This window comes from Saccostrea cucullata, unplaced genomic scaffold (assembly GCF_032062105.1).
Source record: "Saccostrea cucullata isolate Sc308-1 unplaced genomic scaffold, CSIRO_AGI_Scuc_v1 ctg5086, whole genome shotgun sequence".
NCBI lineage: Eukaryota > Metazoa > Mollusca > Bivalvia > Ostreida > Ostreidae > Saccostrea > Saccostrea cuccullata.
In genome coordinates, this window is record NW_026918621.1 from 89,987 (window position 1) to 150,102 (window position 60,116).

At 35.3% G+C, this 60,116-nt stretch overlaps 3 protein-coding genes, 1 long non-coding RNA gene and 3 pseudogenes across 4 annotated transcripts; 3 read left to right on the top strand and 4 right to left on the bottom strand.

Annotated features, from left to right (window-relative positions):
• The first annotated feature begins 13,536 nt into the window (after nt 1-13,536).
• On the top strand, nt 13,537-21,226 carry LOC134268749 (proteasome activator complex subunit 4A-like). The gene is made up of 6 exons (XM_062750990.1): nt 13,537-13,556; nt 14,311-14,442; nt 14,665-14,852; nt 15,414-15,515; nt 15,632-15,708; nt 21,020-21,226. Exons 1-6 carry the CDS (start codon nt 13,537-13,539, stop codon nt 21,224-21,226), a joined length of 726 nt encoding a protein of 241 aa, XP_062606974.1.
• A 940-nt stretch (nt 21,227-22,166) lies between these two features.
• LOC134268792 (uncharacterized) lies at nt 22,167-24,430 on the bottom strand (annotated as a pseudogene).
• A 6,395-nt stretch (nt 24,431-30,825) lies between these two features.
• On the bottom strand, nt 30,826-33,697 carry LOC134268759 (uncharacterized; annotated as a pseudogene).
• Nucleotides 33,698-40,449: 6,752 nt separating this feature from the next.
• LOC134268766 (elongation factor-like GTPase 1) lies at nt 40,450-41,590 on the top strand. Its single transcript, XM_062751012.1, has 4 exons — nt 40,450-40,573; nt 40,758-40,915; nt 41,110-41,260; nt 41,442-41,590. The coding sequence occupies exons 1-4, from the start codon at nt 40,498-40,500 to the stop codon at nt 41,588-41,590; spliced, it is 534 nt and encodes a 177-aa protein (XP_062606996.1). The 5' UTR covers nt 40,450-40,497.
• A 2,324-nt stretch (nt 41,591-43,914) lies between these two features.
• LOC134268774 (uncharacterized) lies at nt 43,915-45,617 on the bottom strand. Its single transcript, XM_062751023.1, has one exon. It carries the CDS (start codon nt 45,615-45,617, stop codon nt 43,944-43,946), a length of 1,674 nt encoding a protein of 557 aa, XP_062607007.1. The 3' UTR covers nt 43,915-43,943.
• Nucleotides 45,618-53,679: 8,062 nt separating this feature from the next.
• LOC134268718 (uncharacterized) lies at nt 53,680-55,275 on the top strand. The gene is made up of 5 exons (XR_009992427.1): nt 53,680-53,732; nt 53,854-53,936; nt 54,126-54,161; nt 54,644-54,698; nt 55,170-55,275. It is a non-coding gene; the product is annotated as an uncharacterized LOC134268718 (long non-coding RNA).
• A 2,934-nt stretch (nt 55,276-58,209) lies between these two features.
• LOC134268784 (uncharacterized) lies at nt 58,210-59,089 on the bottom strand (annotated as a pseudogene).
• Nucleotides 59,090-60,116: the final 1,027 nt, after the last annotated feature.

The window sequence follows — 60,116 nt, forward strand, 5'->3', positions numbered from 1 at the left end:
CATGCGCTATAAATAAAGTCACTTCCACGGACGTTCTTGATGTAATCATGTTCATGGTGTAATGCTTCTGTCATATGGAAAATGTTATTGTGTTTATGAATAAAAAGAAATCTTAACTGATTCCTATTTTTTTTTAATTGCCCACTCATAGTCTCTTTCTGGATTTGTATTAATCTGTGTAGTACTATAATAAGGTGCTGTGTGCCCCCCCCCCCCCCTTACAAAAAAAAGAAGAAAGAAACAAATTAATGATAAAATGCTGATACGTATTCGAATAGGCCTATTAAAAAAAAGCTAATAAGCTAATTTTCGGTAGTGGATATTCTGCAGACGGATCATGATTATTTTCAAAATGTGCGGAACTAATTTTTAGTTATAAAGTTTTTTTTTCTATTATACGTCTCTGTTTTTAAGAATTAATCTAGCCTGCTGCAGCCATATTTTCTTTGTATCTCTAGGAATTTTTTGGAGACTGATGATTACCTCTGAAATTGCTGCATATACAGCAGTAGTTCGTCTTCCGCGACCGATACCAAGAAACTGCGTTTTTGCTCGATTGTATGTCATAACATAGAACCTTTACTTTTACAAGAACACATTTGGTGACAATTAAAGGCCTATTTCATTTGAATTAACAGTGTTTCTAGAATTTTTTATTTGTAAAATAATTGATTCACCATACGTAGTATTAAAACTTTGAATAGAATTCTAAATGAATAATTTAATCTCATGTCCTCATGTAACGAAGAAAGACTAATTAAAATAGCATTGACCTGAATTCGTGTTACATATGTCGTATAAAGTCTGAGCTGCATTTAATCAAAGTTTTAGTGTAGGATCTAAGCATATGTACATGTATATTCCCGAGTAATATACACATTTTGTTTTAGATCAGAGAATTGAGAGCAGAACCACGAAATTGATACAATAATTTCCTAGCGTATTTCTAGTTAATTAACGGAAAACATTCTTTTCTCAACTGTTATTTATTTTTTAAAAATCCTTTCAGTGTAAGTACATGTATTTATTTTTATAAGTTATTCTTTTTTGCAAAGTGTGTAAAAAAACAATATGAGAGGGTTCATACTTCATGTAAGAAGTCACGAAATGAGATGAAATGGGTTGGTGGGTGGCGCAATTGTCCAAGACAGTGCTTCTGGTAGAGTCAGCGGCATTTAGCGGCATTTCTCCAAGACAGACCTTCTGGTAGAGTCAGCGGCATTTGTCCAATACAGACCTTCTGGTAGAGTCAGCGGCATTTAGCGGCATTTGTCCAAGACAGACCTTCTGGTAGAGTCAGCGGCATTTAGCGGCATTTGTCCAAGACAGACTCTCTGGTAGAGTCAGCGGCATTTAGCGGCATTTGTCCAAGACAGTGCTTCTGGTAGAGTCAGCGGCATTTGTCCAAGACAGACCCTCTGGTAGAGTCAGCGGCATTTAGCGGCATTTGTCCAAGACAGACCCTCTGGTAGAGTCAGCGGCATTTAGCGGCATTTGTCCAACACAGACCCTCTGGTAGAGTCAGCGGCATTTAGCGGCATTTGTCCAAGACAGACCCTCTGGCAGAGTCAGCGGCATTTAGCGACATTTGTCCAAGACAGACCCTCTGGTAGAGTCAGCGGCATTTAGAGGCATTTGTCCAAGACACACCCTCTGGTAGAGTCAGCGGCATTTAGCGGCATTTGTCCAAGACACACCCTCTGGTAGATTCAGCGGCATTTAGCGGCATTTGTCCAAGACAGACCCCCTGGTAGAGTCAGCGGCATTTAGCGGCATTTGTCCAAGACAGACCCTCTGGTAGAGTCAGCGGCATTTAGCGGCATTTGTCCAAGACAGACCCTCTGGTAGAGTCAGCGGCATTTAGCGGCATTTGTCCAAGACAGACCTTCTGTTCTTTTTCCATGGATGTACTGATATACAGTAATTAATGGAGAGATGGTTTACAATTTTATGTATGAAAGATACTTAAATAGTATAATAATATTTGCTTTTCCTTAATGACAGGGACTTTCTCAATTAGTAATATATATATATATATATATATTTTTCATTTGATTTGGTGGTATTTCCAGTATTATTAAAAAAAATATTACCCCAGTAATTAAATATCAGTTTAAATTGTACTAAGAGCTCTTTGTACTTTGGTAGTATATTTGAAATAATTCAATTAACAGCTTTATCTTGGTCAACACTAGCCATAAGTATCATGCTAATTATCAATTTGCAGTTAATGATATCTTGCAGTCAGATACAGACAAAATTACCACCATTATAACAAAACAGAAGATGATTAGGGAAAAGGTGTCAAACATCTGGCTTCATGCATTTGATATTGCTCGATTATCTGATTATTACTTATAAATTAAAAGTACAACATGTATAACATATTAATTATTAAGTTATATTTATGAAAATATGTCAAATAAAATACAAATGTACTAAATAAAGAAAATAGTGTAATTACTCCATAAATTACAGTAACAGAAGAAGCTTTACTTTGAGAATGCTTCAATATTATCTCATTATAAGTAGGTGTGTCTTAATTTATTCAACAAATAAACTCTCTGAGCAATAAATAAAATCTACAAAACTATTGGTCAATCAGTGTAATTTTATCTACAACAATACCCAAATAAAAGTCGTGATAGGTTCAATTATCTCTTACTTCACATCATCGCCAATCTTCTTCAACCAATGACCCTTGTTTAAAATTTCTACGTATTACAGCAATTACTGTCTTTTCAGTCAACACTATCATGTACAACTGTCGACTTTGCAGGATTTAAAACGAAAGTAGAATGGTAGATGAATACCGATCTCGATGAGAATTAAGACAAAGAAAAAAATCGAGGCAGGGTATAAAATCTAGGTGGGCAGGGATGAGAATCTAGAAATATATTTATTATGGCCAATATTCAGTAAAAGATATAAAATTCAGATAGGTTAAAATTCTGTAATCATGCAGTTTATTCCGTAAAAGATATAAAATGCAGCTTATTCCGTAAAAAAAGATAAGTATGCAGCTAATTCCATAAAAGATATAAAACTGGGATAGGTTAACATTTTGTACTCATGCAGCTTATTCCGCAAAAGATGTAAAATACAGCTCATTCCGTAAAAAAAGATAAAAAATGCAGCTTATTCCATAAAAGATATAAAACTGGGATAGGTTAGCAATTTGTAATTATGCAGCTTATTCCGTAAAAGATTTTTTAAAAATGCAGCTTATTCCGTAAAAGATATTAAAATGGGATACATTTTATTATCATGCAGCTTATTCCGTAAAAGATTTAAAATGCAGTTTATTCCGTGAAAGATATAAAACTGGAATAAGTGAACATTTTAAAATCAAACAGCTTATTCCATAAAAGATATAAAATGCAGCTTATTCCGTGAAAGATATAAAACTGGGATAGGTTAACGTTTTTTAAATCATGCAGTTTATTTCGTAAAAGATATAAAACTGGGATAGGTTAGCAATTTGTAATCATGCAGCTTATTCCGTAAAAGATTTTTTAAAAAATGCAGCTTATTCCGTAAAAGATATAAAACTGGGATAGGTTAACATTTTGTACTCATGCAGCTTATTCCGCAAAAGATGTAAAATACAGCTCATTCCGTAAAAAAGATTAAAAATGCAGCTTATTCCATAAAAGATATAAAACTGGGATAGGTTAGCAATTTGTAATCATGCAGCTTATTCCGTAAAAGATTTTTTAAAAATGCAGCTTATTCCGTAAAAGATATTAAAATGGGATACATTTTATTATCATGCAGCTTATTCCGTAAAAGATTAAAAATGCAGCTTATTCCGTGAAAGATATAAAACTGGAATAAGTGAACATTTTAAAATCATACAGCTTATTCCATAAAAGATATAAAATGTAGCTTATTCCGTGAAAGATATAAAACTGGGATAGGTTAACGTTTTATAAATCATGCAGTTTATTTTGTAAAAGATATAAAACTGGGATAGGTTAGCAATTTATAATCATGCAGCTTATTCCGTAAAAGATTTTTTTAAAATGCAGCTTATTCCGTAAAAGATATTAAAATGGGATACATTTCATAATCATGCAGCTTATTCCGTAAAAGATTTAAAATGCATTTAAATTCTAACATTTAATCATTCATGAAATTTCCAGAGTTATAGCCCTCAATCACGTTCATATCAATATTCGGGAAATTGAAACAGTATCTATTTGGTTTTTCATTTATACGACAAGCAAAAATTTCCGGTAGTGATTATATACAATTTATTTCACAAGAAGCGCTTCATACCGCTTTACACAACTTACTAGGCTAAGTATATTAATTCAATTTTCAATCAAAACTCACAAGAATGACTTTTAACAATATTGGTGTATACTATCTTTTAATTTACTTCTCCAAGCAGATGAGCATGACCTACAATCATTCTCATAGGGAATGCTGCTGACTCTACCAGAGCAGAGGGTCTGTGTTGGACAAATGCCGAGATTTAATATGTATTAAATTCTAACATTTAATCATCCAGTGTTATAGCCCTCAAATCACGTTCTTATGAACTTCGGGGAATCGAAACAGTATGGTATTTGGTTTTTTCATTTATACAGCAATCAAACATATCCGGTAGTGATAATAGACATTTTTTTCACATGAAACGCTTATTTGTTTTTGTCAAACATTAAAAAAACAAACATATTTGCTTGAGAAACTCTTTAACTATGCCTCTAGGAACTGAATAATATTTTTTTTTTCCATTTCTGGTTTGATGGTATATCCAGTATTCTAAAAATATTACCCCGGTAAATTTTAAATATCAGTTTAAATTGTAGGCCTACAAATAATGTTTTGTACTTTGGTAGTATCTTTAAAAATAATAAAATTAACAGCTTTATCTTGGTCAGCACTAGCCATAAGCATCATGCTGATTAGCAATTTACAGTTATTGATATCTTGCAGTCAGATACAGACAAAATTACCACCATTATAACAAAACAGAAGATGATTAGGGAAAAGGTGTCAAACATCTGGCTTCATGCATTTAATATTGCTCGATTATCTAATTATTAATATGTTTTACGGTGTGACCGTTGGGGCGAGCGCAGTTTATTTACTATCATAAACGTACACATGTACTGTCTATCATTCAAGAAAAAGAAAGCAAAAAGAAATTAATAAAACAAAACAATAAAAAGAAATCATTTCCCAAGCATCGGGATCGAGATTCCAAACTTCTCGGAAGTTTCCGACAAAATCGGAAATACCCGAACCGTTGAAGTGACGAAAGTATGACGTCAGATAAAAAGTTCTGTTGACTTAGGACGCAAACGCTAGTTTTATGGAAAAAAGATTGCATTAAATCGTTCTTTTCAAGTAAGTTGTTGCTATGTTTTTAGCCTATGCACCGCAACATGTTTTCCGAGTTTCACGGAAGCAACCGACATAACTTCGTCAAAATTCGTAAGTTTCCGGTGACGTCATTTGTATCATTTCCGAAGGGCAAGGTGAAGGCCGGTGTTGTGGCATGGGGGTATTTTTTTTAATAAGGTAAGGCAAAATCATTTCGTTAAGATTTCGGTAAGAAACAATGTTCCTTAAATTTTTTAACTATTTTTTATTTATTCGCGCAAAGGACATTGGGTAGTGCAAGAATTCTGGGAATGTTGCACAGAGAAATTTGGCTGACGTATGTACAGATTTCAATCCGAATTTTCTCTGTTCATACACGTTAGTCTATTGAGCTCGCTTCGCGAGCGTCGCTTCGCGACGCTCGCTGCGCTCGCTATTAATAAATTAGAAGTACCCCATGTATAACATATTAATTATTAAGTTATACTTATAAAAAGTTGCAAAATAAAATACCAATTAAAGAAAATAATGTGTTTACTCCATCAATTACAGCAACATGCAGAAGAAGCTTTACTTTAGAATTATAAGTGTTACATTAAAAGTTTAAATCTAAAGTTTAAGAGGGTGATATAAGTAGCCTTGTTTAATTTTTTCAACAAATATGAAGATCTGTCTTGGAAAAATGCTGCTGACTTTATCAGAACGTCTGTGTTGAACAAATGCCGCTGACTCTACGAGAGGGGTCTGTCTTGGACAAATGTCGCTAAATGCCGCTGACTCTACCAGAGGGTCTCTCTTGGACAAATGCCGCTGACTCTACCAGAAGGTCTGTCTTGGACAAATGCTGCTAAATGCCGCTGACTCTACCAGAAGGTCTGTCTTGGACAAATGCCGCTAAATGCCGCTGACTCTGCCAGAAGGTCTCTCTTGGACAAATGCCGCTAAATGCCGCTGACTCTGCCAGAGGGTGTGTCTTGGACAAATGCCGCTAAATGCCGCTGACTCTACCAGAGAGTCTGTCTTGGACAAATGCCGCTAAATGCCGCTGACTCTACCAGAAGGTCTGTCTTGGACAAATGCCGCTGACTCTACCAGAGGGTCTCTCTTGGACAAATGCCGCTAAATGCCGCTGACTCTACCAGAGGGTCTGTCTTGGACAAATGCCGCTGACACTGCCAGAGGGTGTGTCTTGGACAAATGCCGCTAAATGCCGCTGACTCTGCCAGAGGGTCTGTCTTGTAGAAATGCCGCTAAATGCCGCTGACTCTGCCAGAGGGTCTGTCTTGTAGAAATGCCGCTAAATGCCGCTGACTCTACCAGAAGGTCTGTGTTGGACAAATGCCGCTAAATGCCGCTGACTCTACCAGAGGGTCTGTGCTGGCCAAATGCCGCTAAATGCTGCTGACTCTACCAGAGGGTCTGTCTTGGACAAATGCCGCTAAATGCCGCTGACTCTACCAGAGGGTCTGTCTTGGACAAATGCCGCTAAATGCCGCTGACTCTACCAGAGGGTCTGTCTTGGACAAATGCCGCTAAATGCCGCTGACTCTACCAGAGGGTCTGTCTTGGACAAATGCCGCTAAATGCCGCTGACTCTACCAGAGGGTCTCTCTTGGACAAATGCCGCAAAATGCCGCTGACTCTACCAGAGGGTGTGTGTTTGACAAATGCCGCTAAATGCCGCTGACTCTACCAGAGGGTCTGTCTTGGACAAATGCCGCTAAATGCCGCTGACTCTACCAGAGGGTCTGTCTTGGACAAATGCCGCTAAATGCCGCTGACTCTACCAGAGGGTCTCTCTTGGACAAATGCCGCTAAATGCCGCTGACTCTACCAGAGGGTGTGTGTTTGACAAATGCCGCTAAATGCCGCTGACTCTACCAGAGGGTCTGTCTTGGACAAATGCCGCTAAATGCCGCTGACTCTACCAGAGGGTCTGTCTTGGACAAATGCCGCTAAATGCCGCTGACTCTACCAGAGGGTCTGTCTTGGACAAATGCCGCTAAATGCCGCTGACTCTACCAGAGGGTCTGTCTTGGACAAATGCCGCTAAATGCCGCTGACTCTACCAGAGGGTCTGTCTTGGACAAATGCCGCTAAATGCCGCTGACTCTACCAGAGGGTCTCTCTTGGACAAATGCCGCAAAATGCCGCTGACTCTACCAGAGGGTGTGTGTTTGACAAATGCCGCTAAATGCCGCTGACTCTGCCAGAGGGTCTGTCTTGGACAAATGCCGCTAAATGCCGCTGACTCTACCAGAGGGTCTGTCTTGGACAAATGCCGCTAAATGCCGCTGACTCTACCAGAGGGTCTCTCTTGGACAAATGCCGCTAAATGCCGCTGACTCTACCAGAGGGTCTGTGCTGGCCAAATGCCGCTAAATGCTGCTGACTCTACCAGAGGGTCTGTCTTGGACAAATGCCGCTAAATGCCGCTGACTCTACCAGAGGGCCTGTGCTGGACAAATGCCGCTAAATGCCGCTGACTCTACCAGAGGGTCTGTCTTGGACAAATGCCGCTAAATGCCGCTGACTCTACCAGAGGGTCTGTCTTGGACAAATGCCGCTAAATGCCGCTGACTCTACCAGAGGGCCTGTGCTGGACAAAGCCGCTGCGTTTATCAGAGAGTCTGCCTTGGACAAATGCTGCTAAATGCAGCTGACTCTACCAGTGAGTCTGTGCTGGACAAATGTGATGGTATGATGTTGTTTGCCATGATTTTCGTGACAACTTACATGAAGGAATAGCCATATGAGAGAGAGAGAGAGAGAGAGAGAGAGAGAGAGAGAGAGAGAGAGAGAGACTCATGTAACCTCTGTAACTGACATACATGTACATCTGTGAAAAAATATATGTACCGTAATTTTATTGAAATCACAATTATAGTAATTCTAATAATTTCAAATTTCACAACTATGGTTCATATTCAACTGTTCAACCCATTTACATATTCGTACTGTGTACCTGTACGCACTGCGGGGGGGGGGGGTCAAGGAGCTTAGCCCCACCCCCACTTTTTTCCCAATATTACTTTTTCTATTGAAAATGTTCTTTGATAGACAGGTTGCCAACCCCCCCCCCCCCACACACACACACACAGTTAATACTACGGTAAAGTTATATAAGAGAAATGTAGTATTGTATGCCAAGGAACTGGTACTGAAATAAGTAGCTTTTTCAACTTTGGGCAAGGTTTTTCTTTGCTTGTCAACTTTTCAAGGTAAGAAAAAAATATTTCTTTGGCTAACCCCCCCCCCCCACTTTTAAAGACGATGCTTTGTGTCTGGCTAATTCGTATAGCTTTCTAGAAAGGGGGGGGGCTAACAGACCTTTTATAAAATAATTCATTATCTAAAAAAAAATGCAAACCGTTTCCTTCTTTTAAAATTTTTGAATACAGCGTGTAAGTTGATCACTATTTTGTTGGATTATCGTAATGTGTAGTCCGCGGAAGTTAGGCTAGTATAGAAGAGTTCCGATTTTGAGGGGAGATAACTCACTTTTGAAAATGGGGAATAAAAACAAGACATTTCTTGTAATCGTTACCTTCATTCGTAATGGCGATTGCATGATAAATGTTTTCATTTTAATAAAAAGGACCAGATAAAAGGAGAATATATATACTCTATGTGCTTTATGTACACGCGCTTTTGTGTTTTGTTACTTTTAAAACATTGTGATTTACTAAGTACAACTATGCGTACAATGTTACAAATAGGAAGTAATAAAAAAATTAGAATGGATACAGCAGTGTAATAGAACAAATATTGAAAAATGCAAATAATTTATGTTCTTTATGGAGCTCGATGTGTGGCAACTATTTTCCAAGACAACAAACTATGTTTACATTTCAAATTCGACTTCATGATTTTTAAAATTATTTTCCAAACACTAAGTTTCTTGTAAGATTACTTTTTTTTACCCAAATACATGTAAATGGCCATTATGAAAAAAAGAACATGATTATACATGTAACACAAGTGAACTTGTGATAAAAAATTTATTAAACGAAAGTCAAGCAGTAAAAAGTAAAAGTTTATATTTTGAAAAATAAATCAAGTGAAGACACATAAAACAAAGACAGGTTATAACGTTCACACACGGACACACACACAAACGTTTTGGTAACTCGGAATAGTCCAGAGATAAACTATATTTTTCTTAATGACGGAATGTCCAGTGCATCTAATTTTCACGTCCGGGATTGTCCACGGCGGATCTAAAACTAACTCTCTCACACAACATACGGGATTCACTCAAACTTCAATTAACACATTTACGCAATTATCACACATACAAGTCGGACACTCTTTGAGGTAGAGGATTGACACTAATTCCTTAAATAAATATTGAGTGACAAATTCCTTTTTACTGTCTAAACATTAATTGATTGATAAATGAATTGAAGCATATGTTAAAAACAGGTATTAAAAATAATTCTTTTTCTAAAATAAAATTGTTACATTTTAAAGTAAATTTAGTAAAATTTACTTTGTGACAATCCTTCCCCTCTCCGAGTAAGACTCTGTCCCAGAGTCTACAAATTAAAAATTAGTGAATAATATACATGTAAAATTAGATATACTTTATGATATTTGAAAGTTCAAATCATTTTGCAAAAAAAAAAAAAAAAAAGTCACTGATATTTCAATATGGAAATTAATATCCATAAAAGGGTTCATAATAGTCTGTCGGTATGGAAGGCTGTCGGGGACAGGATGAAAAGCGTTGTTGCGTAGGTTGATACACTATCCGAGGATACGATGATGCAGGATAGTTATGAGACGCAGCGTGTTGATCGGATTGTTTAACAATTTTCGGTTTCTTTTTCCTCGAGGATGCTTTAGCTTCTACGTGGTTGGGATGACCTGGCGGGTACCAAACTTTCCCTGTCCTGCGCGCTTCCATTGCTGGCATTTGTGTGGTTGCGTCGCTGACGTCCCTGGCCCTACAAGTATCCGTGTTGGTTCCGACACTTTTCTTCTGTAGAGGGATAGGAACAGTGGGTACTGGAGGCATCAACCTAATAAAACTAAGTTGACGCTCCTTTGCTACGAGCCGATCTGCCACGGATTGATGGGCTCCTTTCAACTCAAATATTTCTGTGTCCATTCTCCCGATTTTCTTTTCTAGGGCCTTGTTCTTCGTACGCGCGTCTGCGAGTCTGTCCTCCAAGTCCTCAACTTGCACCTTTTTTCTTTCCTTATCGTCTTTATTCTTTTTCCACGCGGCCGAGAGTTTACTCTCTAAAGATGAAAGTTTTTCTTCCTGGTTCACAACAGTTTTCTTTAAAATTCGTATTTTATCCGTTAATGTTGTGCTCTTGCGTTGTTGGTCACCGAAAGGCTTTGTAGACAGAGAGTTTATCGCGATTACAAACTCAGTCTGTGATTCGATGCCGTAAAACGGTAATTCCATGGCGGATGAGCGTCTAGACTGAAATTCATTCCAGCGTTTCTGGTCACGTTCTGTTTTGTGGACTGACTTCTTTTTCACAATAAGTATAGTCACTTGCTTTGTATTAGAGTTTCTGCACTGTTTAGAAAGATGACCAAATTGCTGACATCTAAAGCACTGTCGATTCATTGCCTTACACTTGGTAAGATGTCCCTTGTAAAATGATTCTCCACAGCGATAACACATTGAGTTTGACATTTTAAATCAAATTTGGGGAAAGATAGTTATAGATAAGTTAAACTTTAGATTTAAACTTTTAATGTAACACATGTACTTGTATTATTATGAAACGAAATTAATCGTCAATCAGGCATGTAGACCCCCCCCATCCCCCCTCATTTTCGAGTATAGATTTTGCTATAGTAAATTTTCCTTTACATGCTGGTTGACCCCAACCCCCAATTTTTAACTGTTGTTAGGTCGAGCGTAGGCAAATCCCAGGATATCGTACCCTTAAATTCTTAAAAATATATTTCAGGCACGTAGCATCAGAAGGGACCTGTCCCCTCTTTTTTATTGTTGTTGTTGTTATTTTTTTGCAAACAGAACCTATTTCCATTGTGAAATGTCAACTGAAAAGCCCCATTTTTGTTGCTGGATTGGAATTGAAGGTGCCTCGATCACTACCTCAACGAAATAAGATTTTCGAGATTTGACGCTTTACCTTTTTTTTTTCTGCTTGTTAATTAGAATGTTTGAATATAATTTGCCCCCCCCCCTCCTCACTTTAAAAAGCGATACTAAATGTGTATCAGCATTATATAATTTAAAATTGTTTAATTCCTTTATATGCATTTTACCTATTGAAAATAATCTACACAAGAAAAACAGAAATTCACATAAGTAAAACACTGTATAATTTTACTACGAGTTATGAAAAAAAAATGATGGATTCGTTTAATATTAAAATTAAAGTTGCGCAATTATTTGCTCGTTTTTTATTTTTTACTATTAACTTCTAAAAATGTATCGGGCAAATTCCACAACCCAGATGGCAGCAACATTCCTTCAAAATCTCTGAATGAATTGCTAGTAACCTTCAATCAAAAGGTATTATTGATGTGTCAAATAACTATAAATCGATTAGCGTACATGTGTCTTTCATTCCAGCACCAGCAGGGAGCCAGGAATCTCTCGAAATGAAAAGGTTGTGCATCCACAACCTTAATCATTACCATAGTACACACGGTGGGTGGTGGAGGAAAAGAGTTTCATTTGTTGTTAACTCTATTGCATTACCTCACGCTGTTTTAATTTATTTACCTTTACTATGATATTATCATTGTTTTGAACTTAATTTCAAAAGATATTGCTATACAGAGTAAATGACATAAAAAATCTAACAATTAAACACGCAACTGATAATATATATGCACCCCCCTCTTTTTACGTTTTCTATTCATGACTGTGTAGAATGTTTTTACTAGAGGGGTGTTAATTTATATGCATATTGTATACCTGTCAATTTTTAAATGTATAAAACACAGTGTGCATATTCTTGAGAGTCTAGCGTAATTCTGAAAGACTGAATCCTTTTTAAAAGATTGAATAAATATTTGTTAATTAACACATTACTCATCCTCTTGTTTTATAACGTCTCAAGCATCCAAGCCACACTGAGCTGTTCTCTAATGAATATTAATGAAATGTGCGCAATGAGGATGCGCCGTATATTATGTCGATGTTGTATTCTCACTTGTGCAGTTTTTGTTTTTACGTTTGTGTAATTTTCTCATTATATCGTGTAAATATTTTCTTGATTGTGTAGTTTTTGTATAGTTTGTGTAAATTTCAATAACTTTGTGTATATTTTCCGCACTTTGTGCAAGTTTTGACTTGCTCGTGTAATTTTTGTTTAAGGTCGTGCAGAAAATATTTTTGAACCAATCGGCGTGCCATACAATAACAATCAATATTAAATAAGAGGATTATTTTCGTTGTTTTCATTGGCTGAAAGGACGTCACATGACATTCCTCCTTTTGCGATAGCGACGTGAAAGCGCGTCCGCGGAAAATGATATTGCACGACACGCCGTTCAGTTGCACTGAAGTAACACAGAACGTGACGTCATAATAAAAGATAACCATTGTGACGAAATGACAGTCAAGTCCGTTGTGTTAGGACTGTGTCGGTGCATTCACTTTGAGTGATTATATAATATAACTATTATGGACTTCAGTGAACGGTCAATATGAGGTTATAAGGACTCATGGCAATTGATATTGACCTCAGACACAGAAAATGATAGCGACCTCGCAGGCTCGGTCGCTATCACTTTCTGTGTCTTCGGTCAATATCAATTGCCATGAGTCCTTATAACCACATATCGACCTACACTGAAGTCCATAATTGTATTAATATTGGACTTATAATCTTTCGTGCACCTCCTCAACTACAGTAGATGTTTCATAAGGAATTTCAATAGTACAAACACAAAAGGCATAATTCTGACCATCGGTATTCAAAATAAATGTTAACTTGAAGATCTAGAAAAATAAAACGACGACAGTTTTTACTGACTTTAATTTTGACAAAATATTAAAGGACTCTACTTTTTGATAAAAGGGGTGCTGATCTGCTTTGATGAGATGAACTTATTTAAACATGGATAGATCCTTATGATTTTATCTTGTATTAGCTATAGTTAATCTTAAAGATTTATAAAGAGTAATGCAATATTGTTTTCCTATCTTCCTTGTAACAAACAATTCAGAAGAACAAGTAAATATCTACACAAACAGGAATGACTCCTTGTTGTGAGAGGTACAATATACATCTACACAAAGCTTGCAAAAATATTTTACTTTATAAGATTTTGATATGAAAATTCATAAAAAGTTGAAAGTTAACAGTACTTGATGCCAGCTTTTGTACGTGACAAGTCAGATTTATTCAAAGGTTTTTACTTGCAAATGAAACAGTACAATTGTAAAAAAAAAAAAAAAAAAAAAAAACATTGTTTCAATATGCATTTCTTTTTTAAGATTTAACCCTTTTCATGTCTGATTTTAAAATATATCTTTTTTTTATCTGATTCATTTTAAAACCCTGATGAATACATATTTATGGGTATATGCGTATATACATTTCGGCCTTATGGTGTATAGAATAGAACGCTGGGTAAATCCTCAAACCTGGATAACTAATAGTATATAATTTCTACTGACTGCGTCTCTTCCTTATGAATGTTTTCTGACAGGTGAATGCCCTTTGGGACTGGGTTATCCCCATTCTGAGAACCTTTCTAGATAACATTCTTTTGAGGACTCCGTGTAAAATATTAATATGAAGAGATGTCAGAAATATGCATAAAGTTTTAAAAATTGAAAGGGGAATTCATTTGATGATAATCTATTTACTTTTTTAACAAAAGTTTTGCAGAGTTGATGAGTGATAAAATGTCCATAAATGATCCTTAGGTGATTCACTTCCCCCCCCCCAACTGAAAAAAACCTTAGAATTATTAATCTGAAACTAAGAAAATGGCTGATTTTCTTTCATATTTAATAATTTTTAGCCGTCTGTTTGCCGTACAGAATGCTTTAGTACGACAGGACGGGAGAGTACCTGAACTCCTCCATCGTCTGTTAGAATTCCTGACACCCTACCTCTCCCACAGGTATAAGAATGTCAGGGACAGGATTGGAAGGTATGCTCCTGATGTGGAAATTTGCTCATGATACTTTGTGAATTTCAAAGCCTTGTCTAATTTTCTCCCTGTATATATTTTAATATTTTTAATGTATAAACCAGAGAATTGATTAATCTGACTAATGTCCACGTAACCAGTGGTAGCTGGATTGAACAAATTTTACTGTATATAATGTTTCAATTTCTAGGTGATATTTTTAATGGAACACTTTTTTAAAAGTCGATTATCATCATTTATTCCTCTGTTTAAGCCTGATGTCAAACATCATGTTTATGACTACAGCACCACGGCGGGTTCCTCCACTAAATCTCCACACGGAGTGGACTTTGTCAAGAAAGTGATTCGGCGGCTGGAACCACTCAAAGACCTGGTGCTATCAGACAATGGAAATAATGGCAGCTCAAAAGGTAGGTTTATATTTTATTAAGATTAAACTTGTAAAAGTCTGAAAAACTGTAATCATATATTGCATTAATAACATTATATGCCCCCAGATCGAAGGATCTCGGGCGTATATTGGTTTTATCCTGTCTGTCTGTCAGTTTGTTTTTCTGTCTGTCTGTTGTCAACTTTAACCCAGCCCATAACAATTGAGTGGGTTGGGCTATGGCTTTCATATTTCACAGGTGTATTCCTTGTGACAAGACCTTTCTTTGGGTACCACCAATTTGACCGCTTGACCTTGGAGTTTCACCTACTTTTACCAAAAAAAATACACACACTTTAACCTTGGCCTTAACTTTTGAACAGTTGAAGCTTTGGCTTTTATATTTCATGTGTATTTATTGTAACAAGACCTTTCAGCTGGTATAAATATTTTTGACCTTGACCGAAGAGTTTGATCCACTTTTTAAAGACTTTAACCTTGGTCATAACTTTTGAACAGTTAGAACTAAGGATTTCTAGTTCACGGATGTATTCCTTGTATGAAGTCTTTGAAGATGTAAATGTATTTGAATTTTTCACAGATGAGGAGAACCACAGAGAGACATCTTCCTCGTCAGAGAAGATGGAGGTGGAAGATGATGAGGATGAAGAGAGGAAGACAACCATAAGGCTGTGTAAAACAGGTGAGGGGGCTTACACCTCTCTGGATATACATGTAAATTAACAAAGAAAATGGTCTTATTTATAAAACATGAAAAGAATTATGATGGGTGGACTAATTCTTGATTTTTTGTTGCAGTGCTAAAGTGGATATCTGATGGTCTGGGTAGAATGTTTACCTCAACTACACCAGAGCTTTTCCTTTTTCTTCCAGTAGTAATTAAGGTCTTCCGACTTCCTTCGGAAGACCTTACTGTTTTTCTTCTGTTTTTTTTAGGGTCTTCCGTCTTCAGCGGAAGACCCTTCTATTATTCTTTTGTTTCTTTTTCAATTTTCTTATTAGGGTCTTCCGTCTCCAACGGAAGACCCTTCTATTATTCTATTGTTTCTTTTTCACTATTATTATTATTATTATTTTTTTTCGTCCAAATTTTGTGCAGACGATTTCTCAGAGATGCATGGACGGATTTCTTTGAAATTTTCAGAGATGATGTATCATGATCCAAACTTGATCCATTTATTTTTAATTTTTGAAAAATCACTTCCGGTCGGAAGTTATCGACCTTTAATCGAATTTTTAGTGACCATTTTGTCGACACAAAAACTCAAAAACGACAAAAGCTAGAATGTTGTCATTTTCAGGACTAATAGATGACATGTTGTAGTTTTGCACCTATACTTTCAAATTTTCGTCAGTGCTTCCGGTCGATATCGGAAGCGAATTTAAAAAACCGCAATTTTTCAACTTTTTTGTTTTCCAATATTTTTCTTTGATATTAGACATCTTAAAAGTGACTCTTTTGCGAATGCGAAATATGTAATTTGTTTTAGAATCGAAAAAGGCAATCTCGAGATTTTCGTATTTAAAAATTTGAAGCGGTGTTTTCAATGGCTGAATGGTTAGCGCGTCGGATTGTCACGCGGGCGACCCGGGTTCGCTCCCCCGAATGTCCAATTTTTTTTTATCACTTTTTCTGCAAGATTTTTCGTTTTTTACTTCAGAATCGGACGGAAGACCCACTCGTTGCTCGCAACGAGATCGTATCTAGTTAGGGTCTTCCGTCTCCAACGGAAGACCCTTCTATTATTCTATTGTTTCTTTTTCACTATTATTAAGGTCTTCCGTCTTCAGCGGAAGACCTTCTTGTTATTCGTTTGTTTCTTTTCCACTGTTTTTCTTATTATTTTTTTTCTCCCCGATTTTGTGCACGCGATTTCTCAAAAACGGCTCGTTATATTTTTATGAAACTTTCAGGTCTGATAGAACATAAAAAAAACTTGATGCATTTTTTTTCATTTTGATGACGTCACTTCCGGTTCGAAGATTTTCGCAATTTTGTGATTTTTAAGGGTCATTTTGTCCGTCGCTCTTCTTAAAAACCGCTCATCACAGGAAGATGAAACCTTTTCTGGAAGATAGAGCAACAAATGTAGATTTGCATTGTGTTGTTAAATTTCACCGGAAGTACTGCACGTTAACGCTCGGTATGGTCTGAAAAAAATCATATTGAGCGTTTCAAATTTTCTAACACTTTTTCTTTAATATCGTTTTACTTGTAAATATTTTGTTAAAACATATAGAACAAAAGTTGTGAAGAATTATAAGATCTTTCAAATGATACCTCGAAAAAAGGGCTGACCCCTAAAATAAGGGATCTAGAGGGGCCAAAAGATTTTACTTAATATCTCGAAAAGTATTGAGAATTTGTAATACTTCAAAGAAGCAAAGTTGTTCAAAATGACAAGCTTAATCAATGTGAGTCGTCAAAATACGTCCGGCATCATCACTTCCGGCCAAACCGGAAGTAGTCAAAAACGTGTATTTTTGCCGTTCTTATCAAGTTTTTGGGTAACATATGTCTCTGGGAGCAGAAAAATTAATTTTCCGTCCTTCGTCGTCACTTCCGGTTAAACCGGAAGTATCAAAAATTGCTTATTTTTGCATTTATGAACATAGCTTTAGAGGATTCAAACCATTTTTAGGCGTTATTTCTCATTTTTGTTGAAAATGAAAGCTACTTCCGGTCAAACAGAACGGAAGACCTTCTCGTTGCTTTGCAACGAGCTTTGCTCTAGTTATTATTATTTTTCTTCGTCCAAATTTTGTGCAGACGATTTCTCAGAGATGCATGGACGGATTTCTTTGAAATTTTCAGAGATGATGTATCATGATCTAAACTTGATCCATTTTTTTTAATTTTTGAAAAATCACTTCCGGTCGGAAGTTATCGACCTTTAATCGAATTTTTAGTGACCATTTTGTCGACACAAAAACTCAAAAACGACAAAAGCTAGAATTTTGTTGCTTTCAGGACTAATAGATGACATGTTGTAGTTTTGCACTATACTTTCAAATCTTCCGTCAGTGCTTCCGGTCGATACCGGAAGCGAATTTAAAAAACCGCAATTTTTCAACTTTTTTGTTTTCCAATATTTTTCTTTGATATTAGATATCCTAACAGTGACTTTTTTGCGAATGCAAAATATGTAATTTGTTTTAGAATCAAAAAAGGCAATCTCGAGATTTTCGTATTTAAAAATTTGAAGCGGTGTTTTCAATGGCCGAATGATTAGTGCGTCGGATTGTCACGCGGGCGATCTGGTATTATTCTTTTTTTCTGCACAAATTTTGTGCCGACGATTCCTCAGAGATCTTTCGATCGATTTGTTTCAACTTTTCAGGGTTGGTGCAGAATTATCTGAAGTTAATTCCGGCTGAAGGATTTTTTGAAAATCACTTCCGGTCTAGAGTTATCGCCCTTTTCTTAAAAATCAGACGACCTCCGTGTCTGTGATAGAACTCAATAACGGCTTAAGCTAGAGCGTTGAAATTTTCAGTGATAATAGAGGACATGTTGCCATGTTGCACCTGGGTCAGGATATTTTCCGGAAGTTTCTAGTATGGAAGCTCGGTAGGGGTCAAAATTTAGGACACGAATCATGACTGATTTTTTAAGACATTTTGCATCATATCTTTTAAAGTATAATTATTTTGTTAAAAGATACTGAATAAAATTTGTGCAGAATGACAAGATCTTTAAAATGATATCAAGAAAAAAGTGCTGACTCATCACATTAGGGGCCAAAAGGGGCTTAAAGTCTTTTTTCGATAACTATTTAACAGTCAATATTTTGTTATACATTACTGAAGCAAAAATGTTTATCTCAACAATCTACCACTGTATATTATGATTTTCATGTCGTATGGTACGTAATTAGGGGCCAAAAGGGGCCAGAGTGCTTAATCTTTGACGCTTTATATCTCGAAAGTGATAAATATTTTGACAAGTAATATTGAACAAAAGATGTTCAAAAACATGTTCTGAACAATATGCTATCTTTCATTTTTCGCTAAACGTCCCCATTAGGGAGTTGAAGGGTTGGCCCCTAAATATTTCTTTTGCAAATAACTCGAAAACGAAAAAGAATCTCTGAATAGTTGTTGAACAAAAAGTGTTCAAAATCTTAAGAGCTCCAAGATGAAATCCAGAAAAGGGGGCTGGGCGATCAAATTAGGGGCCAAAAGGGGCTAAAAGTCTTTTTTCGATAACTCTTTAACAGTCAATATTTTGTTATACAATACTGAAGCAAAAATGTTTAACTCAACAATATACAACTGCATATTATGATTTTAATGTCGTATGTTACATAATTAGGGGCCGCAAGGGGCCAGAATGCTAAATCTTTGACGCTTTATATCTCAAAAGTGAGAAATATTTTGACAAGTAATATTGACCAAAAGATGTTCAAAATCATGTTCTGGACAATATGCAACCTTTCATTTTCCGTTTAACGTCCCCATTAGGGAGTTATAGGGCTGGCCCCTAAATATTTCTTTTGCAAATAACTCGAAAACGAAAAAGAATCTCTGAATAGTTGTTGAACAAAAAGTGCTCAAAATCATAAGAGCTTCAAAACGAAATCCAGGAAAAGGGGCTGGGTACTCAAATTAGGGGCCCAAAGGGGCTAAAAGTCTTTTTTCGACAATTCTTCAACAGTCAATATTTTGTTATACATTACTGAAGCAAAAATGTTTAACTCAACAATCTACAACTGCATATTATGATTTTAAAGTTGTACATTACATAATTAGGGGCCACAAGGGGCCAGAAGGCTAAATCTTTGACGCTTTGTATCTCGAAAGTGAGAAATATTTTGACAAGTAATATTGAATAAAAGATGTTCAAAATCATGTTCTGAACAATATGCAACCTTTCATTTTTCGCTAAACGTCCCCATTAGGGAGTTGACGGGTTGGCCCCTAAATATTTCTTTTGCGAATAACTCGAAAACGAAAAAGAATCTCTGAATAGTTGTTGAACAGAAAGTGCTCAAAATCCTAAGAGCTTCAAAATGTTATGAAGAAAAAAGGGCTGATCCCTAATATTAGGGGCCGTGAGGGACCAAAACTCGATTTTAGAAGTCTTCATTGTTCAATGTCTTTTTACAGATAATGGAAAATCATTAGTTTAGAATGAAAATCTCTTTCAAAATCTTATCTCATCTCATCAAGAATCGAACGGAAGACCCACTCGTTGCTCGCAACGAGATCGTATCTAGTTATTATTATTATTCTATTTTCATAGTACAGCCGATATCTCAGCTATGAGTGGACAGATTTCAAAGATTTTCTCAGAGAAGATGAAACATGAGAATATCTCCAGACGTGTTTTTCATTTTTTCAAAATTCACTTCCGTTCGCGATTTTGGGGGATTTTTTGTATTTTTTAAAAGGCATTTTGTCCAGCAGTTTTCTCGAGAACGGTTAAAGATATGAAAGTGAAACTCACTGAGGTAATAGAACATCGAACTCCATTATGGGCAACGACCTTTATTTTTCGTCGTCGGCACTTCCGGTCGTAAACGGAAGTGAATTCAAAAAGTCACATTTCTCAATTTTTTTGTTTTTCAATATTTTTCTCTAGTATTTACAGCGTTTATAGTGTGTCTTATGAGAATTCTAAATATGTGTTTAGTATCTTGATGCGTGCATATATTGAAAAGATGTGACCAAACCAAAGTTTGTCCCACTGTCAGGAGTTCGAATCCCGCTGTGGGCGTTGAATTTTTTTTCTTTGTTTCTGTCTTTTTTCAGTTGCAAATAAGTTTTCTCTCTTTTTTAACATGTATGGACTATTTTGCCGATTTTTAAAAGCTATTTTTGAGATATTTTGAGGAATACATGTAATAATCATGAGATATGTTAAGAGGCTGCTGTAAATGAACGTAAACAAAAAAAAATACATTCTGAAACTTTATGGGATGACGCAGCATAGAATTCTAACGAAAATCGGTCGGAAGACCTGCTTGTTGCACCAGCAACAAGAACGCATCTAGTTATAAGTATTATTGTGAGGATTGCAGAGTATGCATTTCGGATCTCTTTTTAAATTCGTAAATACATGTATTTCAAGTATATGATAGTACATGCACATGTATTTAATCAGAGTGATGAAAAATATGCAGAAAAACTTTTTAGGTTTAAAATGACTTTTTGATATTAAGATTCATTTGATTTCCCCCTCAGATTTGCACGTTAGAGAGTGAGACTAAGGATGAGGAACTGAAGACTGATTGTTCTATGATCCTGGCCTGTTTCTCTCAGGCTCTGATTCAAGAGAACAATGTCCCTGTGTGTCTGGAGACCATCAGAGAAGTGAGTACAACTAATCACACAGAACTGGAGACTGACTGTTCTATGGCCCTGGCATGCTTCTCAAAGGCTCTGATTTAGGAGAACAATGTCACTGTGTGTCTGGAGACCATCAGAGAGGTGAGTACAACTAATCACACAGATTGACTGTTGTATGGCTCTGATTCAGGAGAACAATTTCGCGGTGTGTCTGGAGACCATCAGAGAAGTGAGTACAACAGAAACAGGGCTAAAAAATAGATATGAATCTGAAATTGAATTTAAATGTCATATCCTGTCCAATGGATACGGTCTAAAACACTGTTACAATTGTAGAAACTTCTCAGTAACACAAAATGTAGAATCATTATTTTAAGTTCATGGCATAAAGTAATTAGGCTCCCGCTATGGTAAGAAGATATATTGTTGAAGAATTTGATGTAGTGATCAGGATCTTAAGGGTCATATTAATTAAAATAATAGAGACTTTATTTCTTAACATTTCCTTGATTTCTGTACGTGATGGGACTAGAGTCCTGGCATTCCTGTGTAACGATCCTCGGTTACATCCAGGTCGTGGTGTTGTGTAATCTTTTTACCATGATCCAGACAAAGTACAAAAAGGAAATCCAGAACTTTATACTCCACCTCATCTGTGATGATCGTGTTTTCTATTAGATATTTATGCAATACATTTATTAACAACAAAGAGCTATATTCACTTTTCAAAAAAGGCCCTGCCCATATACCAATTAAATGACCAAGTCACAACAGCCCGAAACTAACAATAGTATAAAGATGAGACTTAGTACTTACATTCCGTTAAAACAAGTTTCTTTGCAAATCCAGTTATAGAACAATGGGCTTTGTGAAAATTGCAATGTTCTTGAAATTCACAGAGCCAAAATAGGCCTTTAGTAAACCTTTTTTTTTAAATGGAGTGTAGTAATTGCTTGTAAGTGTAAGAGGGATAGTTTCTCCTATGTGCAAAATGGAAGTGACTTAATTTGCATTGGGATCAGGGCAGTTTATATTTAGATAGATGTAGAATGCTACATGCCTTGATTTACAGTGGAAATTTTGACAACGTTATAATTTAGACTATATTTTTCCTCGAAATTCCACTCATCAGACATCATATTTACATGTATATTTAGCAAATGCAAATGACATTGTAGCATATTTACATACATTAATCATAATCATAATAAATACATAAAAGTGTCTTTGTATGATTATTATAATTTTAAGATGAATAAGTGTCACGATTTGCTGTAAATGATCAAAGATTTCACTTCAAATATTTGATTTTCCTCAGTTGTTTCTTCAAAAATTGAGCAACAAACAAATTGTCATTTGTATCTGTACACAGTCCCCAGGGTACACTCAGTCCACATTCTATGTAACGCAGGAACTGTCCATCCTGATCTATGATGTGGACACAGTCATTGTCAAAATCAGCTGTAAGGATGTGACTTTGACTGTCTGTGGTGATTCCTCGTGGATTGGGTGGTTTGTTCTTTGGAGCAGGAGTATGTCCAGTGTACCTGAATCTCAGTTTCCCGGCATGATTGACCACCACTACTGATCCAGCTCCAATATCAGACACACAGATATCCAGGTTCCTGTTCTCAGTAATATATCTAGAATCAACCGTATAGAGAGGTTTATCTTTTTCATCAAACTGAATGGTTTGTTTCTCTGTGGAGCCAGAGTAACGGACAACTTTTGTTTGTTTGTTACCGTCATTGTACATGATAAACACGAGGTCACCATAGGAGGTACTATACCTTTAGGTCTCCAGTTTTGTAGTCTGATCACCTCCTCTATCTTCTCATTCTTCACAATGTTCACAGTTCTTTCATTGTAATCGGTATAAACTAGATCTCCACTTTTTGTCACAGCTATATAAGATGGTGAGTTTCCTGACTTGGTTGTGATTGACTTGAGTAGTAATCCCTGACTGATGCTGTAGAGTTTCATGATGCTGCCATATCCACTTGTCCAGATTTCATCATCGCTCAGACAGGCCATATTGGCAAAGTAACTGCTATACCCAGTGTTGATGGTGGTGACAGTCTCTGGTTCATCAAGCAGCTGTTTGACTGGAGGAGAGGATCCACCTTCTAGTGATTTCTGTGACGTCTTCATACTGTATCCATGTTTATCTGAAGTTAAAGAACTTGATGATAACGCTCCAAACATTTTACTTAGTTCTTCTTGATGCATTTTTCCTGGAATGAATTTGGGTAAAGATGGTATAATTTTGTGTGGAAGATATCTGTATGTGTGTACATAGGATGATACACTTATTAGTTTTGACAAGTCATTGCTGTCTATTACAGTTTCCATTGAATCAATTTCATCCTTGATGTCAGACAATGTGTTGTTTATTTCATCCAGATTTTTCTGTAGAATTCGAAACTGTCTGTTTTTCATCTCATCAACTCCAGCTTTAAGTTTCTTGACAAGTTTGTCAATTTCTCTTTGCCAGTCCTCTCCATGTTTTGTTATGGTTGTTGAGAGATCTCCATATTCCTTTTCTAACTGATTCATTCTGTTTTGTACATCAGAGGCAATGTCCTGGTAGGTTGGGTAAATTGTCTTGTTTAATTCATTTCTTTCTTTCATAATAATGTCCTTCTTTTCATCCAGAACTTGCAATATTTTAGATAATTCATGACCTAAATGTTGTTTTGATGCTAGACAGCTAAGACAGACAGGAATGTCACATTGTTTACAGTACATTTCACATCGTTCTTTGTCATGAATTGTACATCCAGGGTAGAGTGGAGTGGATTTCCTGGCCTGAAATTTGACGACTTTGTGATCCTTGGATTCATCAGATATCATGTGTTTTCCTACACAAGCTGTACAAAGGTTGACAAGGCATGCATCACAGTGCATCTGTACCACAGCAGTCTCACACAGGTCACATCGCGTCACGTCCTGGGCACTGGTACGGGGGTCCATCATTAGATTTTGTGCCTGAAGCATAAAAAATTGATATATCAAGAATTAGAAACTATACATTTGAGAGCAACATGCATGTTTCTGACTCTAAAAACTACATTTTGCCTGAGACCATTAGGCAGATATATATTCACGTGCGAAATCAAGTCTTTATATTAATTTGCAAGGTTCACTGAATATTTGTGGGAAGGAAAATTTGTTTACATAGTTAAAGCCTGCAGTACTGAATTTTTAGCGACTTTCAGAATTGTTTTCATATGGACAGAAATACTCAAATGTTTCTTACCTGACTTCAGTAATGGCGGCTGTCCTGTTGATCGATTTCCAAGTGCAATCTGTATATACACACTGATCACTTGACACACCTGTGTTATCTACCTGTCAGGTGTTTATACTTCATGGTCTGGAGGGAGATTTAAATACCTCAAATAATTGCTCTTCAAAATACAAAATTTATTATATATAGTTCGTGTGATGTTTTTACATGATACTCTTTTGATCTACTTGACCAGAAGGATTATGATAGTATATTCCATTTAGGTTACTGTCATTTATCTGTCTGTATGTTAACAAGTAAAAAAATTCCTACAGTTTTGGCTTGATTTCAATTATGCACATATAATCTGGAACAAAAGTATACACTAGTACACTAAGATACATAATTCTATTATTTAGTATTTGATTTTGGCTAAGTTGCCAAAGTTTTTGAAAATTGAAATTTGTGTGAAACACCATTCCTCCTACAGTTTTATCCAATTCAATATAACTTGGCGACATATAGAATACACTGAAAAAAAAAAAATTTTATGTTTCCTTACTTTGATGAAAGGTGTTGCTAGGGTTCTTAAAAATTGAAATTTCTGCAAAAGTTTTCCCCCGTACGGTATTAGCCTGATAGCAATAAATTTTCTCACCAAAAAAAAAAAAGAAAAAAAAAAGGACTATCATTTTAAAGCTATTTATAAATAATTGTTGTTGCACAGTTTCAAATTAAGTCTCCTTTGTTTTAAAAATAAAAACCAGTAGAGCCATTTTCATTTTTAATCACGATAAAGTTCTTTAGTGCATATTACAATGTACACGTATACACAAAAAGTCATTTATTTTTTATATGTATTAAAGAATATTCATTTCTTTTTACAAATAACAAAATTAGTGACAGCGGTCTCACACAGGTTACATCACCAGATTCTGGACACTGATACATGTATGAAGGTCCATGTTTTCGCTAATCAGAATTTTGAATTAATTGCATGCAGCTGTTTAAAAGGAAAAAAAAATGTGTGTGACACCATTGAAACGAGATGAAAGCAGTCTTTTTCTGTTTTGCAATACTAGATGTAATTATAATAAATTGAATTTGTATTAAAGGTAAGAGAGATGGAAGGCATAACATTGAGTGGATTGGTACATTGTGGATTTCTGGACATGGAAAAAGATATGCTGGTAATTGTTGAATTTCTACAGACAAATGTAGTCTTAAATTATTTATATCTTATTATTTTTTATCTCAGAAACTTAAATGTGAAGTTTTTTGGTTACTAGGTAATATAAAAAAAAAACTTAAGTCATATTGTTGACACGAAAAAAAAAGTTCCCACACTGCTCAAAAGACCTTTCTTTTGCTAACACCAAATTTGACTTCTTCACTTTGGAAATTGACACACTTTTTCAACAGAGTTGCAAACTTTAACTTTCGACATAACTTATGAACAGTTGGCGCTAGAAATGTCATACTTAAGATATGTATTCTTTGTGACAAGACCTTCCATTGGATAGCAACAACTTTGACCCTTTGACTATGACATTGGAGTTTGGCCTTTTTTTGAAAATATTAACCTGAGCAACAACTTTAGAACAGTTAGGGCTAGAGCTTTTATACTTTTCATATGTAATTTTTGTGACAAACTTTTTTGTTTTTAGAAACAAACAACCATGACCCTTTGACCTTGACCCCAGAGTTTTACCAACCTTTATAGAAACTATAACATTAGTCATATATGTAACTTTTGAACAGATAATGCTAGGGTTTTATATTTCACATTTGTATTTTTGTCGAGAAGGTCTTCCTTTGGGTATCAACATGTTTGATTTGCATTGGCGAAAAATTAACCTTCGCTATGTTACCCTACAGGGGCATCAGTGTCACGAACACAACTTGTTTTTTCTTTGAAACAAAATTACCAACCTATCTACCAAACTAATTTTTCGCTCTGAGTTGGAAAAGGGCAAACAAACATGATTTTTAAGATGACCTTTTTAAGGTTCATAAACCCTCTGCTCACTCATATGAAATTTTTATAACTTTCCAAAGGAAGTGTATATGCTGAATAAAATTCATACAATTAAAGCATGGCTTGCGGGACAAACTTTGACAAAAAATTCACTTAAACTTGACAAATTTATAAAAGAATAATAGACATGTGTGTCCTTAAGAGTTATCTCTCTTATCAGAGTATAATTGTACCTTAATATATATTTTCTCTTGAAAATCTTAAGAATAAAAAAACATAGAAAACGGAAGAATATGTACATCTAGCATTAACCTATATTAATTATTCCCCTGTAAACGAAGTTTCGGGGGTATATAGTTTTTGTCATGTCCATCCATCTGTCTAGCTGTCTGTCTGTTTGTCCGCCAAATATTTAACCTTGCCCATAACTTTTGATTTAGTAGAGCCATGATTTTCATATTTCACATGTGTATTTCTTGTGACAAGACCTTTCTTTGGGTACCACCAAATTTGACCTTTTAACCTTGACCTTGCAGTTTGATCCACTTTTACATGAAAATTTTAAACTTTTACTTTGGCCATATCTTTTGAACAGTAGAAACCAGTGTTATAACCACTATTGAAATGGGGACCACTATTGAAATAATGATATCAATAGTGGTTGACAGTGCATTTCAATAGCAAACATATTTAGTAACCACTATTGAAATGCGACCGCTATTGAAATAATTGTATCAATAGTGGTCGACAGTGCATTTCAATTGTAAACATAGTTAGAAACCACTATTGAAATACGACCACTATTGAAACAATTATATCAATAGTGGTTGAGAGTGCATTTCAATAATAAACATAGGTAATAACCACTATTTAAATACGACCACTATTGAAATAATTATTTCAATAGTGGGTGAGAGTGCATTTCAATATAATAACCAAACGTTTCAATCACTGTTGAAATACGAGTACTACAGAAATAATTATTTAATAGTGGGTGAGAGTGCATTTCATTATGGTAACCATAGGTTTCAACCACTATTGAAATACTACAAGTATTGGAAGAAAAGTTACACCACATCAGCAACTTTTGATATAATTATTTCAATTTATATTGGATTCTTTGTTCAATGCACAATTGAAATTAATGATTTAATCCATATTGAAATCTCGATTTCAAAAGTGATCATTATTTCAATAGTGGTTGCAACCTATGTTTGATATTGAAATGAATATCACCCACAATTAAAATAATTATTTCAACAGTAGTTGTATTTCAATAGTGGTTACTATCTATGTTTGTTATTGAAATGCACTGTCACACACTATTGAAATAATTATTTCAATAATGGTCATATTTCAATACTGGTTATTACATATGTTTGTTAGTGAAATACACTCTCAACCACTATTGATATAATTATTTCAATAATGGTTGTATTTCAATAGTGGTTATTACCTATGTTTGTTATTGAAATGCATTCTCAACCACTATTTACATAATTATTTCAATAGTGGTTACTAATTATGTTTGTTATTGAAATGTGCTCTCAACCACTATTGATATTATTATTTCAATAGTGGTTACTAATTATGTTTGTTATTGAAATGTACTCTCAACCACTATTGATATAATTATTTTAACATTTTTCGTTATTTCAATAGTGGTTGCAACATAACAGGACATTTATACTTCACATATGTAGTTTTTGTTGAAAGAGCTTTCATTGGATATCAGCAACCTTAACCCGTTGACCTTGACCTTGTGGATTTCTGTACTTGTGAAAAAACTTTTACCTTGGCCGTAACTTTTGAACGGTTAGGGATCAGGCTTTCAGCCTTCATATCTGTAATCCTTGTAAGAAGACCCTTTATTGGATACCAAGAACTTTGACCCTTTGACCTTGTCCTTTGAGTTTGACCTACTTTTAAAAAAGCAAATCTTGACCATAACTTTTAAAGGTTTAGGGCTAGTGCTTTCATACTTTACATATTTAATCCTTGTGCCAAGACCTTTCATTTGATAATAAAAACTTGGAGTTTGACCTACTTTAAAAAAAATAACCTTAGTCATCACTTCTGAACGGGCTAGGGCTTCCATACTCTACACAAGTATTCTTTGTATCAAATCCTTTCATTGAATACTAATTACCTTGACCTTTTGATCTTGACCTTTGAGATTTTTGTACTTATTGAAAAAACTTCAACATTGGCCTACTTTCAAATTTGAAAAATGTTTTCCAGTAAGACTTCCATACTATGCTAAGTTGCCATACGGGGGCATCAGTGTTTCACAAAGAAATCTTGTTTTAAACAGGAACACTTCGAAGTCCTTAGTAAGAACAAGGTGAAGAAGCGTAAGTTAGCGGACTCAATGCCTCTGGAGGCCCTAATAAAGCGTCACGCTGGTGTCCTAGGTCTCAGTGCTCTAGTGGAAGCTTATCCTAACAAATGTACCCGAGTTCATGCCACAGATCCTAATGGACCTTTGTTACCATGTCAACGACCCTCAACCAATTCAGGTTAGTAGAAAAAACTTTCACTCAACAAATTCTGAAAGGTCACTTGAATCTTACACTCATGTCAACAAATTCAGATCATTACGTAAACTCAGCCAGTTTAGGTCAGTAGAACACTATTCAATGTTTTACTTAGCTATTGAATTGTCAGTTAATGGTAACATATCGGTTTTAAAATGTATCTAAACCAATCAGATTTTAGTATTTAGCATTAACTAATAATGGTGTTATTATTTTTTTTTTGCAGAGGACTGTGAAGAAAACTCTATAAACTTCCGTAGAACACACCAGGACAATTGTAGATTTCATAAGCACACGTAGTGTGTGCAGTGGAATTTCATGAATAACCTGAGATAAGATATGAAAGAGTTCTCTCCGCTTGACTCGCCGTAAGGTGACGCTATGAATAGCCATATAAAAAGTCTCCCTATAGAAATTTACTCATTCTTCGAATTGGTGAGGGAGTACAACGTAAACCTTACATTGTAAGGAAAAACTCAAATGAAGTAAACTCTTAAGGATATCCGATCCTCAGCCAGGAAGGATAACTCCAAACATTGATATTTTATTTGAAATGCTACAAAATGAAGCTTGAAAATGAAATTTCTTCATGCAACAATTTTCATTTTATTCATCTTTACAAGATTCAAGATTTTTGGAAATCTTAGAAAAGGTCTTTTAAAAGTTGACATTTGTACCCTATAAACTGAAAAAATTAATACCGTTTTAGAGAAATAAGATTTTCTTGAATCCAGACTTAGATACCAATGCTTATTAGCATGATATTAAATAAGAAGTGATCTGTGGTGTCTTGCAATGATAGCAAAAGCCTTTTACACTGAGTATTATACTATATTTGACGGAAATAGAAGACAAGAGATACCAAATAAGTATAAAAATCATGACAATTTCTCTGAATGCCTGGATACCTATCGTTTTTTAACCTAAAATATATTTGTTGATCAATTTGCAATTAGAAAATGCATCGCTGATATTCCAATTCGCTTTTTCTGCAAAAATATTGGAGATTTTACAATTTTCCCTATATAATATGATTAACTTTAATCTTTAACTTTAAAGAAATACTGTGGATAAATTAACATAACTTTGTGGATTCAGAGATACTTTTATGAGTATTTTTGATTACATAACTGCTAATTTTACAAACCTGAGGATCGGACTACCTTAAATTGATTTATTCAATTACAATTATATTCAACAAAAATCTCTTTCTTCTTTATAATTGTCCAGTCTTCTTATAATCTGAAAAATATCAGGTAGTGATGAGTTAATATCAAACAATGATATAACCAATGCAATACAAAAACAAAAAAGGTAACGGGAAGGGTGGGTGGGAACACTTTCATATCTTATCTCAGGTTATTCATGAAATTAGGATTCCATTGCACACACTACGTGTGCTTATGAAATCTACAATTTCATTTCATAACCTTCGATAAGATACTTAGCGTTCTTTTAAAGCCCTTATTATTACCTTTTCAATACTGAATTTTGAAAGCTCGACTTGTGTACTGGTTTACAATAAAACCTGGCAAAGGTACACTCCTTTGCCCAATGAGCTTGTTGCATAATTTCAGAAACAGAAACTCCTGCCAAATAAGCTTTTGATACTGAAGCTGACCTAGTGAAATGAGCTTTAAACTGGTCAGTGTTAATACCAGCTTCAGCCGTTATGGTTTTTAACCATCTAGAAATAGAACTAGTTGTCACTGGGTGATGTGGTTTAACATAACTCAGTAACAACCAGGATCTGTCAATGTTGTAAGAAACATTTCTAAAAATAACTGTTCTTTCTATATAAGATCTAATACATTCTACCACACATAAAGTGTTCGTCTCAAAAGCATTGAATACAATAGAATGTAAAGGATTCCCTGGCTTGCAAGTCTTTGTAGGTTTAGACAATTTAAATGAAATGCAATCACAAGAATCTATCATGAAATTCACATTCAACTGGTTAAGTTCTGCCAGCTGAGGTCAGAGCAAGTAATGCCACTAATTTACAAGTTAACTTTTTCAGACAAAGGCTTCTGTTATCACCTAAGTTATCAATAAACTTGAGTAAAATGTCTACATCCCAAGATTCTTGATATCTTGGTTTTGGGGTTCTCATATTGAAAATAGCTCTCATATGAGTAACAATTAAAGGATGTTGACCTACACGTTGACCCTCTACAAGGGCATGGTTTTTGGAAATTGAAGATCTGTAGGTATTAATTGTCCTGCACTGCTTGTTCTCATTGTACAAAACAGTTAAAAACTCTAGAATAGGTTTCAGAGGGGAGTGAATGGGATCAAATGATTTTGAACCACACCAGTCAACCCACTTTCCCCAGGCACTTTTGTAAGCTGCTCTAGTTCCTGGTCTCCATGCTTGGGAGCGTAAAGAGGCAGCTTCTCTAGAAAGAGACCTTGTTTGTGTGTGTTTCCCGAAACCATCCATGCAGCTAGATGAAGGGATTTTTCTGATGTGAGAGGATGAGGTAAGACTGTTGGAGATGTTAACAGATGGGGATATGGTGGAAGAAGGACTCAGTTGTGAATTAACATTTCTAACAGAAGAGGATACCATGGTCGAGCTTTCCAAATTGTGCTATCAGTACTATTGATTCTATCTGTTCCTGCCTTATCTTCTCTAAACATTTGCTTATCTGACTGAAGGGGGGGGGGGCTTTCATTCCCTTCCAAGAAAAGCATTGATCCCCTTGGCCCCTGGGTCTCCTTTCCAACTGAAATATTGAGGAAGTTGATGGTTTAGACGAGAGGCAAAAAGGTATACTTTGCACCACCACAGAAGATTCATAATTTGATTGAAAATTGGTTTGTCTAACATCCAATCCCCTGAATCTTGTTGATTTCTTGACTCCCAGTCTGCTTTTGTGTTCAGAGAACCGGGAATAAATTCTGCTATTAGTGAGATTTGATTTACTTGGCACCAATCCCATATTTGTTTTACCAGATAATTTAGTAATACAGATTTTGTTCCGCCCAATCTTTTTATGTGTGCTACAGCTGTTATATTGTCTATTTTTATTAAAATTTGAATATTGTCTGGTTTTATTATGGGTCGATGTCCCCCGTCTTTCTTTGGGACTGTAAACATGTTGCTGACAAATTGATCTTGATGGGGAGTAATTCTTACTACTGCATCTTTCTGTAGCAAACTTGTTATTTCTTCTTGAAGAATGTTTTCTTGTTCTGAGCTTAAAACTGGGGGCTGAGGAATTTTTTCTTGAACTCGATGACTTATCCAATCTAAAGAAACTCCCTGAACTGTTCTTAGAATTGTTAGATCTTTTGTTATTCTTTGCCAATTGTTTATGAAATACTTTAGCCTCCCCCCAACAGGGATTACATTTTTTTGATCTACCAACTGCAGATTTAAACCCAGAATTTCCGGAAAAATCTCTGATTTTTGTAGAACTACTACAGAAAATGAGCTTAACGCTTCTTCTGCATAAGTAAGAGTTCTTCCCCTTTCTAAATTTTGAGGTATATTGTCCATACCTGTCTGACGTCTTTCTGTAATTCTGGTTAGGGCTGTTGAACCTGTATCTTTGGCCCTCCGAAAATCTGCCGGAGGGCCCATCTTGAAAGGGCCGTCTGAACCCTTGCTTATTCCCGTAGCTGGTATAGGAAGTAGAAGGTCGATTGTAAAAAGTCGACTTCTTTCTTTTCTTTTTTTCTGGCTGAAAGCATCAGCTACCTCGCTAGCCTCTTTTCTTCTTTTCCCTGTCTTTTTTAAGATTTTTATAAATTTATCACCAAACAGTTTACTCCTGCTTGTTTCTAAAGCTTCTGAATTTTCATCCAAAATGGTCTTAGCTTTCTTATAATGTCCCGTTATTTTCACCGTGGCGTCCTTTCTGTGATGATCAACTGCCACACTCGCCTGGCCCAGTAAACAAACCGATTGTTCCAGTAAAGAGCACATGTGGGTGACATCTACATTATCTATTTCATGAGATTCCACGGAAGCAGACCGTAAATTTTCCAAAGTACGCCACAACTTGGAAAGTGGTCCCATAGTTTTGTAAATTCTCGACTGAATATTTTGTGCCCCTTTGTCAGCTCCTTTATCAAACTGTTTGATTTTCTTTTCCAGTAAAGGACTGATGAAAGAATCTAATTTTTTCACTTTGAAAAGATCACCTGCATCCGGTATTGGATACTTGTCCAAGATCTTAGTTTTCAGGGTTTCATCACTGAAATATTTATTAAAAAATGGATGACAAAACTGTTTCAACTCATCGTCAAATTTTTCTCCTTTGACATCGTTATTAATGTCAAATCTTTCGTAAACTTCAATCGTTTCTGACGTAACGCTTCTTTTTGGTTCAGAGGTGCTACTTTCGTTTTCTCTACTTCCTGTGTTGGAATTAATGGATTCCGAACCCGACTTCTGTGACTTACGAGACAAAGCTCTAGAATCACTGCTACTCCTAGAACCGTCAGAACTTGAAGAATCTGAACTGGAGCCAGAACTCGAACTAGAGTGTCTCCTTTTCTTCGCTCTACTCTTACTATGAGTTTGAGCTTTTGTGTGCCCACTACTAGGGTTTTCACCTTTATCAAAATGGCAACCATCATGTCGAAAAACGTGTTCTTTTGAATTCGCCGGCGAACTCGACCTAGAACGCCTAGTTTGCTCTCTCGACCAGTTAGAGAAGGACATGAAACTGTCTGGTATGCTCAACACATCCGAATGTTTCCTCATAAAACCAAGGTCGAGGGGAAAAAAAACGTAACAATGAACACGGGCACCACGAAGTGTAGTGGACTGTAACAATTCCAGGTAAGTGTAACTCACGAGCCAAATCAAAGAATGAGTAAATTTCTATAGGGAGACACCTAGCGGCGAGTCAAGCGGAGAGAACACTAAGTGTCTTATCGAAGGTTATGAAATGAAATTGGCATGATCACAAACAAATGTTTACAGACGATCAACTTGTCATATTAACTGATATTCTAGTGTCCCCTACTTACTACGCTTGACGACGGATCAGTTCTCAGAAATATTACAAACCAATGAGTAGGACCGAACCAGGAACAGCTCAGTCAGGGTAGTGCAGACCAGAGTTATCTCCCCCATTAACAGGGTCGCAAAATTCAGCAGCGTCCATCCCATTTCACAGATTTTGTTACACATAATCAGTGATTTTTAGGTCACCTGAGTAAACTCAGGTGACCTATTGCTATCACTTTTCGTCCGTCGTCGTTCGTCGTGCGTTAACATTTGAACATTTTCAGCTTCTTCTCTGCAACCACTGAACCAATTTCAACCAAATTTGGCATATAGCATCTATGGGTTAAGGGGAACAAAAATTGTGAATTTCATGGTCCCTGCCCCCCTGGGGCCTGAAGGGTGGGGCAAAAACCACTAAAATTAGTGCAATCTTTAAAAATCTCCTTCTTTACTCCTGGACATCAAGCAGTCAAACTGTTTGCATGATTGTAATCAGCATTGAGTCCTCCACCAAAATTGTGAAATTCATGGCCCGGGGTCATGAGTTCTAGTGCTGGGGCGGGGCTAAATAAGTATATAGTGAAAATGCATTATTTCTTTGAAAATCTTCTTCTCTGTTACTGGATATTAAATAAACCTACTAAGTACATATGATGAGCAAGAGTGCCTCTATCAAAATTGTGAATTTTATGGCCCCAGGGTCAGGGGTTCTGGTGTTAGGGAGGGGCTCTGTAGATTATAATAGTGAAATTACATGAATTCTTTGAAAATCTTCTTCTCTGCTCCTGGGTATTAAATAAACTAACAAAGTGCATAGTTATAATGAGCAAGAGTGCCTCTACCAAAATTGCGAATTTTATGGCCCCAGGGTCAGGGGTTCTGGTGTAAGAGGGGGGGGGGGGGCTCTATAGATTATAGAGTGAAAATACACGGATTCTTTGAAAATCTTCTTCTCTGCTCCTGGGTATTAAATAAACTAACTAAATGCATAGTTATGATGAGCAAGAGTGCATGTCTCTACCAAAATTGTGAATTTTATGGCCCCAGAGTCAGGGGTTCTGGTGAAAGGGGTGGGGGTCTCTATAGCTTATATAGTGAAATTACATGAATTCTTTGAAAATCTTCTTCTCTGCTCCTGGGTATTATACAAAACTAACTAAGTGCATAGTTATGATGAGCAAGAGTGCCTCTACCAAAATCTTGAATTTTATGGCCCCAGGATCAGGGGTTCTGGTGTAAGAGGGGGGGGGCTCTATAGATTATATAGTGAAAATACATGAATTCTTTGAAATAAAATTCTTTTCTGCTCCTAGGAGTGAAATAAACTAATTACATAGTTATGATGAGCAAGAATACCTCTTCCAAAATTGTGAATTTTATTACCCTAGGGCCAGGGGTTCCAGTGATAGGGCGGGGCTCTGTATGACATGTTAATTGCTCATCAAGCTGGGTAATTTTTTAATCAATATCTTTAAAATAAGAAATAGCAAATTATGCAATGTTAAACAAAGAAACAAATAAATACAAAAGACTAATAATGTTTATACTCTAGCAAAAAAAAAAACAAACAAAAAAAAAACAAAAAAAACTTATATTTACAGTATGTTGATTATATATGTTGTAATCCCCAACTGCTGTAACATCATTTATCTTTTGTTAGTTGCTATCAATTTTGAATTTCTTCTTGTATGTTTTTTCTTATTACTTGTATGCCCTGATGGGCCCCAAATTGGTATCAATAAATCTTATCTAGGAATAGGAATCTCCCATCGGTGCTTATATCACTGATTTTTATAGAATGACTCACTTCCGTATTCGGTTAGGATCGAAAAAACTTATCATCAGGAACTAATTCAGGAAAACCCAACAGACATTATAAATTCTCTTCTCCATGAAAGGCCTCTTAACATAAACAGAGGCAGTTATATGCGCGTGTGTGCATGAATGTGAAATGAACTCCTCACGAGCATCATTACATGTTAAAGAGGGAGTGTCATGCAGACACTTTTAAATTGTCGATACAGACGAGCTATTGTGAGAGATGAAGTTATTGGAAAAAAGAGGATTCCAACTAATCCACTTCTTTGTCTGGTAGACAGAAAATCAACAAGATATCAGTTATCAAAACAAAGCGATAGCATACCAAGAATATAGGGAAAATACATTAAATCTTTGAAAGTTTTCTTTTCTGCTCCTTGGTGTTAAGCAGATGAACTACCTACATAGTTATGATGAGCAAAGGTCATAATCTTCCAGAATTGTGAATTTCAAGGCCTCAGGGTCAGGAATACCATAAAGGAGCGGGGGGCTGTACTTGTATACTGAAACTGGATGAATTGTTTGAAATCTGCTCCTTGGTATTAATCAAATATTTTTGAAAAGCAAGGGTGCCTTTTCAAAAATTGTGCAATGTGTGGATCTAAGGCTTAGGGTCAGGGGTTCATGTGTGATTGGGGCATTACTGATCATGCTGAATATTACTGATTACTTGAAATGCATTTTTTGTTCCCCTACCCTGCCAATGGGTATTAAGTAAACAAACTAAGCAACTGCTAAGTGTATTGTTATGATGATCAATGGTGCCTCTTTCAAAATTGTGAATGCCATAGCTCTGGATTAAAACATGAATCAAATTCAATCACTGGAAAGTTGTTGCATAATGCTCAGGTGACCTATAAGGCCCATGGGCCTCTTGTTATTATTCCTCCTCCTATATAGTTTGACCATTTTAGTTATGTGTTAGGGTTTTTTCATACAATGTATTTAATGTATATCATTAATACAATATTTATTTGCATTTTGTTAAGGTAATCAAGTAAATATATGAACTCTGATCACAGTTTATGGATTTAGCTTTGTGCAAGTCTTAATTGGTTAAAGGGAAATAACAGAAATAACCTGTTTTGGAGATAGCTAAAAAGATTTTTTTTTTTTGCAAACTTCTTTTAATCTGTGTTTTTTGTTACCTCACAATATCCTTGCATAAATGAAGGCAATTTTTGATTGATTGTTTGATACTATCGGAGGCACTTGATATAGGTAGGTACAGTTACCTGTATTTAATTTCAGAAATAGTATGGTATTTTAAAACTAAACCGTTTCCAAGAAATAATTTTATATAGACAGGTAAGGATGCAGTGCCAAAGTCATTAGTCATTTGACAAAAGGCATAAAATCTATCGGAGAAAAATGTTCTTCAAGTATTAAAACATATGCATTTCCCTAGACTCCAAGATGTAAATCTATCGGAGAACAATGTTCTTAAAAGTTGTAAATTTAGTACAGCCATAATGTTTTTCGTGCTAGGGGGTAAATTTAGGTTTGCATATCACTGCATTAAATTGTTCAGGATCCATGTAATTACATTTTAATGCATTAGCATGAACATTTACTGATATTTTTAATGAACAGATAAACATGAATGTGTCGAGACCATATGTCGGTTTAGAAACACAATGTTACGATAAAAAGGTATAGAGACCATTTGAAAAATTCTAAATCTATAAAATTTCATGTACCTGTATGAAAAGTTTTTATTAAAAGTTCGCATTTCATGAACCTATATTAAAGAGGACTGTGTTATAATCCATGGGTTTTGATTTAAATTATTCCCGATGTGATACAATTAGTTTTTCATTATATCATTAACAAATTATTTTACCATAATAATATGAATCTTTGTCATGTTTTCATAAAAAAATGTGGATTTAAATAAAAATTACGCTTTCATGCAAAAACAATTCGAATCAAATATATATGATCATATTTTGAAATATCCTTACTGACATCTTCATCCTATACATGACTGTACAATGTAAAATTAAAATATGAAAGAGTTGAACAGACACTTGCTGAAAATTACAAAAAAAAAGGTTAGGAAGTCCAGCATTACATAACATTACATAAATCTTAATATCATTTTTATGTTCCATCAAGGCATGGTTGACAATTCTTCAAAAATATATGTTGTTGAATATCATGCTCATAGCAATTCCTATGAAGCGTCACTTATAGAGATTATACAAGGACTTCCAATAAAATTATATTGTCCAATCCGATGACAGAACAACAAAACATGCTGGTTTACTCCGTTTACATTGTATCGCAGACACGTGGTTTACGTCAATTTTACCTGTTACCCTTTTCTACATTTCAAACTTTTATAATGGTCAGTCAATGCTGTTTATACTAATTAATACGCATGGATTTTCAGCATTTACGGTTTTTAGGACAAGAAATGCACATGAAACTTGCATGAATTCACGGATACTCGGGAATACGTGTAGACCTAGCGAATTGCTCACCACGCTACAAAAGTTTAAACTAATGCATATCATGTATATTCTATCCATTGTTTGTAACTGTATATAAACCTTTCTGTGGTCTCGGAAATGGTACATATGTAGATCCGTGTCTAATCTGTGACTCAAAGGCATAAAAAATATCGGAAAGCAGTAAAATTCCAAGCATGTTTCCATAGTATTTTTGTGGTACTCACTCGTAACAAATTTCATTTAGCTGATTGGTCAGTTAGAAAGTATCGCCTGTGCTCGATTAGCATATGAATTCTTTTTACGTCAGAAAATGTAGTTCCGTCGATCTGTTTGTAATGGGAAAGGTCAACTAGATTTTACAGTTTTTAGGTCACCTGAGTAAACTCAGGTGACCTATTGCTATCTGTTTTCGTCCGTCGTCGTGCGTCGTGCGTTAACATTTGAACATTTTCAGCTTCTTCTCTGAACACACTGAACCAATTTCAACCAAATTTGGCACAAAGCATCTATGGGTGAAGGGGAACAAATATTGTGAATTTCATGATCCCCGCCCCCCCCCCCCCCCTGGGGCCTGAGGGGTGGGGCCAAAACCACTAAAATTAATGTAATCTTTAAAAATCTTCTTCTTTACTCCTGGACATCAAGCAGTCAAACTGTTTGCATGATTGTAATCAGCATTGAGTCCTCTACCAAAATTGTGAAATTCATGGCCCTGGGGTTAGGGGTTCTAGTGCTAGGGCGGGGCTAAATAAGTAGGTAGTGAAAATGCATTATTTCTTTGAAAATCTTCTCCTGGGTATTAAATAAACTAAATCAGCACATAGTTTTGATGAGCAAGAGTGTCTCTACCAAAATTGTGAATTTTATGGCCCAAGGGTCAGGGGTTCTTGTTTTAGGGTGGGGCTCTTAAATGATTATATTTAGTGAAATGCATGAATTCTTTGAACATCTTATCCTTTGCTCCTGGTTAATATGATAATGATCTAATTACATATTTAAGGCCAGGATTTATTTTATTTTCAGTTTTACAAACTCTCCGCTCAAGGTTTTGAATTTTCATAAAAAAATAAAACAACTTTTTTTCTTTCCGATGTCAAATTTGAGTCGAGATCGAGATTTCAATTTTACGAACTCGCACTTCCGGTTTTTACGATGAAACGGCGGGTAAATAAAGCTAGATCTGGGAAGATAGCTTGGTTTAGTGTAAAATTCATCGATAAGAGTGCCATTCAAAACGTTTCACCCGTTCAAAGGACAAATAAAATGCTGACGACTTTGTTGCACAATGACATGCTCGTGAGATAATTATGTATTCGTTTCAAAAGTATCTGTCTGTAAATTATTTTCCTCCCCCAGGTTTTAAACTGCCCGTGGTAGCTATTGCATATTGCCAGCGACATTGTTTAGGTCTCTGTTATAGCTTACAGTCTAAACATCATTCTTCAGAAAAGGGTTGCTTATGCATCAGATGTAATGAATAAAACTATGGGAGAAGTTAAGTCCATTTGAGGAAGAAATAAACAATAACCTGAAGAAATATAAGAATAATTCAACTATTAAAAGGCAAGAATATACAAATATATACAGGCATGTAGTATCATTTGTATCAGCCAGAAAAAATATTTTACACTTAATTGAAAAAATGTTCACCCTACTCCCCAATACTCTCTGTCTGTTTTATGATACGAATTATGATTTTAGGCATCCATATATTCAATGTCTACACGTTCACCTAACACATATTAAAAAAATGAAGATATATTGAAAGACTTTTCAAGAAATGATTATTTAAAATATATTTTGATCAACATCACAAAATTTATATAACTTGCCCAAACTGGCAGATGATGAAATAAGCAATTAAATGTTCTACTTACCTATTTGTAAGCATTATGTGTCCAGTGGTAAGGAGCCTATTAGGATAGCATAAAAAGAGAATGTACAAAATGTTAATAATTGATTTATCAAAATTTTTTTTTTATTTCCTTCTCCTTCGGGACTTTTTTATTCTCATGTTCATAACTAAACCTAAACATAAAAAAATGCTGACCTTATAATGAAGAAAGGGGCCTCTTTCAAAATAGATAATTTCAGGGCCGCTGGGTCAGGGGTACCAGGGGAGTACTTTGACTAAAAATAAATTAATGCTTTGAAATCTGCCCTTTGATAAGCAATGGTGCCTCTTTCAAAATTTGTGAATTTCATGGCTTTTGGATAAAAACACGAATCAAATACAATTGCTGGAAAGTTGTTACATGATACTCAGGTGACCTATAAGGCCCGTGGGCCTCTTGTTTAAAAGAGTACAGTTTTACACTTTTTCCTGCATTTGGACAGACCTTTAACAGAAGCTGAGATTGCAGAAAGACGAAGAAAAGCCAAAGAAAAAATGGCAGAAAGAGCAGCAGCTAGGAGCCAAGGGCAGACAACTGAGGCAGTCACTCAGGAAGGGGAGACTACTGAAGGTTGTACAGACATTTGAGATATAAATGATTTTAAAGGTTCTAGTGTGTCCAGTTAGTTTATAATTTACAGTGTACATTTTATTAAAATGAACAGTAAGTAATGTCCAAGTACGACTTATTTGATTTGACTGTCAGGTCAGAATGTACATAGACATTTTTTAAATCTTACAATAACATTTTACAGCCCTTAGCCCCCTTCCTGAGGATGACCTAGAGAGTAAAGAGAAGGAGACAGACTTGGTGTTTGTTGCGTTTGCGCGGGTTTTTAGTGGCACCATCAGAAAGGGACAAAAGCTGTATGTACTGGGACCCAAACATGATCCAGCCCTGATATCCAAAAAGGTAGACCAGCTAATTATGATTACATAATGACTGTCTATGTTGTACTTAATCTATAAAGTTATTAACCCAAGTTATTAAAATTCTAGCCATTAAACATCTGAAATGCTTATCAAAGAAATCTTTGTAAATTAATGCATGCATATTGTTATACATGACTGTATACTATTTTACATAGACTTTTTATCATGTTATAGATTCACAGTGGTGAGGAAATAAAAGAAGTGAATAGCATTCAGGAGTTGTCACATGATGATCATGTGACCTGTGTCACTATCAAGGAATTGTTTGTATTCATGGGGAGGGAGTTGGAGGGGATGGACCACATTCCAGCAGGGAACATACTGGGTTTGTAACATACAAAATACAAATGTATCTTGGAATTTTACAAAATTTGATTTTTCAAACTTTCTGATTTGACCCAATGCATTAAAGCTTTTATTTTTCTTAACAAGAAGTGGGAAGCTATTTTTGATGAATTAAAAAATTGAAGGTATAATCAAGTTTTTTTTGCTGTGCTTTAATTCAGGAATTGGAGGTTTGGAGGACCACATCCTGAAATCAGCCACTGTGTCCAGTACCCTGATGTGTCCAGCTTTCTGTGATCTCTACTTTGATGCTGCTCCAATTGTCAGGGTGGCCATAGAGCCAAGTCATACTCGTGAGTATCTGTCATAGAGACCATTGAACATAGTCACACTCGTTAGTATCTGTCAGGGTACTATTATACCTAGTCACACTAGTAAGTATCTGTAAGGGTACTATTATACCTAGTCACACTAGTAAGTATCTGTCAGGGTACTATTATACCTAGTCACACTAGTAAGTATCTGTCAGGGTACTATTATACCTAGTCACACTCATATGTATCTGTCAGGGTACTATTATACCTAGTCACACTAGTAAGTATCTGTCAGAGTACTATTATACCTAGTCACACTCATATGTATCTGTCAGGGTACTATTATACCTAGTCACACTAGTAAGTATCTGTCAGAGTACTATTATACCTAGTCACACTCATATGTATCTGTCAGGGTACTATTATACCTAGTCACACTAGTAAGTATCTGTCAGGGTACTATTATACCTAGTCACACTAGTAAGTATCTGTCAGGGTACTATTATACCTAGTCACACTAGTAAGTATCTGTCAGGGTACTATTATACCTAGTCACACTCATATGTATCTGTCAGGGTACTATTGCTAAGTCACATTTGTAAGTATCTGTCAGGGTACTCTTAAGCTAAGTCACATTTGTAAGAATCTGTCAGGGTACTATTAAGCTAAGTCACATTTGTAAGTATCTGTTAGGGTACTATTATACCAAGTCAAAATCGTGAATATCTGTCAGGGCACTATTATACCAAGTCACAGTATGTATCTGTCAGGGTACTATTAAGCCAAGTAACACTAGTAAGTATCTGTCAGGGTACTATTATACCTAGTCACACTAGTAAGTATCTGTTAGGGTACTATTACGCCAAGTAACACTAGTAAGTATCTGTCAGGGTACTATTAAGCCAAGTAACACTAGTAAGTATCTGTCAGGGTACTATTATACCTAGTCACACTAGTATGTATCTGTCAGAGTACTATTAAGCCAAGTAACACTAGTAAGTATCTGTCAGGGTACTATTATACCTAGTCACACTAGTAAGTATCTGTCAGGGTACTATTATACCTAGTCACACTAGTATGTATCTGTCAGAGTACTATTAAGCCAAGTAACACTAGTAAGTATCTGTCAGGGTACTATTAAGCCAAGTCACACTAGTAAGTATCTGTCAGGGTACTATTATACCTAGTCACACTAGTAAGTATCTGTCAGGGTACTATTAAGCCAAGTAACACTAGTAAGTATCTGTTAGGGTAATATTAAGCCAAGTAACACTAGTAAGTATCTGTTAGGGTACTATTAAGCCAAGTAACACTAGTAAGTATCTGTCAGGGTACTATTATACCTAGTCACACTCATATGTATCTGTCAAGGTACTATCATACCAAGTCACAGTAAGTATCTGTCAGGGTACTATTAAGCCAAGTAACACTAGTAAGTATCTGTCAGGGTACTATTATACCTAGTCACACTAGTAAGTATCTGTCAGGGTACTATTATACCTAGTCACACTCATATGTATCTGTCAGGGTACTATTATACCAAGTCACAGTAAGTATCTGTCAGGGTACTATTAAGCCAAGTAACACTAGTAAGTATCTGTCAGGGTACTATTATATAGTCACATATATATAGGGTATATTATAGCCAAGTAACACTATATATATATATAGGGTACTATTATATAGTAACACTAGTAAGTATCTGTTAGGGTACTATTAAGCCAAGTAACACTAGTAAGTATCTGTCAGGGTACTATTAAGCCAAGTAACACTAGTAAGTATCTGTTAGGGTACTATTAAGCTCATAATCATAAGTATCTGTTATAGGGACCAATGAGCCAAGTCATACTTGTTAGTATCTATTAGGTTGAATATTGAATATAGTCATGAGGCATGAGTCTGATTCATCAATTGCCTTAGCTCCCTCCTAAGTTTCAAAATTTAATTGTATGTTCCATGAAGTTTATTCTTGAAACCCAAGGACAGTGCCTAGATATGTTCAAATCAATAGAATTAGGGATTACAGCAAAATTTGCAAAGGATTATTTTCAAAGAAAAGATTATGTATTGTATGACTATTTTAATTTACTTTGGTTATTACTAGGGCCACAAGGTTTATGGTCTGTCAGTAAAAAAGGTCAAATTTTTGTTTTGAATATGTTTAATATAATAATGCAACTTTACAAAATGCTTGTGACAGATGTTGACTTTTCTCTTCAATGAGCATGAAGAAAGTGTTTTAATGTGAAATATACACATTGTTTTCATGCATGGAGTATTTTTCTTTTTTGTTTTCCTGTGTGTAGTGATTATAATTCCCTTCAGATATGCATTGACAATGAACTTCATGTTTAAAACCACAAAAGTATTACGTGATTTCGTAGTTTTATTGTAACAATGTGATGTAATTTACTGCAAATATTTGATTTTTTTCACTTGTTTCTTTCCACATTGAGCAACAAACAGATTGTCATTTGTATCTATACACAGTCCCCAAGTTACACACAATCCACAGTTTATGTAACGGAGGAACTGTCCATTTTGGTCTATAATGTGGACACAGTCATTGTCACAATCAGCTGTAAGGATGTGACTCTGACTGTCTGTGGTGATTCCTAGTGGACGGAATGATTCGTTCTTTGCAGCAGGAATATGTCCAGTGTACCTGAACCTCAGTTTCCCGGCCTGATTGACCACCACTACTGCATTAGCTCCTGTGTCAGACACACAGATATCCAGGTTCCTGTTCTCAATAATGTTTTGATATTCAATTATAAAAATACTTCCTGATGATGAATAAAGTGGTTTACCTTGATCATCAAACTGAATGGTTTGTTTCTCTGTGGAGCCAAAATAACGGACAACTTTTGTTTGTATGTTATCATCACTGTTCATGATAACCAGGAGGTCACCAGAGGAGGTACTACACACACCCTGAGGTAGCCAGTTCTGTAGTCTGATCACCTCCTCTATCTTCTTATTCTTCACAATGTTCACAGATTTATCTCTGTATTCAGTATAAACTAGATCTCCACTTTTTGTCACTGCTATGTCAAATGGTCTGTTCCCTGACTTGGTTCTGATTAACTTGAGTAGTGATCCCTGATTAATGTTGTAGAGTTTCATGGTGTTGTCATTTCCACTTGTCCAGATTTCTTCATCACTCAGACAGACCACATTGTAAAGTTCTCTATACCCAGTGTCTATGGTAGTAACAGTCTCTGGTTCATCAAGCAGCTGTTTGACTGGAGGAGAGGATCCAGCTTCTGGTGATTTCTGTGTTGTCTTCATGCTGTAGCCATGTTCATCTGAAGTAAAAGAACTTGATGACAATGATCCAAATAGTTTACAAAGGTCTTCCTTTTGGATTTTTTCTGGAATGAATTTGGGTAAAGATGGAACAATTTTGTTTGGAAGATTTCTGTATATATCTACACTGGATGTTATATTGAACAGTTTTGACAAGTCATTAGTGTCTGTAGCAATTTCCATTAAATCAATTTCTTCTTTGATGTCAGAAATTTTCTTCATTATTTCATCCAAATGTTTCTGTAGAGTTTGTAACTGTGTGTTTTTCATCTCATCAACTTCCGCTTTAAGTTTCTGGACAAGTTTGTCAATTTCTCTGTGCCAGTCCTCTCCATGTTTTGTTATGGCTGTTGAGAGATCTCCATATTCCTTTTGTAACTGACTCATTCTGTTTTGTACATCAGAGGCAATGTCCTGGTAGGTTGGATAAATTGTATCATTTAATTCATTTTGTTCTTTTTTAATCATTTCCTTTTTGTTATTGAAAACTTCCAAAAGTTTAGATAATTCATGACTTAAATGTTGCTTTGATGCAAGGCAGCTAACGCAGACAGGAATGTCACATTGTTTACAGTACATTTTACATCGTTCTTGGACATGAATTTTACACCCAGGGTAGAAGAGAGTGGATTTTCTATCATGAAAAGCAACAATTTTATGAGGTATTGAGAGATCAGCAGAGAAGTGTTTACCAACACAAGCTGTACACAGGTTGACAAGACATGTATCACAGTGCATCTGAGCCACAGCGGTCTTACACAGGTCACATCGCATCACGTCGTTGTCTTTTCTTGTCACCCTTACACAGGTTGGGAACACATCCCCTTTAGCGAGATCATCTCGCTATAGCGCGATTATCCCTCTGTAGCGGGAGAAAATACATCTCGGAAAACCGAGATTTGTACCGAGATTCAAACTGTAATCGAGTTAACTTCTGAAAAAGGAAAATCAGGGAGTATGTTAACCCATGTGATAAATATTTACTGTCTCATCTCAATAAATGTGCTTCAAAATATTGCCTCTATAGCTGCAAATCATGGAAATTAATATAAGTTTATTAACAATAGCGTAGACTTCCTACGGAGGACCACAGGTGATAATTATCAGTACAACTAACTTACCTCGGTTATACAGTTATTGTAATTGCATGTTTACCATATTTCTTTTAATACACCTGCTTGAAAAGCGGGAGTATATATACAGCATGATATAGTGATGGGGTGTCCGTCACTTTGGACTTTCCAAAGGGCATGACGATCTCGACACGAAGTCTGTTTGGTGACCTATAAATTCCAAATCGCCTGATTGATTGATATAAAGTCCCACCTTCTTACTGTAAGAAGCACAATATTGGTTCTTTGCTTCACTCGTCAGAGTTTCAAGGATCTTCTAACTGATACATGTATATTATTAAATTTTTCTGTATATTTTACCCGTGAAAATAATAAGTTCAGTGTCAGTTTTAAATTCTCGTCCTACGTAAATTAATTAACCATAGAAAATATTTTATTCTTTACTATTGCACTGTCTCAAACTTTGCAAGTTATATTGGAAACGTGATATTTCAGACGACTAGAGATGGTACATGTAGATGGACAGAAAGGTGGGGTGCGGGGGGGGGGGTGCTAGAAACAAATACAGTAGGTAGGTAACTAAAGCATTTTTAAATCTTTACAATTTTAATTGAAAGTCTTATCGGTGATCAATTATGACTCGATCTTTTAATAAGGAAGCTATTAAAGGTGACAATAGTCTCCAGATATTCTTTCAAAATAAAGAATGTCTTTACCAGTATAGTATTATCTGCCGCCAAAATACCGCTGAAATTTTGTCGACTTGGCATTTAACAATAACAACCAACACTTTTAGTATTTTTTTAATTTATTTGATTGGGGGGGGGGGGAAAGGTTTTAGACCCCCCCTTTTTTTTAAAGATTAAAAATGCCACCTGGTCTGTGTGCTTTCCTGTAGTTTATGTTTTGGAAAGTATCTGATTCCCTATTAAAATTTACACATTTTAACTTATGCATGATCCCAACTTGTTTTCAACGCAATTAAAGTGACCTCAAACGTAGATCTAGAACTGTTCATTGCCATCAGTAAAAACATTAAGAATTTATGTCATTAAAATACGAATACCTAGGGAACTTCTTTAAATTATAATTAACAACACGTAAGGAGCAACACATAATTAGCTGCAATTTCAAAAATGCAATTTTGCATTTCTGTTTTTCTCATTTCGTATAGTTATTAAATTTAATTCAAGGTAGCATGTTTATTTACACTTGCAATAGGCACGTTTCTGTGTTAATGAAAGATGGGTAAGTGGTAACCGAGAAAATTCGAAGCTACCCCCCCCCCCTTTCTACCTGCACGAAATAGAATTTTCAGGTTTGGACAATGGTCAAACTCCCCACTTTTTTGCATGTCAATTTTTTTTTTCAGGTTGATTTTTTTCTTTGAATTACCAATCCCCCCTTTTTCCAATCTGCTTCCGACGCCGTTAAATCATGCTTTCCTGAATTTACAAGTTTACCATGCATCAACATTTGTACGAAGTCAATATCGGTTAGAATCAATATAAACTTTTTTTTTCATTAATTTCTTTTCAATACTCCGTTAAATTAATGGTCTACCCATTTTCTATACACATTTAGGTTATATCATGACTTTTCCACAAACTTTACAACCCTGTTGCGCTTCCGTACTTCTTTGCGTCAACTAAAGGTCAAATATTTAAGCAAATATCATCGGTTTCTAAAGAGCTTTATTTTTAACTTTTGTTCAAGAATGGAAAGGTTAAGCTAAGACCCTAACGAATATAATGTGGATAAATATACATATTTTATATGGTTCAAAAACAAATATGACTGTAAATCTTGGAACCTTCGCTAAAAAGGCACGATTTACACGTGGATTTCAGCATCTTATTCTCACACGCAGCAGTGATTGTCTAGAATTTCTGGCCAATATTGTCAGTTTTTTTGTAGTTAATTCTGCTTCAATGCAGCTTTCTCCCGGATTTTCAATATGCACGAGATTTTTGATTATTTTATAACGAAAATAACAAAATTCCCGTTTATGGTAATGTTTTATCTCCCGCTACAGCGGGATAATCGCGCTTTAGCGAGATGATCTCGCTAAAGGGGATGTGTTCCCAACCTGTTACAATAAACAAGTTCTCACTGCTATCTCTAATGTAAATATTGCATTTAGGAGTTTAGAAATCATGTGATGTAAACATGTAGGTTACAAAATTCAACTGATAAAAATATACACCCCCTGTTTCAGTCATACCTTTAACGATCTCCATGACCTTGATTACATTACGTGATCAAGAATATGTAAAGATCAAGAAAGGAATATATAGATCATGTTACATGCAAAATATTGATTGGACAAATATTGTTTGTCTTTTAAAAATTAAAAAAAAAATCAAATAACAAAATTTATCAAATGAATCAACCAAAAATTATTACCTGACTTGAATGGCGTCTGTCTTGTTGGCCAAATCCTGTACAAATATCACGTGACCCACCTGTGTTATCTACCTGTCAGGTATTTTCAGACTTCCTGGTCTGTATATACACTGGGTATTTAATTTTTTGAATTGTTTACGCTGCTTATTTTTAACATATCCCTAAAATATTTAATCGTATTTATACCCATGACACAAGATCATTTTCTAACAAGTTAACAATTGGATGATATAATTTCATTGAACAATTGAGACTTCCTATCTTACATTTGTAATGAAGCAGATATTTGAGCTTTTTATACTTTTATGGGAGTGGGGGTTTCATTTTGTTTAAATGTAAAGTAATTCTGTAGTTTTAATGGTCAGGCAGACTTGTAAGTACAGTAAAACTTGGTTAGTGTGAACATGGATATTGCAAATTCATGGATATAGCAAAGTTGTCTTTGATCCCTAGCTATTCAACTAAGGAATTCCTTATACGGATGTAAGAAATAACAGGTATAGCAAGTAATTTCCAGGTCCCAGTGACTTCGTTATAACTGAGTTTTACTGTAATATAAACAGCAGCTAAAAATACATGTACATTTTATATAATTTTTTATTAAAAATATCAATGAAAAAGTAGGACAGGCCAGTAGATAAGTGACTTTTTGCTTATCTCTGACTAGTTTCAAGTTGAAGCATTATATTGTTCTAAGTTTGATGATATTAATTATGCCCCACTTCAAAGAAGGGAGGGCATATTGCTTTGCTGCTGTCTGTCGGTCCACTTAGTTTCCGTTCATTTTCTTCGCAACCGTTGCACATACTGATATGAAATTTAGTATACAGATTTATCACATAAATATCTAGTTCAAGTTCTGTTTCGGGTACAATCGCGCCATTTTTGACAGAGTTATGCCCCTTGGACTTAGAAAAATCCCAATTATTTGCTGTTTCCGTTCATTTTCTTCACAGCTGTTGCACATACTGAGATAAAATTTAGTATACAGATATAACACATGATTATCTAGGTCAAGTTCTGGTTTGAGTACGATTGCGCCATTTTTATTGACAGAGTTATGCCCCTTGGACTTAGAAAAATTCCAATTAATTGCAGTTTCTGTTCATTTTCTTCACAACCTTTGCATATACTGAGATGAAATTTAATATACAGATTTAATATCTAGGTCAATTTTTGTTTTGGGTATGATCGCACCATTTTTCACAGAGTTATGCCCCTTGGACTTAGAAAAATTTCAATTATTTGAAGTTTCCGTTCATTTTCTTTGCAACCGTTGCACATACCATAATGAAATTTTTTGTACAGATATATCACATTAATATATCTAGGTCAAGTTCTGTTTTAGGTATGATTGCACCAGTTTTGACAGATTTATGCCCCTTGGACGTGGAAAAATTTCAATCATTGCTGTTTCTGTTCATTTTCTTTGCAACCGTTGCACATACTGAAATGAACTTTTGTATACAGATATATCACATTAATATCTAGGTCAAGTTCTGTTTTAGGTATGATTGCACCATTTTTGACAAGAGTTATGCCCCTTGGACTTAGAAAAATACCAATTATTTGCTGTTTCCGTTCATTTTCTTTGCAACCGTTGCACATACTGAAATGAAATTTAGTATACAGATAAAACACATGATTATCTAGGTCAGTTCTGTTTTGGGTACAATTGTGCCATTTTTGACAGAGTTATGCCCCTTGGACTTGGAAAAATTCCAATTTGGGGGGAGGGGGCATAAGTGTTTTACAAACATCTCTTGTTATGGAAATACAGAGAGTGCCAACATATACAGACAATTAAAATTACTTCCAGTGTTGTTGCGGTTTACCAAACAAACTTTATGTTGATTCATATTCTTCCTATTTATTCATTTCTATCAATTAGATATTGTTTTATTATACATATCTTGCATATTACCATTCTATGAATCCTTTACAGATTGTATCATACTCAGGTGACCATTATGGCCTGTGGACCGCTTGTGTGTTTTAGGTGAAGCAGTATATTTGAAATTTTATTGGTCATTACTTCTAACTGTGTTGAGTTTTATTGTTATTTCAGGATTACTGTGACCACATTAATGAGATAATAAACAAACTTGTTACTGTCATGTAGGGAGTCATAGCTCAACAACTGTCAAAGGTCAGTTCTAAGGTCAAAGATCAGTATAGAGGCCAAAGGTCATACATAATGAATGTATCTATTGAATCTGACCATATTTTAAAGATTTCTATTTATTACATATTTACTTTTTCATTCTAAATTTAAGGCAAAAGCTTCTTTTATAAATGGAATGTTTCATTTTGTTTCTTTTTCAGTAAAATAATGATTTTTGTGTATTTTGTGTGTTTTGTTTCTTTTTCAGTGGGAAGTGAAGGAAATGCCCTCCATGTGTTTTAGGTCCATCTGTAAACAAATCAGCAAAATGCATGAAGCTGTCCTTGACATTTTGTTGCCAGATCAAATCAAGGTCAGCTCTCAGTTTAACCAGTAGTATTCAACATTTTAAATTTAAAAGATGCCAAAAGTTTATGATTAACTTTCAATTGTGCAAGTTGTTACTTTTTCATGTATTTTTTAAATACATAGACACTCTTCTAGGTTATGTGTTCATGCATAAAACAGATCAGGCATTTAGAATTTGTGAAGGAAAAAATTTATCCATTGAGAATGGCAAAGTTCATTAATCATGATCATTTTTTACGAGCTCTCACTGGTTGTTTCTTTATATTATAGGAGCTCTTCACAAAAAAAGCTGTTTCAAGAAGCTATCAGACAGCAGTTAGTTACATTAGAAGTCTTCTATAAAATTGGGGGACCACAAAAATCAGACAGCAGTTAGGGGACCACAACATGGGTAAATATCTGACCTCAACATGTGTAAATATCTGACTTCTACATGGGTATATATCTGACCTCTACCTGGGTAAATATATTGATATCAACATGGGTAAATATCTGATCTCAAGATTGGAAAATATCTGACCTCAACATACGTAAATGTCTGACCTAAACACGGGTAAATATCTAACCTCAACATACGTAAATATCTGACCTAAACACGGGTAAATATCTTATCTCAATATGGGTAAATATCTGACCTCAACACGAGTAAATATCTGATCTCAACATGGGTAAATATCTGACCTCAACATGGGTCAATATCTGACATCAACATGGATAAAAATCTAACCTCAATAATTCGGTAAATATCTTACCTTAACATAGATTAATATCTGACCTCAATGTGGGTAAATGATCATGAAGCATGCCAGCGTGAAGCATTGTAGATTATGTCCTCATGAATCTTCAAAAATGAAAATCATTTCTTAATTATTATTTTAATGTTTTTCTCAATATTAATTCTTGCCCCTATATTCCAATAAATGAACATTAAATTTACACAGTGCTCTATGTTGCTAAATTATCTTTGTAATTTCAGACTGGTGAAGTCCGACTTAGCATTCTATTCCGGGACATTTAAAACTTTACGAGGGTTGGAGAGTTTAGCACAGGACATGAACGATGTGTGGGACGTGAGGTGACAGCGCCCTCTACAGTCTGGCATGGTCATTATTTCTCTGTGTGCAATAATAAGACACTGGTCATTGAAGGGGGAGACAACTCACTCTCTCATGTCAACATGTTCTAAGTTATTATAATGGCATTTTTTAAAAACCAAACTTTTTATTCGTATGCATTTTATGAGACTGTTTATTCTCTGATGTCTGTGATTTCTGAAGCTAAAATGTGTCAGTAATATTTATACAAATAATAAAAATTATTTATTGACATTTTTGTTTCTTTTTTCGATTTTTTCATGAGATTTGGGTCGAGAAAAGAATATTAGAAATGAGTTAGGTGCATTTTTCTTTCTTAAAAATGTAATGATGTATATATGCTATCATAAAAAAAACTGTGACATTTTGATGATCAGTCTAAAGAACAAGGTTTTGAAGTGGTGTAGCTGTACTGTGCCTGACATTCTCTAATAGACTGTTATCAGGATGATGTGAAGAAGGATCCAAAGGAAAAAAAATCATTAGGAATACATTTAGTGCTACAAAAAACAAATTGTAGAACACATTGCAAGAAATTAAAAATGTACCTTTATGTAAACTCAATGTTCTGCCTCACAACTACTTTAGGTTGAAAATGGATTACTGCATCACAAAAGAGAATTATAAAAGTATCTACGAGTACCAGGCACTGAGTACCAGGTAAACAGTTTAAATTTAATTTTTTTTGAAAATTAATTGCAAACTAAGAAAACAAACTTAGTTTGTAATTTAGGAATTTTCTTCAGATGTTAGTTCTTGTACTGTGAAGAGGCAGCTGATGTAATGATCACGGAGGCTGAATATGTTACTGTACAAACCAACCTCAATGAAATGTTGTGTGCCGTGTGTGACCACGCCCACGATCAACGTGTCAAGGTCATTGTAGCCAGGGCAAAGGTAAGTGTCTATTGCTTGAAATATATTTGCTTTGTAATTTACAAGTGAGCTTTTCTTAACACCCATTATCTAACGTCCATTTGTCTGTATTAAAATTGCCATGGAAAAAGGAGAAACTAGATTTTACAATTGAAAGTCAAGCCGCCTTCCAAGTGAAGATATAATCAAGTACAGGCAAAAATAGGGTAGGGTCATTAAAATATTCTCAAGAACCACTGGGCCAGAATCCAGGAAGCTCTCTGAGGTAGATTTGATTCTTAAAGAGAATAGAATGTGGTAACAAAAGAAAAAAAAAGAAAAATACTTTAAACCAACTTTAATTCATGTGCGAGAAATTTTTGCGTAATTCGCGAGAGCCTGGTCATCTCGAATATATCTCGCTGCGAACCGGTCATTATAGTCTATGTGTCTATGAACAAGTTTAACGAGGCTAGGGGGTGGCAGCCATTTTTAGACTATTTCAATCTCCTTTAAAAGGAGAGCTCCATATAAAGATATACAAAATGATAAAATTTTAAAACTAAAATAAATGATTTTTTTCTTTGCCAAATGATAGTTGACAGCTAAATATACCATATCTAAAAAAATAAATGAAATCTGGTGGTTAATTTAAGATTAAATTTTTGACCCGCCAGCCTCCTTAAGAGATCCTAAATAGGCTTGTTTGTGAAAATTAATCGTCACGAACTTGTTTATCCCGGTAAATCGAGAATGTAGTCGTGAATAAAAGTTGGTTTTCAGTAAATGAAAGAGCAGACTTACCACGAAAAGAATTTGAATTTCAGCTTTTTTTTTTTTAGCTTGGTGACGTGCATAATGTTTTTTAATGTTTTGCAGGATGGATTTTTGGAGGTGGATGTATAATAATCTTACCCTTTTTATTTTGAATTCTGCAGGCACTTAAATTTGTGAACAGATTTCATGAGGAAAGATGGACCAAACTCAGGTAATCATTGCAATGTAGATAGTTTAATTATTGGGTAAAATTTCTGTGATGTATTTTAGAATAACTGCATGAAAACATAATGTAAGAATTTCAGCACCTCTAAGAATCTCGTTTATTGTAGCCTCATTTTGAACAATGAGCGATGGAAACAAGCGGACGTCCCAGCAGAATTCCAAGAGCTCGTTAATCATATCACACAAACAGGTAAAATACATTGTATATCATGAAAATAGCTCACGTTTATGTTTTTATAGTAATCTCAAAAGTCCTTAGATTATGAAATACATCCCAGTTTATAAAACATAGCATTTGCTTTATAAATATTTTTAAAACCAGAAATAGACTTAATACATATTATTTATAATAAATTGTTGGACTCCTCTAATTTTTTAGGCATGTTAAGTCTACCAGAAAGGACTGGAGATTCAGGTGGGTTCCTACATTTTGTATTTTTTTTTTCAATTGATTAATTATTATTTATAATACATGTGTGTTCATGAAAGTTCTAAATAAGTACTGTAAACCAAGTATTATACTGTCCATTTTATAGTTGCAAATGTAGTGAACTAATAGGCAAAAATTAATTAATTTTTGTGAACAAATAATTTTTTATATTAATTTAAAATGTTACATCTGTCCTTTAAGTAAGTAAAATTCTACCGTGAATACTGAATACAGCTTCTGTATTATTCTGTTCTTTATTTATTGTTTTATTTTTTTCGTGAAACATGCAAAATATTGTAACCGTACTTAACTTGATGACATTAGGGATTATAATCCTACTAGGTCACTGATCTTGTGGATATTTATTGTACTTAGTTTGGTTCAGACTAACTGGGTTTTATTGTAAATATTATTTATGATGTATGTGATGTTGCATGTACTATTATTTGTCTTGTTTCTTTGTTTAGATAAAGGCCCTATAGAAGTGTTGGTAGTTGAAGATCAGACATTTGCGGTTGTAGGGTGATTATTTTCTTACTTAATTACTTACTGTATGCAGGGAATTTTTCGACCCCGTTTTATTTCGCCCTTTCACCCTCTCCTTGACTGGGCAAATTTAAAATGGGGCAAATTCAAATTACACAGCATAATTTTTAAACAGAATTATGACTAGGAGAATTTAAAAAGGTGCAAAATTGTTTGCAAGTGCAAGTAAATATTTATTTACAGTATAAATGTTTATTTGCCTATAATATAGATCTTTATTTGTTTAAAGTATAGATGTTTATTTCTTTACAGTGTACATGTTTATTTGTATACAGTATACATGTTTATTTGTTTACAGTATATATGATATTTATTTGTTTTCAGCATAGATGTTTATTTGTTTACAGTATAACATGTAGATGTTAATTTGTTTACAGTATGGATATTTAATTATTTACATGTTTATTTGTTTACAGTGTATATATTTATTTATTTACATGTTTACAGGACAGTACTGATGCTGTTGAAGATGATGGTGGAGTATTGTCAGTGTGTCAATGACATTCCGTCAGCGGCACCAGATCTGTTGTCTAGACTGGTAGACCTCTTCAAAGTGAGTCTCAGCATTGTTACCACATACTTGTTATTTGCATAAGTGAAAAATCTCATATTAAAAATTGTAAATGGGAAGTTTCTAGTATGCCGGTCCCCAGAATCACGCGATTGCGCATGAGCAGTTATTTCCCTTGCCGTTGCTATGCAGAATGTAAACAAACCGCAATTTCCCACTCGCGTCAACAAACGCATCCAATCGAGTGATTAGGGTTAGGTTATATAGTTTTTAAAATTGGGGTTGTTTTATAAATCCACTCTGTAAACTTTCTGACTTTGGACTAATTTATGTAGTTTTTGCTTACAAAAGGCACTACTATGAGTGCCTTTTGTGACCAAGAACTTGCATGAATAAGCCTGTCGAATCGTGCCGATATCTTACACTTTGGTGTAGGCCTAGTTCATGAAAGTTTTTGTTTTACATAGAAAGGAAAGTTTTATAAATGAAAGTTCGGGTAAAACAACTCTAATGTCGAAACATGACGATCGATTTTTAGCGCCGAGTTTAGGCAAGTTATTATATCAGCTCGATATAGGCCTGACCTCCTAATGTCCAAATATTCCGAATATTTTTCCTTTCAAATCGATGAAGATGCACAATTTAAATCATCGATGACTAGTAATTAGCTAACATTTGTTAAATCCCTGTATTTCTCACAAAAATCCCACAATTTTTATAGCATTGCACTTTGAGTCCTATCAGGCATTTCTTCATTACGTCAAAACACAAGTGACGCATCTCATGAATATTTATGAGATTACATCAAAAATTGATCATGTGACCACATTCCTAAACAACGCAAGATGGAGTTTTACTTCCTAAACAAGTACGTTATTTTACGAAATCTTTTAATTCTCATTTAAAAAACTGTGTTTAAAAACCAGTTTTTTAAACCCAATTTTCCACAAGGAACACGAATTTGGGGTCAAATTTGCAATTTGTGGCTTCTTTTTCGATTTTGTCGATCGCTCACGCGATCGTCTATATATTGTACACCGCCTTCGGCGGCACCTATTTTAGCGCCATATTTATGGGGACCGGTATACTAGAAGTGTTCCTTGTAAATAATCTCTTAAATGTTTACATTTTCTCAACAATAATTCCTAAAGTACATTTATAGATTTTTCTAAAAATGAAGATAAATCAAGATAATCTTGCTGTTGTCGATTATAAAAGGGAGGTAACTTATACAATTTCTGATGTTCAATATTGTAGATTTTCAATTAAGAACTTGTCAGCTGGTGTTAGGTGCAGGTGCCCTTCAACTTGTGGGACTGAAAACCATCTCCACAAAGAATATAGGTACACAGCTAGTGCTTTTAATGGTGCATATCAGTATCTTAATCTTAAACTGCATTTTGTTTGTGGGAGAAAACGTGGACTGAAGGACCTTTGTATATACAGAACAAAGTAAATCAGAGGAAATTCAGATTGATTCTTTTTTTTCCAGCTCTGGCCTCCAGATGTTTACAGTTGGTTGTGTACTTCATTCCTAAAGTCCGGCTCCATTTTGAGGAGAGACTGGCTTCTAAATATAAAACAATGCTCAAACACCTGCACCAAGTACAAAAGGTAAACATATAACCATGTATGTATTGTATATTGACATCTATGATCTTTTTTTAATAGCATATATAGTTTTAAAAAATGAACTCAACTTTAAGAAATATTAATATCTATGAATTCAAAAGAGTAATAACTCAATATCCTTTTGCGAGTTGAAAAATAGAAATTGAGTTATTTCCCCTTTCAGTATGCCAGTAAAATTCCTCAGTGGCCTGGGAAATTTTACTCTAAAAACAATTATTTTCTTTTGTAATTCACAGAAGAAATTAACCACATCTTTTCAATGACGAAGAGAGGCCAAATGTAAGGCCGGGGGAGTGCTGGATTAACCATGTATTTACAATAATGTGTTATTAAGTTCTACTCAGGGATAGTGACAAATGGAAATATATTAGGCTGGCAAGTAAAAAGGCATACCCTTTAATTGTTGCAGTATGACCAGACTAACTTTTTTACTCAGATTAAAATGTACATAATTATATTATTACTTCACCAATCATTCATGTAGATCATTGATAAACAAGAGACCCAGAGGCCACAGCGCTCACCTGAGCACATCAGGCTTGAATTTACTCCACCCCCCTCCAGGCGTTCATTTGAACCAACTAGAATCTACACTACCTGAGGATGATTCCATATAAATATCACTTATCATATCTTTGAAGTACTTGAAAAGAAGATTTTAAAAGGTTTCCCAATATATACCTATGTAAAACTTGGGTTGGCCATTTTTGCCCCACCCTAGCCGAGGAACAAATTCGAATATACACTACCTGAGGATGATTCCACATGAGTTTCATCTTTCCTGGCCCAGTGGTTCTGGAGAAGATGATTTTTAAAGATTTTTCCTATATATTCCTATGTAAAACTTGGGTCTGCCATTTTGGCCCCACCTTTGCCCCGGGGGTCATGATTTGAACAAACTTGAATCTACACTAACTGAGGATGTTTTCACATGAGTTTCATCTTTCCTGGCCCAGTGGTTCTGGAGAAGAAGATTTTTTAAAAATGCCATTAATTTTTAACAAATTCATGATTATCTCCCCTTGGAAAAGGATGTGGCCTTTCATTTGAATAAACAATCCCCTTCAAGGATACTTTGTGCCAAGTTTGGTTGAAATTGGCCCAGTGGTTCTTGAGAAGAAGATGAAAATGTGAAAAGTTTAAAATGACGACAACAACGACAATTTTTCAGACTGCTACAGTATTAAATTTTATCAGAAAAGCTCACTTGAGCCTTCGGCTCAGGTGAGCTAAAAAGAAACATCTTATCATTTGTATTTGATGAGCACACATTGCATTGTTATGGTTTACAAGAACATCTTAAACTATCTTCATATTATTCTTTTTTTTTCTTTAATAATAGTTTCACTGCAAATATTTGATTTTCTTCACTTGTCTGTTTCCCCACTGAGCAACAAACAGATTGTCTTTCCTATCTATACACAGTCCCTTGGGATTACTCAGTCCACAGTCTATGTAAAGGAGGAACAGTCCATCCTGGTCTATGATGTGGACACAGTACTCAGTAATTGTTATCATCAGTTGTAAGTATGTGACTCTGACTGTCTGTGGTGATTCCAAGTGGAATAAATGGCCTGTTCTTCGGAGCAGGTGTATGCCCAGTGTATCTGAATCTCAGTTTCCAAGCCTGATTGACCACCACTACTGCTCTAGCTCTACTGTCAGACACACAGATATCCAGGTTTCTGTTCTCAGTAATATATCCACCAGATGAATAGAGAGGTTTACCTTTATCATCAAACTGAATGGTTTGTTTCTCTGTGGAGCCAGAGTAACGGACAACTTTTGTTTGTTTGTCATCATCACTGACCATGATAACCAGGAGGTCACCAGAGGAGGTACTACAGACACCACGAGGTCTCCAGTTCTGTAGTCTGATCACCTCCTCTATCTTCTTATTCTTCACAATGTTCACAGTTCTATCTTCATAATCACTATAAACTAGATCTATACTTTTTGTCACTGCTATGTTAAATGGCATGTTCCCTGACTTGGTTGTGATTGACTTAAGTAGTGATCTCTGATTGATTCTGAAGAGTTTCATAGTGTTGTTAAAATGTCCACTTGTCCAGATTTCTTCATCACTCAGAGAGGCCACATTGTTGAGTCCATTAAACATACCTGTATACCCAGTGTCTATGGCAGTGACAGTCTCTGGTTCATCAAGCAGCTGTTTGACTGGAGGAGAGGATCCAGCTTCTGATGATTTCTGGGTTGTCTTCATGCTGTAGCCATGTTTATCTGATGCTAAAGAACTTGATGATATAGTTCCAAATAGTTCTGCTTGGATTTTTCCAGGAGTAAAGTTGGGTATGGAGGGGAACCATTTTTTGCGGAAGATTTCTGTGTCTGTCTATTTCAGACGTAACATTTAATAGTTTTGAAATGTTATTAGAATTTACAGCAACATCCACTGAATTTATTTCATCCTTGATATTGGTTATGTTCATGTTTATTTCATCCAGATGTTTCTGTAGAGTTTGTAACTGTGTGTTTTTCATCTTGTCAACTTCAGCTTTAAGTTTCTTGACAAGTTTGTCAATTTCTCTGTGCCAGTCCTCTCCATGTTTTGTTATGGCTGTTGAGAGATCTCCATATTCCTTTTCTAACTGACTCATTCTGTTTTGTACATCAGAGGCAATGTCCTGGTAGGTGGGATAAATTGTCTCTTTTAATTCAGTTTGATCTTTGATTATTTTGTTCTTTTTTTCATCAAGAACTTGTAAAACTTTCTGTAATTTATGACCTAGATGTTTATCTGAAGTAAGACAGGTGGTACACACAGGAACGTCACATTGTTTACAGTACATTTCACATCTCTCTTTGCTGTGTGATTTACATCCAGGGAAGAGGAGAGTGGATTTTCTGAGCAAGAATGGAACAATTTCATGTGTTTTGGTTTGATCAGATATCATGTGTTCTCCCACACAGGCCTTACACAGATTGACAAGACATGTATCACAGTGCATCTGTACCACAGCGGTCTCACACAGGTCACATCGCATCACGTCCTGGGCACTGGTACAGGGGTCTTATCTACCTGTCAGGTGTTTATAACAGCAAAATTGGAGGCAGGGGGTATCATTTAGTGAGCTCATTGCCACAGTACCTTTAGTTTTGTATTGATTTTGTTGAATGGTGTTGCCAAGGTTTTAAGAATTGAAATTTGTGTGAAATTCTTTAAACATGCTAGTTCTCATATAGTTTTGGTTTGATTTAAATACAAATTAATTAGCACACAAGTAGAATAC

Excerpts from the sequence above, each read along its gene's own strand:
- LOC134268774 (XM_062751023.1), bottom strand. The coding sequence starts at position 45,617 with ATGCGATGTGACCTGTGTAAGACCGCTGTGGCTCAGATGCACTGTGAT.
- LOC134268766 (XM_062751012.1), top strand. The coding sequence starts at position 40,498 with ATGGCAGAAAGAGCAGCAGCTAGGAGCCAAGGGCAGACAACTGAGGCA. Across the intron at positions 40,574-40,757 it reads GGAAGGGGAGACTACTGAAG|CCCTTAGCCCCCTTCCTGAG; the intron begins GTTGTACAGACA and ends AACATTTTACAG. Across the intron at positions 40,916-41,109 it reads CAGCCCTGATATCCAAAAAG|ATTCACAGTGGTGAGGAAAT; the intron begins GTAGACCAGCTA and ends ATCATGTTATAG.
- LOC134268749 (XM_062750990.1), top strand. The coding sequence starts at position 13,537 with ATGACTCCTTGTTGTGAGAG. Across the intron at positions 13,557-14,310 it reads ATGACTCCTTGTTGTGAGAG|CCGTCTGTTTGCCGTACAGA; the intron begins GTACAATATACA and ends AATAATTTTTAG. Across the intron at positions 15,709-21,019 it reads TTTTCCTTTTTCTTCCAGTA|ATTTGCACGTTAGAGAGTGA; the intron begins GTAATTAAGGTC and ends TTTCCCCCTCAG.